Source organism: Pseudophryne corroboree, chromosome 1, assembly GCF_028390025.1.
Source record: "Pseudophryne corroboree isolate aPseCor3 chromosome 1, aPseCor3.hap2, whole genome shotgun sequence".
NCBI classification, from domain to species: Eukaryota; Metazoa; Chordata; class Amphibia; order Anura; family Myobatrachidae; genus Pseudophryne; species Pseudophryne corroboree.
In genome coordinates, this window is record NC_086444.1 from 963,762,109 (window position 1) to 963,834,197 (window position 72,089).

A 72,089-nucleotide genomic window follows, 5' to 3' on the forward strand; every position below is an offset into this window, starting at 1 on the left:
TTATACTGTTACATCTGGCAGATGTTGGGGTGTCTACTACACTGCAGCACAAACTGCTAGCTAGTTACGGTTGTGATTCAACAGTAAAAAGACAGTCAATAGGTTGACCCAAAATGGTCACAATGCAAAAGGTTGACAGGGTCAACATAGGTTGTTTTTTGGTCACTTTATAGGTTTCAGCATACTGTAGCTGTGCCAAATAAGTGGATATGTGTATGTTTGCTGTGCTTGGCACAGGTTACTATTCCCACTCATAGTCTCCATGGATGCTAATGGTGGGTACACACTTAAAGATATATCTGTAGATCAACTGGTCTACAGCTATATCTAAAGCCGGATTGGGCAGTGTGCTGTGCATACACACTGCCCAATATGTCGGGGACGGATGTCACAAACTGGGCGGGCATTTACACACACCCACCCAGTTCAGCTGTCAGTCACCGCCGGCTCCTGCAGCTTGTGTACGGGCGGTCGGCTGACCGCCCATACACACACACACACCGACATGCCAATATATCCAACGATATATTGGCCGTCGGCTGTGCAACAGGGCCGACGCAATAGATCTGTGAACGATGGAGTTCACAGACCTATCGCTTGTACACACTGGCCGACGGACCCGCAATATATCGGCTGTTCAATAGAATGGCCGATATATCGGCCAGTGTGTACCCAGCTTTAATGATGAAACAAAAAAACCTTGCATCAACCAATGTCATGTCGATGTTTTGAACCTGTCAACCTGAAGCACGGTCTACCTTTTATCTGTTGACCTATTGACTATCTTTTTACTGTAGATGTATTAACCGGAGAGCTAACACACTATCTACAGGTCAGGTGCCAAACATCAACACCAGACTAACCCTAACAACATTTTGGCTGCTGACCTCACAACCAGCACTGGTGTTATTTTGCAGATGCCATGGATCAGAATTGTTACACACTTCAGCTATCTGGGATTCTCTCAGGTATGTATTTACATAGCAGATATTTAAGACACTAAATTATTTATGCTTTTGTGATATCAAATTTCAGCGACCATTTGGCTGGTGCACATGTTCTTCCATTCTCTGCCCTGGCAATCATACTTCTTACCCTGCTCATTATCATCCATATCACAGGCCTGTCATGATTTCTATAACCACTCCCAATATTGTAGTTACAGCTGGGTACTAGTAGACTTCCCAAAATGAAGTGGTCATTAACATCTCACTGATCGCGGGAGCAGATGTTACCTGGGGAAAACATCCTGTTTTTAATGCCAATTCAGTCTTGCCCCAGAAACCAGCTGGAACAGCATTTGGAGAACCTCATAATAAATGAACGCAACTTCACAGCTCTCCTTATCAATCTTTGCAAACAATTCTATAGAAGGAGGCAAAAATAAAGATTATTTCAAGGACACATTACCAGATGGCTTACCACAAGCGCATGGCTGATGACATTAAGCTAATACTAGGGTAATGCAAAGTGACAGGGCAGCAGCACCACCAATGCTCTAAACAGATGCCATGATATACCCTTCTGCCACCACATATTGGTGGTATATACACCCATTACTGTATCACACATGACAACCACAGGAAAACTGCTGATATTTACTGTAATGAAATGTATATAGTGATACACACATGGCTGCCTGTTCCCCACAGTCTATTTGAATGAGGATTGTTCACTCTGGATGGGTTCACTCTCTCCTGTTGAATCAGCACTATATAGGACAGGTACTGTCTTGCCACCATTGAAGTGACACTATCTGCTCATTAACCTTTTGAGATTAGTCATATTTTATGGCTGGTTGCTCTTCAGGGCACTGCTATGGCTGCCCACTAGTCTCTGCCAGCATGATACAGTCCAGGAATAATTGGCAGTGTATGTCTCACCAGCTCACAGTAGGTAGAGTGGTCAATAGTAGCAGCAAGATGACGCATACAACAAGGACTGGGAAATGCATAGATAACAGTTCTAGATGACACATAGGTTAGCTGGTGCGATGGTTAATATGTTAAATAACCTAATAATTCAAGTTAGAAACTTGTCAAATTTAAGGTTACTCTGAAACCAAATGTATGGCTGTATTATTGGCTACCATGCAGTAGTATATCCTATAAATCATCACAATAAATGTAACCATTGGCGCAATATGTATACAGATTGACTTGCCCTTGGCCTCAGACCCATGTTCTTACAAGCCAACGTGGTGTTATTTTGAATGCACAGTGCACGTTTGAGACACTTGCCGCTTAGTAATATACTGAAGCCATCTACAGTATAAGTATGTGCATTTATACACACACCAATGTACAACTTGATTACTGTAAGGCTGGCAGCACAGTTTTGTAGACCTAAAACATAAGGAAGACATTAAAGAAACAAATTGTACAAAACAAATTTTTTTGTAAAAACTTTTGTTTTTCTTTTAAACACATAAAAATTGTAGAATTTATATAAAGCTCTTCTGTTTAGAATTCAGTGGTTCTCAACCTCAAGTACCCCCAACAGTTCATGTTTTCCAGGTCACCTAGCAGTTGAACAGGTGTATTCATTACTCACTGACACATTTTAAAAGACCCACAGGTGGAGAAAATTATTTCACTTTCAATCCCGTGAGGAGACCTGGAAAACATGAACTGTTGGGGGTACTTGAGAACCACTGGTTTAGATCACATCCATAAATAAGGCATTGTCCACAGTTGATATGTACCATGCCCCACAGTAGTCTCCAAGCTGACCAGTCAAAAACAAAAGTCATTCTATGGCATGAAACCATTCTCTGAAACAAAAAAATCAACTGCTCATTCTACATTAGTAGGTTAGTGCAAGCACATGAGCACGTAGTGGAGATCCTCAGCCCTCGCATATCACATTCAATAACAACTTCATCAGCAATTAATGGCTTTTCAGAAAAGCTCTGGTCTCTGATGGTGGAAGCATTTAGTCACCAGATAGGATAAAATACTGCAGTCCAGTGCGCTTTACATTCCATTGTAGGCAGGCCCGCCTCCTCCTTCCGGCACAACCCAGTTAATATTCTGACTTGGATCTTTAATGTCACATGTCTTGCAATGTACACAGTTCTGAGCATTGATTTGTAACCGTGATCCTTCACCCGATTCTAGAGGGACAAATTCATAAACACCTGGAAGAGGATTAGAGAAAGTTACTGTCTGCTGCGCAAGGGCATAGCTACCATAGGTGCGGGCAGTGCAGCTGCTTTGGGGCCCGGAGCTGAGAGGGGCCCACCTTCCCTGTCACTGTTACACGTGTCATATACATTTTCCACCAATGGAGGTACATAATGGCACTTACAAATGTTTGCCTTGAGGCCTACAAATATCTACTTGTGACCCCTGGACCTCTTTGTAATGTGGTTTAAAATAAACTGAAGGGCACTGTAATGTGGCATAATATAGGCTGACCATACTAGCCCTTTAAACTGGAACACTCATGAATTACACAAATTCTGTTGCTGATTAAAACCAGGTGACATGCAGGCTTGAAGTCAGCCAGCCACGGAACCTGTGTAATTCATGAGTGTCCCAGTTTAAAGGGCTAATATGGTCAGCCTACATAATATGAACTGGGGATACTGTATGTCATAATCTGAATTGTGGATACTGTGTGGCATAATGTGTACTGGCAGCACTACAATGTGACAATGTGAATCAGGGCACTACTATGGCTCATAAAATAAACTAGGACACTACTATGGGACATAACATTAACTAAGGCACTACTAATGGTTCAACATATGAACTAGGGCATAACTATGGGGCATATTCAATGTAATAATCTTCACTCATCGAGATGTGTTTTTTTTTTTTTTAGGATACACATTTCCCAAGTTGGGGCCTTGCGGGTACCTGAATCGGCCCAGTACAATGCTCATAATACATAGCCCTTACTTTGGCTCAACACATGAATAAAACAATTCTATAAACAAACACATTTCATACCACTGTAACCTGCTGCCATTGCAATTACAAATGCTGGGGGAAGGTAATCAAAGAAAAAATATTTTGGGATTTCTTTAGTGTTTTATTCCCTACTAGTTACCAGCCCATCAAAATGACGGAACAACATAACCGTAATGTCAGCACCGGCAGCTGTGCACGGCTGAACGGAGCAATACTTAGATTGCTCCGTCGGGCGCCATCTATTAGCCGCCGGCACGCAAAACACTTTAACCCCCCCCCCCCCCACAGAGGGGAGGAGCAGTGTTGTTACCTGAAGCATAATCCTATATAGTTAGAGGCTATGTGGGCACTCACCTGCTGGGCAGTACCTCTGCTCTGGGCCATCATATATAGCTAGATTCTTACTGACTGGTACACTGTCATCACGTAGTGTTAGGTGTACAGGCTGGTCATGTTCATGGTTAGTGCCACTTAGAGCCACCGATGAAAGCAGGTCAAAACTTATTTTGCCATCAGGTTTGGGGTACTCTATTGGTGTGCAGTCCTTGGCTGGCTTTAACTGAGCGCTGTCCAAACCTGGGGAAGAAATGAAAAAGTACAGCTACGTAAAAAGCTGCCTGCCACCCGATAAAGAAGTGCCATGAGCATATTATGAAGATATAAGCATAGAAGTACGAACTGTGGGTAACCTCTCTCTTGGCGTAACACTAGAAAAATGGCAATAGAAAAAATAAGATTATAATCCTACCGGTAAATCTTTTTCTCCTAGTCCGTAGAGGATGCTGGGGACTCCGTAAGGACCATGGGGTATAGACGGGCTCCGCAGGAGACATGGGCACTCTAAGACTTTAGATGGGTGTGAACTGGCTCCTCCCTCTATGCCCCTCCTCCTGACCTCAGTTATAGAACTGTGCCCAGAGGAGACGGACAGTACGAGGAAAGGATTTTTGTTAATCTTAGGGCGAGATACATACCAGCCCACACCATACACACCGTAGAACATGGTATATACTAAACCAGTTAACAGTATGAACAAAACAGCATCAGCCAGAGACTGATCTCAACTGTAACATAACCCTTATGTAAGCAACAACTATATACAAGCCTTGCAGAATTTGTCCGCACTGGGACGGGCGCCCAGCATCCTCTACGGACTAGGAGAAAAAGATTTACCGGTAGGTTTAAAATCTTATTTTCTCTTACGTCCTAGAGGATGCTGGGGACTCCGTAAGGACCATGGGGTTTATACCAAAGCTCCAGACCGGGCGGGAGAGTGCGGATGACTCTGCAGCACCGATTGAGCAAACATGAGGTCCTCCTCAGCCAGGGTATTAAACTTGTAGGATTTTGCAAAAGTGTTTGAACCCGACCAAGTAGCTTCTCGGCAAAGCTGTAATGCCGAGACATCTCAGGCAGCCGCCCAAGCAGAGCCCACCTTCCTAGTGGAATGGGCCTTTACCGAATTTGGTAACGGCAATCCAGCCGTAGAATGAGCCTGCTGAATCGTGTTACAGATCCAGGGAGCAATAGTCTGCTTGGAAGCAGGAGCGCCAACCTTGTTGGCTGCATACAGGACAAACAGTGCCTCTGTTTTCCTAACCCGAGCCGTCCTGGCTACATAAATTTTTAAGGCCCTGACTACATCAAGGGATTTGGAATCCTCAAAGTCCCCCGTAGCCACAAGCACCACAATAGGTTGGTACATATGAAACGACGAAACCACTTTAGGCAGAAATTGAGGACGAGTACTCAACTCTGCTCGATCCACATGGAAAATCAGATAGTGGCTCTTGTGAGACAAAGCTGCCAATTCGGACACCCGCCTCGCAGATGCCAGGGCCAACAACATGACCACCTTCCAAGTGAGAAATTTAAATTCAACTGTTTGAAGAGGTTCAAACCAGTGTGATTTAAGGAACCGTAACACCACGTTAAGGTCCCACGGTGCCACTGGGGGCACAAAAGGAGGTTGGATGTGCAGCACTCCCTTTACAAAAGTCTGGACTTCTGGGAGAGAAGCCAATTCCTTCTGAAAGAATATAGATAAGGCCGAAATCTGCACCTTAATGGAGCCTAACTTTAGGCCCATATCCACTCCTGTCTGTAGAAAATGGAGAAAACGACCCAGCTGAAAATCTTCCGTATGAGCATTCCTGGCTTCACACCAAGATACATATTTCCTCCAGATACGGTGATAGTGCTTCGCCGTTACCTCCTTCCTAGCTTTGAGTAGAGTAGGGATGACTTCCCCCGGAATACCTTTCCTAGCTAGGATTTGGTGTTCAACCACCATGCCGTCAAACGTAACCGCGGTAAGTCTTGGAACACACAGGGCCCCTGTTGCAACAGGTCCTCCCTGGGAGGAAGAGGCCACGGATCCTCTGTGATCATTTCCTGAAGATCTGAATACTAGGCCCTTCGAGGCCAATCTGGGACAATGAGTATTGTCTGCACTCTTGTTCGTCTTATTATTCTCAATATTTTTTAAATAAGTGGAAGCGGAGGGAACACATAGACCGACTGAAACACCCACAGTGTCACCAGGGCGTCCACCGCCACTGCCTGAGGGTCCCTCGACCTGGAACAATACGTCCGAAGCTTTCTGTTGAGGCGTGAAGCCATCATGTCTATTTGAGGAAGTCCCCAACGACTTGTTACCTCTGCAAAGACTTCTTGATGAAGTCCCCACTCTCCTGGATGGAGATCGTGCCTGCTGAGGAAGTCTGCCTCCCAGTTGTCTACTCCTGGAATGAAGACCGCTGACAGAGCGCTTACATGATTTTCCACCCAGCGAAGAATCCTGGTGGCTTCTGCCATTGCTGCTCTGCTCCTTGTTCCGCCCTGGCGGTTTACATGCGCCACGGCTGTGACGTTGTCTGACTGGATCAGAATGGGTAGGTTGCGAAGAAGGCCGTTGTATATGGCCCTTCATTCCAGTACATTGATGTGTAGACAAGCCTCCTGGCTTGACCATATTCCCTGAAATTTTTTTCCTTGTGTGACTGCTCCCCATCCTCGGAGGCTCGCGTCCGTGGTCACAAGAACCCAATCTTGAATGCCGAACCTGCGACCCTCTAGAAGGTGAGCACTCTGGAGCCACCACAGGAGAGAGACCCTGGCCCTGGGGGACAGGCTTATCCTCCGATGCATCTGTAGATGGGATCCTGACCACTTGTCCAGAAGGTCCCACTGAAAAGTTCTCGCATGGAACCTGCCGAACGGAATGGCCTCGTAGGCCGCCACCATCTTTCCCAATACTCGAGTGCATTGATGAACTGACACTCTTTTTGGTTTCAGCAGGTCCTTGACCATGTTCTGGAGTTCCTGGGCTTTTTCCATTGGGAGAAAAACCCTCTTATTACGTGTCCAGAATCATGCCCAAAAATGACAGCCGAGTTGTCGGAACCAACTGCGACTTTGGTAGATTGAGAATCCAGCCGTGTTGTTGTAGTACTCTCAGGGAGAGAGATATACGCTTTTTAGTAACTGATCTCTTTATCTTGCCTTTATCAGGAGATCGTCCAAGTATGGGATAATTGTGACCCCCTGCTTGCACAGGAGCACCATCATTTCCGCCATTACCTTGGTGAAAATTCTCGAGGCCGTGGAAAGCCCAAACGGCAACGTCTGAGACTGGTAATGACAATCCTGTACAGCGAATCTCAGGTACGCCTGATGAGGAGGATATATGGGGACATGAAGGTATGCATCCTTTATGTCTAGTGACACCATAAAATACCCCCCATCCAGGCTGGAGATCACTGCCCGGAGAGATTCCATCTTGAATTTGAACTTCTTCAAATATAGGTTTAGGGATTTTAGATTCAGAATTGGTCTGACCGAGCCATCCGGCTTCGGGACCACAAATAGGGTTGAATAAAACCCTTTCCCCTGTTGCACTAGGGGAACCCTGATAATCACTTGCTGTTGACACAGCTTTTGTATGGCAGCTGAAACTATTTCCCTCTCTGGGGGAGAAGCTGGCAAGGCCGATTTGAAAAATCGGTGTGGAGGCGCATCTTCGAACTCCAGCTTGTAGCCTTGGGATACAATTTCGACCACCCAAGGATCCAAATCCGACTGAACCCAGACCTGGCTGAAGAGTCGAAGACGTGCCCCCACCGGTGCGGACTCCCGCAGCGGAGCCCCTGCGTCATGCAGTGGATTTTGTAGAGGCCGGGGAGGATTTTTGTTCCTGGGAACTAGCCGTAGCTGCCGTTTTTTCCCCTCTACCTCTGGCGAGGAAGGAAGAGTCATGCCCCTTTCTGAACTTGTAAGACCGAAAGGACTGCATCTGGTATTGAGGTGTTTTCTTCTGCTGTGGGGGAACGCAAGGCAAAAAAGAAGACTTACCCGCGGTAGCTGTGGAAACCAGGTCCGCGAGGCCCTCCCCAAATAAAACTTCACCTTTGTAAGGTAAAGTCTCCATATGTCTCTTTGAGTCAGCATCACCTGTCCATTGACGGGTCCACAGGGACTTTCTAGCAGAAACTGCCATGGCATTTGCTCTTGAACCCAAAAGCCCAATATCTCTCGCAGCCTCTCTCATATATAACGCTGCGTCCTTGATGTGCCCTAAGGTCAACAAAATACTATCTTTATCTAGGGTGTCAATGTCAGATGACAAGTTATCTGCCCAAGCTGCAATTGCGCTACCCACCCATGCCGACGCTACTGCAGGTCTGAGCAGGGCTCCCGTAGTCGCATAAATTGATTTTAAGGTAATTTCATGCCTGCGATCCGCAGGATCCTTTAGGGCCGCCGTGTCTGGGGACGGTAGTGCCACCTTTTTGGACAAGCGCGTCAAGGCCTTGTCCACCGTGGGCGAGGATTCCCACCGTACCCTGTCCTTTGAGGGGAAGGGATACGCCATAATAATTCTCTTGGGAACCTGCAGTCTCTTGTCTGGAGTTTCCCAAGCCTTTTCAAATAAAGCGTTCAGCTCATGAGATGGGGGAAACGTTACCTCAGGTTTCTTTTCCTTAAACATGCAGACCCTCGTGTCAGGGACAGAAGGGTCCTCTGTGATATGCAAAACATCTTTTATTGCAATAATCATATATTGAATACTCTTGGGTGCAACCTTGCATCATCATAGTCGACACTGGAGTCGGAATCCGTGTCTGCTATCTGGTAAAAGGGACGTTTATGGGACCCTGAAGGGTCTTGTGACACAGTAACAGCCATGGATTGACTCCCTGCTTTTTCCTTGGACTCTGCTTTGTCCAATCTCTTAAGTAATAAAGCCACATTAGCATTTAAAACATTCCACATGTCCAACCAATCAGGTGTCGGCTGTGCCGACGAAGACACCACCACCATCTGCTCTGCTTCCTCCCTAGACGAGCCTTCCGCCTCAGACATGTCGACACACACGTACTGATACCCCCACACACACTGGGATATATGAATATGAAGACAGACCCACAATAAGGCCCTTTGGAGAGACAGAGAGAGAGAGAGAGTATGCCAGCACACACCCAGCGCCACTAGATACTGAAACAAAGTCTAGCACCAAATAAATGTGCCCCCCCCCCCCCCCTCGTTTTTGCCCCCTGTTACTTGTTCAGCAGGGGAGAGTCCATGAGCAGCTTCTCTGCAGCATGCTGTGGAGAAAATGGAGCTGGTTAGTGCTGGAAGATCAAGCTCCGCCCCCTCGATGGCGGGCTTCGGTCCCGCTATTTTTATTATACTGGCAGGGGATTTATTATATACTGCCTCCGCAGTATCTATATACGTGTGCCAGTCTTATGTGAGGTAAAAATTGCTGCCCAGGGCGCACCCCCTGCGCCCTGCACCCTTGCTGTGCCTGTGTGTGTTGTGGGAGCAATGGTGCGCAGCGCGGTACCTCATGAAGATCTGAAGTCTTCTGCCACCTTTGAAGTCTTCTTGCTTCCTATACTTACCCGGCTTCAATCTTCCGGCTCTGTGAGGAGGACGGCGGCGCGGCTCTGGGACGAACAGCAAGGACGACACCTGTGTTCCGACCCTCTGGAGCTAATGGTGTACAGCAGCCTAAGAAGCAGAGCCCATCAGTCCAGGAAAGTGGCTCTGCTTCTCTCCCCTCAGTCCCACGATGCAGGGAGCCTGTTGCCAACAGTGCTCCCTGAAAATAAAAAACCTAACAAAAGTCTTTTCAGAGAAACTCAGTAGAGCTTCCCTGTAGTGCATCCAGTCTCCTCTGGGCACAGGATATAACTGAGGTCTGGAGGAGGGGCATAGAGGGAGGAGCCAGTTCACACCCATCTAAAGTCTTAGAGTGCCCATGTCTCCTGCGGAGCCCGTCTATACCCCATGGTCCTTACGGAGTCCCCAGCATCCTCTAGGGCGTAAGAGAAATAAATGATAATAAAGTGATTAGCTATAAGAAGAAACCTTATATTTTCTTCAGGCGAGTGAAAACTGAACACTAAAGCATCAGGGAAGACTAGCAAAACTTATCCTGTCGCTTAGGGGCTGAGAGTGGGAAAGCCTTCAGTAGTGTGTATGTTACTCAGTATAGTGCTGCTGGTGTGAAGGGCACTTAAAATATGGGCAGGGAAAAACCTACAAAAGTTGACTGGTTTCCCCGGCCTGTGCAAGGGTGCAGTGTAGTTGTCTATTTTTTGATATGTAGATTTGTGTATGATAAGGTGTGTTTGGCTATGTAATAAACAGAAGGATAAATCTGTCCGATATAACTTTGTATAGCAATATTAGAGTAGAATAGGTTTCATTACTAGCTACAAGGCAGGTTTTAGTTTTGTGGTGGAAGTAATGCATAGTTAGTACTGCAGGGAAAGAGAGGAATGCAGCGCATCTATATTTTTCTTGGGGGACAAAAAAAAAAAAAAAAAAGTCACCACCTTGCCACGACTGTCAGTGTATATCTAGCACCTCTTTCTCCTTCATCCACCAGGGGAAACTGGAAGGTCATTACACAGTGGGGTATAGATGGTGGACAAGTGGAGCCGGCACTTTAAATTATTTGAACAGTGACTGGCTCCTCCCCTCTATGCCCCCCCTACCGACCAGTTTCAAAAATGTGCCCGAGGGAGCCGGTTCTCTCTCAGGGCTTCTCCAGAGATTTATCTATTTTCCAGCTGAGGACAGATAGGCAGCCTACTGCCCCTGTGTCTGCACCGTGGGAGCTGCCGGTGGGGCTTTGGCACAGTTTCTTTAAACTACAGCCACTGTCCCAGCATCCCAGCACCAGTAATTCCTACTATGATGAGTGCTAGAAAGGAGGTCACTTCTAGACACTATTACCGCATTTGGAGGTCATACATCTCATGGTGTGAACAGCGTCAATTCTCGCCTACTTCCTTTAGGTTGGCCAGACTTCTACTTTTCCTACAGGCTGGCTTCTCGGCGGGTTTGAGCCTAGGGTCACTAAAGGTTCACATTTCCGCCATGTCAATTTTTTTCCAAAGAAAATTGGCCTTACTGCCTGCGCTACAGACTTTTCTTAAGGGGTTATCCGCCTTAAGCCACCTTTTGTCCCTCCCACAGCTCACTGGGATCTGGATACAGTTCTTTCGTTTTTTCAATCATCCCTGTTTGAGCTTCTGAAAATCGGTGGAGCTCAATTCCTTACATGCAAGGTGGTGTTACTGTTGGCACTGGCCTCAGCTCGGAGGGTCTCCGAGTTGGGAGCTCTCTCGTGCCGTCCTCCGTATTTGATCTTCCATGAGGACAACGCAGAACTTCGCACACACAGTTCTTTTTTACATAAGGTTGTTTCAGCCTTTCATATTAATCAGCCTATTGTAGTTCCAGTACTCTCAAACGACTCCGCCTCTTCAAAACCCTGGACGTTGTTCGGGCTCTGAGGATTTATGTAGAGAGAACAGCTACGTTATGCAAGACGGATGCTCTTTTTGTGCTCTATGATGCCGCCAAGCCTGGTTGGCCGGCCTCAAAACAGACATTAGCATGTTGGATCAGATTTACTATTCGACAGGCGTATCTAGCAGCATCACTACCTCCGCCTACTTCAGTCTCCGCCCATTCCACTAGGTCAGTGGGTTCTTCCTGGGTGGTTGCTAGAGGAGTTTCCTTGACGCAGTTGTGTAGAGCGGCAACTTGGTTGGGGAAACATACGTTTATCAAGTTCTACAAGTTTGATACTTTCGCGGCTTCACCGGCTCAGTTTGGCTGAGCGGTATTACAGGACTCTCAGCGCTTTCCCGTCCGTAATGGGAGCTCTGGGACCATAATGACATTCCAGTGTCCCCTAGTGGGGATTTTGGTACTTACCGGTAAATCCATTTTTCTGATTCCACAGGGGACACTGAACGCCCTCCCAGTGATGGGTGTCTTTGGGTATAGTTTCTCCAGTGTGGGAGAATTTTCCTCAGAGTTATTTACATTAATGTTGACAGATGACAATGACAAGCGTTCTTGTATATACATATATATATATATACACACATATATATTATATATATATATATACATACATATATACACACACACACACACACACACAGTTCTCGTTCTTTCTCCTCCTCCTCTGTCGTGTTGTATCGAGTCGTCTCCCCTCAGGCTCAGTTTTCGAAACTGGTCTGTAGGGGGGGCATAGAGGGGAGGAGCCAGTCACTATTCAAAGAATTTTAAGTGCCAGCTCCACTTGTCCACCATCTATACCCCACCTTAATGACCTTCCAGTGTCCCCTGTGGAATCGGAAAAATGGATTTACTGGTAAAGTACCCGTTTTTTGAATTAAGTAATTTTTTTAATTAAGACTTTAAAAAGGCATAACGTACATACAGTACTATTAAACAGGAACAGAACTTTTTTTCTTTTCATAAAAGATAATACAGCAAGTGCAATTTTAAAGAAATGACACTAGAAGAAAAGCATAGTATTCATAACCACAGTACAGAAGAATAGCAAAAACAGAATGATCATACAGTTGCGTAGGAACAACAGTGTCGACAGTAGTTGTAGTAAAGACTAGAAATCTAATATTCCAAGAGCTGCTAAAGAACTGATTAGGGAATGGGGGCTGAGACAGAGTCAGCCTTGGGAGAAGGTTTGGAAAGCTCAGAGTCAAACCACGTCGCCCAGATGTTGTTAAAGGGCCATTATTATGGACCGGTGTCCATTATGTTCCCGAATCCGGGATTGGCCACCCTAGTACGAGCTATGCATACTTTAGCTAAACTGCAAAGATTTAGAAAATATTGACAGTAGGAGTAAATAACCCATGTGGCACACAGGTAGAGGACACCACCCCAAATACTCTGTTCCAAAAAGAAGAGACCAAAGGGCAGTCCCATAATAAGTGCCAGAATGTACCCCAGGCAGCTCCGCATTTAGGACATGGAGACGTTTCCCTACCAAGAAATCTACTCAGACGTACTGGGATAAGATATACCCTGTGCAAAAGAAACAATAGTATTTGTTGATATTGAATAGAGGAAGTGGAAACCAGGGGGCACTCCAGAGCCAATCGCCACTTATCCTCCCGTATAACTCCCAGATCAGCCTCCCATTTTATTCTAAGACTCTGTAGTGATGGGCTTGTAGGAAAAATTAATACAAATTGGACAACATCATACATTATTTAATGGGAGAGTACTCAATGATCAAGGAAGTGTGGGATATGGGGGGGGGGGGGGGTTGGGCATCAAGAAATTGAGTGGACAAGGCATGTCGGAGTTGCAGAAACCTGAAGAAGTGGACAGTAGGCAAACTAAGCTCCTGTTGTAGTTGACTAAATGAATTAAGAATCCCTGAGGTATGGAGTTGAACACTCCCACTACCCCAAACCTGTATAGTGGAGTGTTCAAACAAAGCTCTGGAATGTCATAATGGAGTATCTGGGTCGAGACCCTCCACCGCCAACAGTTTCAAGACATGCTCCCATACACCTGTTGCTTGGAAAACTAAAGGGATCCTAGATTTCTTACCACATAAAGTCTGTAAAGGGGTGAAAGATAGGCCCAGCTGCACAACTAGCTACGAGCTAAGTAGGACACATAATAATACAGTCTGAAGCGTGGGAGTGCAAGCCTCCAAGCACCCTCAATCTCGTTAGCACATTAAGTTGTATTCAGGCCTGATGATCCACCCATATCAGGGAAGAAATTAGACTATTTACCTGCTGAAAAATCCCAGAGAGAAGAACCATAGAATTATGGAAAATGTTTAAGAATTTAGGAAGCACCACCATCTTTATTAAATTAACACGACCCCACAATGAGGGAAAGTTTCACCAAACCCTAACCCAGGCCTTCAAGTACTCCAATTGCAGTGTGACATTAAGAGAAATAAATCCTGAGGTGTGTTTAAAATCCAAACATCCAAATATTTGAAATTGTCCACCCATTGGGAGATGGACTTGAGGAGAGATCGGGTGTGGGCCCCTAAGGGAAGAATGCATGAGTTATCCCAGTTTATGGGGGTGTGGTATGTTAGGTAGATTAGACTAAAGGCCCGTACACACTGGACGATATATCGGCCGTTCTCTTGATAGGGGGCAAAAAAAAAAAATCAATAACTTCTACCGCTTTCAAAAAGGTCAATGGAAGCTGAAATAATGGACAACTACCTCATGGAAGCCAGATACAGTATACCAAACAGTACTTAGCAGAGTTAGGAATGAGTGCTTATGAAATACAGTAACATTTTGTCATAACATTTCAGAAACTGCATGGCTGGTCTCTTGCACTCTTTTGCTCTAATACACCACCTGCTTTAGGATTTATATTCAAAAACATTATGTCTCCATAATCCCAAAAATGTCAGTCTTCTTGGAAAGTGGTTTGTTCCTTTGTAAGGTAAAACGTTCTCAAACAACGGTTTCTCAAATTTCTTTTTCCTCTGGGAAGGGATTGTGGATTCGCAGGAATATCTGAGCATTTCTGTAATCAGAAAGCAGCGACTTTCTACAAATGTTTATGAATAATTCCAGTGATTTTGTTATTTCCTTCCAGTGATTTGGACCAATAATACCATTGATTAGAACAAATAATTCCTGTGATATTGAGGTGTTTGTGTCGCTTAGCTTAGCCGTCCAGCGACCACAGTGCACCTTTTTTTCTCTTTTCTTTGCATCATGTGCTGTTTGGGGCTAATTTTTTTAAGTGCCATCCTGGAGAACTAGACAGCTGGGGACGTCCCAAAGATACTCCTATGGGCGGGAGTGCTGTCCGAAGTCTGAAGAACGAAACGTCCAAAATTTGCATCTCTAGATGCAAACGTATAAAACTTGTAGAAACGAGTGAACATGTGTGCTGACGACCACATTGCAGCTCTGCACAATTGGGTAGTGGAAGCTTCTCTAGCCGCAGCCAATGAAGCTCCTACTGATCTGGTGGTATGAGCACCTACCCGAAAAGGAACTCTTACCACAAGCAATATATGCCCGTTTGATGGTTAGTCGTATCCATCTGGTCAAGATTTGCTTTGAAGCCTGCCAACTCCTCCTGGGAGCATACAGTACCAACAAAGCATCTGACTTCCTAATAGAAACAGTAGCCTGAACGAATTTACCCCATTAAGGCTCTGACCACATCCAAGGACCTGTACCCCTCGGACAATCCTTGGAAAGAGGGAACCACAATCGGCTGGTTTATGTGGAAACCCGAAACCACCTTTGGTAAAAACTCAGCTTTTGGGGGTCATTCCGAGTTGATTGTAGCTGTGCTAAATTTAGCACAGCTACGATCATTCACACTGACATGCGGGGGGTCGTCCAGCACATGGCTAGTCCGCCCCGCATGTCAGTGCCGGATCCCCAGCAGAAGTGCAAAGGCATCGCACAGCGGCGATGCTTTTGCACTTCAAGGGTAGCTCCCGGCCAGCGCAGCTTTAGCGTGCTGGCCGGGAGCTACTTATCGCTCCCTGGCCCGCAGCGGCTGCGTGTGACGTCATGCAGCCACTGCGGCCCGTCCCCCGTTCGGTCTGGCCACGCCTGTGTTGGCTGGACCGCTTCCACGAAACGGTGGCCAAACGCCGCCGTTACGCCCCCCTCCCGCCCAGCGACCGCCTCTGCCTGTCAATCAGGCAGAGGCGATCGCAGCCCTGCTACGGCCTTCGCCGGCGCAGTAGAGACCCGTTTGCTCGGCTGCGACAAATAGCAGCGAGCGGGTCAGAATGACCTCCTTTGTACGGAGCTCCGCCTTCATGAAAAACGAAGAAAGGACTTTTACATGACAGGGCACCTAACTCTGAGACCCTTCTTGTGGACGCTAAAGCTAGGAGCAGGACTGCCTTCCAACTCATTTAAAATCCGCTCTTTCCAAAAGCTCGAAAACGGGCAATTAAAAAAATTCTAGCACCAAATTTAGATCCCATGGGGCCGTGGGCGGACGAAAAGGTGGTTGTATTCTCAACACACCCTGTAAAAATGTCTGGACTTCCTGCAAAGACGCCAGACGTTGCTGGAAAAGGATAGAGAGGGCTGAGACCTGTAACTTCAAGGATCCCAATCTCAAACCGCCATCCAAACCATTTTGTAGAAACCTCAACAGTCTAGCAAGGCAGAACTCTCTGGGGTTCCAACCCCTAGGCTGGCACCAGTCCATGTTCTTCTTCCAAATTCTGTAGCAATGTGCCGCTGTGACAGGCTTCCTTGCCGCTAACATAGTAGGAATAGCCGATTTCAGGATACCCCTGTCTCTTAGTATCCTGGTCTCAAGAACCACGCCGTCAAACACAGATGGATCAGATCTGGGTGACAACAGGTCCTTTCTCTGCAGCAGTTTCCAAGGATCTTCAGCCAGCAGTCCCCTCAGATCCGTGTACCAACTTCTGCGAGGCCAGTCTGGTGCTATTAAAATCACCCAAGCTCTTTCCAGTTTCACCTATTTCAACACTCTCGGTAACAGGGGAAACAGCGGGAAGATGTACACCAGATCGTATATCCAGGGAATCAGCAGCGCGTCCACTGCCTCTGCTGCTGGATCCCGCGTCCTGGCCACATAACTTGGCAGCTGATGGTTGCTCCGAGAGGCCATTAGGTCTATCTGTAGCAGACCCCACCTTCTTACCACTGCATCAAATACCTGTGGATGTAGACACCACTCTCCTGGATGTACATCTTGACGATTGAGGTAATGTGCTTCCCAATTGTCCACTCCTGGAATGAAGACTGCCAACAGGATTATGTTGCGCTTTTCTGTCCAAGACAGAATCTTTGTGGCAACTTTTAAAGCCATGCGGCTTCCTGTTCCTCCCCGACGGTTTATGTATGCCGTTGCCGTCACATTGTTCGACTGCACTTATGTGCTGAGCCCATACTAGGTCTTCCGCCATAAGAAGTGCATTGTAAATGGCTCTTAGCTCCAGAACATTTATTGGAAGACTGTTCTCTTGTGGTGACCATCTTCCATGAAACTGATTGTTGCCCAGTACTGCTCCCCATCTTCTGAGACTGTCATCTGTAGTCAAAATCTTCCAATCCCAGATTCAAAACCTCTATCCAGCCGCTAGGTTCTTGTGGATCAAGCACCAAATTAACAAGGTCCTGGCCTGGGACGACAAGCAAATCTTTCGGTGGAGAAGTAAATGCATGCCTGCCCCCTGAGCAATCAGAGTCAGCTGAAAAGGTCTGGAATGTATCCTGTCGTATTGGATCACTTCGAAGGAGGCTACCATCTTTCCTAGAAGCCGTACACAAAGATGCAGAGAAACCATCCTTGATGTCTCGAATCTTGAATTCTGGAAGAAACACCTTCAGATGTATCGTTAAAATGAGACCCAGGAATTGAATCCTCTGCGTTGGTTGCAGATTGGACTTTTTTGAAATTCACGATCCAGCCATGTTAAATCAGAAAATCAGAAAATGATGAGTGATCGGAGCGTCTCTGATTAACTGGTCCTGAGAGGGAGCCTTTATGAGAAGGTCATCCAGATACGGCATTATCGCTACCCCTATCTCAATTTCGCTACCATTACTACCATGATCTTCGTGAAGATTCTCATGGCTGATGATAGGCCGAACGGAAAGGCTCTGAATTGGTAATTAGACTTGCCCACTGTAAACCGTAAATAGGCTTGGTGTGGGGTCCAAATTGGGACACGCATCTTTTATGTCCATCGATACCATAAACTCCCTTTGCTCCAGTCCCACAATAACCGACTGTATTGATTCCATCTTGAATCTGTAAACAGGCAGGAATTGATTTAACACCTTTAAATTGAGGATTGGTCTGACGGACCCATCCGGTTTTGGCACTATAAAAAGATTTGAATAAAATCCCGTTCCTGTTTGAGAAGTTGGGACAGGCATAATTACTTCCACCTGAAGTAACTTTTGAATCGCTGTATCTAATGCCCTCGCTCTTTGAGGGCACAAAGGAAGGCCTGTTGTAAAGAACTGACTGTGAGGTTGGTTCAGAAAATCTATTTTGTATCCCTGGGAAATAATATTGTTGATCCAGACTTCCGGTGAGGTTATGGCCCAGGGGTCCTAAACCCTTTCCAATCGTGCCCCCACCTTTGGAGACCTAAGGGTGAGCTGGGAGACAGTCATGACACGGTCTTGTCGGCAGGTTTAGAGTCCTGTTTTCAGGCTGTGGACTGGGAATGGCCTCTGCCTCTGTTTCCACGAGCTTGACCGCCAAAACCTCTTCCTCTAGCACAAAAGGACTTAGACCTAAAAGAGTTGAACACTAGGCCAGAGTAATTTCTTCTGATCGGTGGCGTAGTTCTAGGATACGTGGTAAGCAGAAAAGTAGATTTTCCTGCTGTTGCTTGTGAAATATACTTGTCTAATTCCGGACCAAATAAAGCCTCCCCTACAGAGGGGACTGCCTCCACTGCCTTCTTGGAATCAGAATCCACTTGCCATTCTCTGAGCCACAGAATCCTTCTGGCCGCTATGGCCGAAGCAGAGATGCGTGATGCTATCCTGCTAGCATCCTTTGTAGCTTGGCAAATGTATGTAGCCGAATCACGGATATGCTCCGCTAGTCAAATTATTTCTTCCTGGTTGTTATCCTCCGCTACTGCCTGAACAATTTGACCAGCCCATGCTACAATAGCCTTGTTCACCCAAGCACTAATAATCGTAGGCCTTTGTGATGCTCCGGCAGTCACAAAGATAGATTTTAGTGCCATGTCCAACTTACAATCTGACACATCCTTTAGTGTTTGGTAACGGCAAGATTGTCTTCTTTGACAGTCTAGCTAGGGAAGTGTCCACAATCTGCGGAACCTCCCACTTAAACATGACACCCTTGGGTAGTGGGTAATTAGCCATGAACTTTTTGGGGATCTGGAAGAGTCTATCTGGCTGCTTCCAAGCCTCTCCCATCAGATACTGGGGAGTCTGAGGAATCGGAAAAACTGCTGTTTGCGGTTTCTGAGAGTCAAATAAATCAAAGACTTCAGGTTCCTTAACCTCCTCTTAAGTTCCTGTTTTACAGCTTCAATAAGGGATTCTAACCCCTTGACCTCCGCATCCTCCTCCTGAGGACCGATATCAAGTACCGCCTCTACTGACTTCCCCACCTCCTCTATGAGACCCTCTTCCTCCGACTCTTCCTGCAGAAGAGGGAGGGGTCTATTTACCGCTTTACACGCACTCTTTTCTACCTTTGCGGGGGGAGTAATTCTAATTAGGAATTCCTCCATAGTTTTGGAAAAACCCGCCGCCCATTCTAAATGTTGCTTGCGAGTTTTCGCCATTTCTTTAGAAATATCTGCCAGGGCATTTTCCCATGACCCTGATGGACCACTACTCCCAGGCTGAGCATCCATTCCCAAACATGTGTCGCACACCCCGCTGCTGCCAACGTTAGTGCTCTTTTTTTCCAAATTTTGAGCACACTTAAGTTTTTGTGGTCTTGGTTGGTGCTTTCGACATGATAAAACACCCACACACCAATCAGCAGTACTTTCACCCTATTAGACTAGGAGGAGAAAGACTGTAGTGATATAGGGAGCAATGAAAAAAAAAATCAGGAGTCACACAGCTGGAATTATATTAAAAAATAAGTAAATAAATAAAATATATATATATATTTTTTTTTTTAACCAGCCTGACGTTTACAACCCCCACACCACCAACTGTTGATACAGCTTGATTTGACAGAGTTGAAATATTCTGGTGCTCCTCCTCCGTAGGACCTGTCAGCAGTGTCCCTTGGAAGACAAAATATATAGCCTGTAATCCATAAATTTCAGAAAATCTCCGCAATAGAGCCTATACTAATCTCTTTTCTCTCAGCCAGCGCCAGTATGTATAACCTGTTATGTGACCGCAGTCCCTATGCACTGCACCTTAGTGAAATACTAACATGATATTGCGCTCTATCTGCGCGCCTGAGAGAAAAAAACAAAACTAAAATGTCCAAAACTGAATTTTTACATACACCTCACAGCCCCTGATGCATAACCTATCCGGCTGCTTTTGTGAAGGCTCTGCCTGCCCACTCTGTTAGCCCGTCCTGCACGCCCACAGGGAGCCATGTTACCTCAGAGTATTCCTGTAAAACTACCTGGCTGTCTTCTGCCGCCGTCTGCCTCTGACCCATGACTGTCGCTCAAATCCTCCATCCTGGATCCTTGCGCTGCACTGCCGCTGGGTCGCCGCTTCAGCATTGACCTCAGCGGCTGACTTCAGTAGCTGCGCGCCTGTAAAGCCTGACACTGTACCAGCACTACCACCTGAGGGGAGGGGGGCGGAAAGGAATTAGCCACCTTGCTGCGCGCAATGCTTCTGCTGAGTACTCACTGCTTGATGATCTGCTAAGTGAGATGCTGATCCCTTCCACTGGGATCTTTCTCATAGGCTGGATCGGCCCACTTGTAAAATTAAAGAGGAAAAAACCTTTCATGGAGCAAGAGCTCCTTTCCTGTGCTGCTACCTCCACCACAATTTTTCAAACTGGAGGGATTGGGGGGCGTGAAGGGGGAGGAGCCTGCTGTGCATATTTTTTTTTTTTATACTACATTGTGCTACCTCTGGTCTGCATCCTACACACCCCAGCTGTCTAGTTCTCCAGTGTCCCCTAATGGATGATAGAGAAACATAGCGCCCCCACGTGTCCGTTTGCAAAGACTTCAGACTGAAACAAGCCACCCTCTGAATTAAAACAAATACCCTGGACAAGGGAGCTTTTAATCTCATCAATAAACCCTCTAACATTCCAACTCAAAACCTTAATTTGGGATGTAGACGTTAGAAGCAAATATGCCTGAGGCAGGTGAAACAAAATCCCAGATGAATTGCGGCTCATGCCGGCTTATATGGGCTAATTGGATAGCCCCTGGGGATACAATTACCTGCAGTAAATTACTGAAGGAAATTGGATACCCCCCTTAGAGTGACACTACTTTCTTTCAACAATTGTACCTTTATGCTTTAGTGTCCAAGGCTCCTTTCCCCTTAGTATCCAGTAGAAAATACCAGTGTAGATCATACCACCATACAATCCCAGAGGACCATGGCAGGAAGGTCTAATGTTCCTCACTGAATATAGCTCCTTCCACACCCAAGATTTCTTTAAGTTCTCTTCATACTCTTCGACATTTAGTCCTAGATAATAATAGAAAACGGAATAAGACATATAAAATGTATACATACTAGTTTCTCTGCCCTTATGATATTACACAGATTTATTTTAAATAAGGAGATTTATGGTAAGACTTACCATTGTTAAATCTCTTTCTGCGAGGTACACTGGTTTCCACAGGGAATAACATCGGGGTGTAGAGTTGGATCTTGATCCGAGGCACCAACAGGCTAAAGCTTTGACTGTTCTCAGGATGCACTGCACCACCTCCAGGCACTGGAGCGGTTTTGTTAACCAGTCCAATGCAGTAGCAGGTAAGAGAGACGGTATAATGTTAGTTACATATACCCACATTCTCACGAGAGGAGAAGGGACTTGCGGCTAATGCCATACAAACCCCAAGAAGCTAAGTGCGTCAGGGTGGGCGCCCTGTGGAAACCAGTATACCTCACAGAAAGAGATTTAACAATGGTAAGTCTACCATAAATCTCCTTTTCTGCAGCAGGGTACACTGGTATTCCACAGGGAAAAACATCGGGGATGTCCTAAAGCAGTTCCTCATGGGAGGGGACGCACTGTAGCGGGCACAACAACCCGGCGTCCAAAGGAAGCATCCTGGGAGGCGGAAGTATCAAAGGCATAGAACCTGATGAACGTGTTCACTGAGGACCACGCAGCCACCTTGCACAAATTGTTCAGTGGACCCGCCACGACGAGCCACCCAAGAAGGTCCAACAGAACAAGTAGAATGGGCCTTGATAGCAGCAGGAGCTGGGAGTCCAGCCTACGCATAAGCTTGTGCAATCATTCTAATCCATCAGGCCAAGGTCTGCTTATTCGCAGGCCAGCCACGTCTATGAAAATCAAAAAGTACAAAAAAAAAATCTGATCTCCTGATAGAGGCAGTCCTTTCTACATATATATGGAAAGCCCGTACCACATCCAAAGACCGCTCCTTGGAGGGCAAACCAGGAGAGATAAAGGCCGTAACCACAATCTCTTGGTTAAGGTGGAAAGATGACACCACCTTAGGTAGATAACCAAGGCGAGTTGTAATAACTGCACGGGCACGGTGAAAAATCAGAAAGGGTGGACGACAGGACAAAGCGCCTAAGTCTGACACCCTCCTAGCAGAGGCAATAGCCAACAGAAAAATGATCTTAGACATTTAAGGTCCGCAGACTCAAGAGGTTCAAACAAACAGACTCTTGAAGGGCATTAAGAACAGACAGATCCCATGAAGCCACAGGAGGGACATAGGAAGGCTGAATCTGTAGTACGCCCTGAGTGAATGTATGAACGTCAGGAATAGATACAATTTTTCGCTGAAACCACACCGACAAGGCAGAAATGTGAACCTTGAGGGAGGCCAGGCGAAGTCCTAAATCCAGGCCTTGTTGCAAAAAAAGCCAGAAGTCTGGAAGTCCCAAACTTGTATGCATCATAAGCAGCACATAAGGTGAAGTAGGACTTCCAGACCCTGTAATAAATCCGTGCAGAAGCCGGTTTGCGGGCATTCAACATAGTTTGAATAACCGCCTCAGAAAATCCTTTGGCCCTCAGGAGTGAAGCTTCAAGAGCCACGCCGTCAAAGCCAGTCTTGCCAGGTCCTGGTAAACACAAGGGCCCTGAACGAGGAGGTCTGGGCGTTGAGGAAGTAGAAGAGGACGCTCGATCGAGAGACCCTGTACGTCTGAAAACCAATGCTATCTGGGCCAGGCTGGAGCGACTAGAAGCAATATTCCTCATTCTTGCTTGAACTTCCATAGTACCCTGGGCAGGAGTAACACTGGAGGGAACACGTATGGCAGCCAAAAGTTCCATGGAATTGCCAGTGCGTCCAGGAACGCTGCTTGAGGATCCCTGGTCCTTGCTCCGAAGACCGGAACCTTGTGATTATGTCGAGACGCCATCAGGTCTACATCTGGTAGACCCCACTTGTCCACAAGGAGTTGTAAGACCTCAGGATGAAGACTCCACTCCCCGGCGTGTACGTCCTGACGACTGAGGAAGTCTGCTTCCCAGTTGAGGACTCCCGGAATGAACACTGCCGATATTGCTGGCAGATGGCGTTCCGCCTATCGAAGAATTTTTGACACTTCCATCATTGTCATGCGGCTTCGAGTGCCGCCTTGGTGATTTATGTACGCCACCAAGGTGGCGTTGTCCGACTGTTCTTGAACAGGCCTGTTCTGTATGAAAGACAGGGCCAGTGTCAACACATTGAACACTGGCCGCAATTCCAGAATGTTTAACGGGAGGAGAGATTCCTCCCTGGTCCACCGACCCTGGAGAGATTGTTGCTCCAACACCGCACCACAACCCCGCAGACTGGCATCCGTCGTTAGGAGGACCCAGATGGAGATCCAGAAGGACGACCCCTGCTCAATTGTTGGTCCTGTAGCCACCAACTTAGTCACAGACAAACCTCTGGAGTCAAGGAGATCATTTGAGACCTGATCCGGTGTGGCCAGCAGTCCTACTTGGAAAGGATTAACCTCTGCAGAGGGCGGGAATGAAATTGAGCGTACTCTACCATGTCGAAGGCCGACACCATGAGGCCTAGTACTTGCATCGCAGTGTATAAACACTCTTTGGCGAGAGAGGAAGCATCTGATTCGGCCATGAAGTTTCAGGACCTTCTCTGGAGACGAGAACAAGTGAGTGAGAGAGTGAGTGAGTGAGTGTGTGTGTGTCCAGTAATGCTCTGAGCAGGGACCAGTGAGGATTTCTTCCAGTTGATGAGCCGCCCATGGGCTTGTAGAAATTGGACCGTCCGTTCCAGATGACGGAGGAGAACCTCTGGGGAGTTCACCAGGATCAACAAGTCGCCCAGATACGGCAGGATCCGGATACCCTGACAGCGGAGAAGGGCAGTCATGACCGCCATGACCTTGGTAAAGATCTGAGGAGCCGTGATCAGTCCGAAAGGAAAGGCTTGGAACTGATAATGAAGGTTGCCAATAGCAAACCGTAGATATTGCTGATGCAACATGGCAATAGGTATGTGTAGGTAAGCATCCTGTATGTCCAGGAATACCATATAGTCCTTGAGTTCCAAAGCCAGTACAATAGAGCGCAGTGTTTCTATACGGAATTTGGACACCCTCACAAATTTGTTCAAAGATTTGAGGTTGTGTATAGGCCGGGAGGATCCATTCGGCTTCGGAACTAGAAACAGTGTCGAATAGTATCCCTTGCCTCTCTGAGACAGAGGCACCAGCACTATCACTCCTGTCTCCAGGAGGAATTGGACAGCTAAATGTAGAGTTTGTGCTTTTAATGGATCCGAAGGGATAACAATTGAGCAAAACAGTCGAGGGGGACGTCTCTTGAAAGAGATTGCGTACCCGTGAGAGACCACTTCCTGCACCCAGGCGTCCGAAGTGGTCTTTAACCATACCTGGGTGAACTGCAGAAGTCGGCCTCCCACCCTGGGGTCCCCCAGGGGGAGGCCCGCCCCGTCATGCAGCAGGCTTGTCCGCTTTGGAAGTAGGCTGATGGACGGCCTAAGAACGTTTAGGTTTGGGCTTAGAGGATTTGGAAGTGCGAGCCTTTCTCGGGTACGCATGACCCTTTGCTTTACCTGGAGGTCGAAAGGAACGAAAAGTAGTACTCTTAGCCTTTGGAGCCGAAGGATTAGTACTTGGGAGAAACGCAGTCTTGGCCGACGCCAAGTCGGTCACAATCTTGTTCAGATCATCCCCAAATAGTATATCTCCCCTAAAAGGGAGCACCTTCAAGGTCTTCTTATAGTCCAGGTCCACCGTCCAGGACTGTAACCACAGAATCCGGCGAGCCAGGATAGAAGTAGTAGATGCCTTGGCCGCCATAATGCCTGCATCAGAGGCCGCCTCCTGAATATAGTTTGCCTGTGGTAATATATATTATCTGGCAGTGTCAGAAAAATTCAGAGGTAGCTTTTCCTCAATTGCTTGAACCCATGCTTCAATGCCTTTTGAAGCCCAAAAGACTGCCATAGTGGGTATATGTACAGCACCTGTAAGAGTGTAACTAGACTTCAAGCAACCCTCCACACGCTTAACCGTTGGTTCCTTCAAAGAGCCGACGGTGGTGACAGGCAGAGTAGATGACACCGCAAGACTGGCTACATGTGAGTCCACTGGTGGCAGGGTTTCCCACTTGTTACTCAACTCCGCAGAGATAGGATAACGGGCTAGCATCCTTTTAGACAGGGAAAATTTCTTTCCTGGAGAAGACCAGGATTCCTGACGTATGTCAATTAAATGGTCAGAATGTGGTAAGACTAATTTAGTAACCATCTGACGTTTGAACTTATCGGGTTTCTTACACATATCAGGAGGGTCAATCTCTTCATCAATCTGAAGAATCAGCTTGATAGCCTCCACTAGGTCAGGAACAACCTGTGTTGTAGAATCTTCATCAGAAGCAGCAGTATCAGCATCTGATGGATCAGTATATTCCCCATCAGAATCGGAAGAATCATCCGAAATATTAGTGGATTGTGAGGAAGAAATGACCCGCTTACATGACCCTTTGGTCCCAGTAGGGCGAGGGTTAGATTTTTGTTTAACCAAGGACTGATTTAATTGCTGTAACTGGGTTGACAGAGTATCCGCCCATGGTGCATTAACTACAGGGGCAATATGTGGCTGTAATGGCACAGGAGGTCCCACAGGGGGCGTAAGTCGTATTACAAGCGTAGTCAGCATATTTGAAAATGCAGCCCAAGGTGGATCCTGATTTGCCACAGGTGCTGCAGGCTGACTAGGGGGAGCAGAACACCGAGTTCCTGAACCCTCAGCAGAAATCTTTTCCTCAGGTAAATCCGTGGCGCCAGCACTGCATCAGCAGAAGTCTGCGGATTTCCTGCCATGCGTAGCAGACATTATTGGGAATGTAGCCTTAGGGCGTATCAGTACAATATAGCCAGACAAACACAATACCTTGCAAAAAAAACCTAAGCTATGTGACCACAATTGCAGAGCACAAACAGAGGATTTAAGTGGTAGGAAGTGACTGAAACACAGAGTGAAAAATACAAAACAGTATATCCTGTGGAACACTATATGGTATATGAGAACCTGACGCACTTAGACCCCCAGAGCACAGAATATAGTGATAGCAATAGGTATGATACACAGAATAGAAACCACACAGCAGCTATAGGCACACACAGTCACAGGTACAATGCAGAAATTATTACATATAACCAACTGCACTGGACTAGTAATACTACATATAGATATGTATGTATACAGATATAACAATGCACAGTAAACACTGGATGTATATCACAGCATACTTGTACTAACTATTCATATAGAGGTGCGCTTGTTCTTAACTAACGCTGTCTAAACAACATGTAGAATACTTAAGTGTCCTGTAAATGCACAGCGCTGATGAGGCAGGCGGTTTAACAAAGGAGACAGTGCCCAGCAGTCCCAGGATCAACGCAGCTATGTGAAATGGCGCCCAAACGCTGACAGGGAGTGAGGGAGAGAGAGAGCTGGGGGTGGGGCTACAGGTCAGTGCCTTATCCCCTCTTCTGGACTTCACCACCGGGTACTATGGAGCCTATAATAAACGGATTTTAGTAATCCGACCTGTGCTCCCTGCCCTGGTGGATATAATGGGGTCCCTGCACGGCCACAGTGTCTCCTGGGAGAGCGACCGGATCGCGATTTCGGCGGATCCCACCTGGGGGACCCTCTTACCTCCTCCCTGAAGTGCGGCCACGTGATCCAGAAGAGCAGCAGCAGTGATGTGTGCGTGATGACTGAAACGCCTCCGTTGCAAGTACCCGGCAACCAGGGCGCAGGAGTATGCAGCGCCGCTGGGGGAGTTGATGGAGCCGCAGCACAGAATGTCAGCATGACATACACAGCATCTAGTGCCTGTGCTGCAGCCCTTGAAGTCTTCTTTCTTCTTAAAAAGCTCTTATTAGGGCTGCCTAGCGCAGCGCCCCCTGTTGGTGACCTGCACTGCAGGCACCAACTTACAAACTGAGCTCCAGTGCCTGGAGGCGGGGCTATAGAGGAGGCGGTGCAGTGCATCCTGGGAACAGTCAAAGCTTTAGCCTGTTGGTGCCTTGGATCAAGATCCAACTCTACACCCCGATGTTATTCCCTGTGGAATACCAGTGTACCCCACTGCAGAAAAAAGGATTTTTAAATACCCCAAATGTACAGGTGGCTGTACGGCGTACCGGTAAGAAATTCCCAGCCGGGCCATGCACCATACCTGCATCCCGCTGGCTGCTGTGTGAGGGGAGGAGAGCGAAGCACAGAGCCTCTCCTGCTCCTCAATTCTCTGTGATATCCGGTCTCCGGCGGCGGGGTGAATATCAATAAGGCATCGGTTTCCTAGCCAATCAGAGCTCGCGGACCGGCAGCCACGGCTCCTGATTCGCTAATGAACCAGCGCCTCATTTGAGATACCCGCCGCCGGAGAGGAGCCCGGACTTCAGGAGCATTGAGGGACAGTAGAGGCGCTGCGCTCCCCTCCCCTCACATAGCAGCAACAGACTGAGGCAGTGGTTGGGGGGGGGGGGGGGGGCACTCTGGGGCAATGTATATCTGGCACTGTGGGGGGCATTTGTGTATCTGGCACTACTGGGGTCATATGTGTATCTGCCCCCCCCCATGTGTATCACACCCCCATTTTCATTGGCCACGCCCCATGTGGCATTTGGTCACACCCATTTTTTGGTGCACACAGTACCTATAAGACATTTTTTCTACTTGCACCACTGGGTGTAGTGTAATGGTTTCCAGTATTGTAGTGAAATTGTATTGCATGGTTCAGCCCAAGAAATGTGATCCAATTAGAAGGTGGAACAAATAACAGCACAAAAATTGAAGCTCATTTTACCATTCACTTCAAAAGGGGTTTCTCCCATTCTCTATGATGCACTGGTTTAGATCATTATAAAGGGATCTAGTGTACAGTAGCATTTGCAGGGAAAGACATGGATTGTATCAAGCTAGCACAGTATGTAAGATATACAGGACTGCGTCTCCTATGCATTAATATGGCCAGGGTCTAGGGTTCTGTTGTAGAAGCTTCCACTATAGTAACCACAACATACGTGATGAGCTTTGGGTGCTCAGGTACTGAGAACTATGGTACCACGCACAGCACTAGGGGGGTAATTCTGAGTTGATCGCAGCAGGAACTTTGTTAGCAGTTGGGCAAAACCATGTGCACTGCAGGGGGAACAGATATAATATGTGCAGAGAGAGATAGGTGCATGTTCACTCTACTCTACATAGATAAAATCCATCTCTTTTTAATACTATTTTAAAAGGCCAGATATTAATATGGAATCATTACAAGACACACAATAAAGTTAACATTAAGAAAAATAACATTGCAAATGGCAGCAGGAAATAACATTACAATTTATTGGACATCAGACTAAACAAACAAACATACACTAACTCTTTATACCTTTAGTATTTGACTGGAGGTTTTCATCTGTAAGCTGTTTAAAGATGGATTCTGCTGCCAGCATACCACTCTTCATTGCCGTGTGCGTCCCTTTTATTTTTGGTACATTCAAGAAGCCAGGGCTGCACCCAATCAAAAGGCCACCAGGGAATGCAAGCTTTGGCAAAGACTGGCGGGGGGAGAAAAATAGGATTTTAATACCTACCGGTAAATCCTTTTCTCGTAGTCCATAAGGGATATTGGGGACACATTAGTATGATGGGGTCCAAAGGAGCCAGCGCACTTTAAATTTCTTCCACTGGGTGTGCTGGCTCCTCCCCTCTATGCCCCCTCCCACAGGCAGTTATAGGTAAAACAGTGCCCGAAGGAGAAAGGACACTCGAGAGAAGGATCATTGGCAACAAAAACAATGGTGAGATTTGTACAATAGCACACCAACAACACAAACAAGACTAGCAACGGCTGGCAACAAAACAGCAACAGCTGAACAGGTAAGACCAGCAACAGCTGGCAACCAAACAGCAACAGGAACCAAGAGATAACCTGCAAAAAAGTCATCGCACTGAGGCTGGCGCCCAATATCCCTTATGGACTACAAGAAAAGGATTTACCTGTAGGTATTAAAATCCTATTTTTTCTAGCATCCATAAGTGATATTGGGGACACATTAGTACGATGGGGATGTCCCAAAGCTTCCAGAACGTGTGGAGACACCTGCAGCAGCGCCTGCCCAAACTGGGTATCCTCTTTGGCCAGGGTATCAAAACCGTAGAATTTCACAAAAGTGTTCTTCCCCGACCAGGTAGCAGCTCGGCACAGTTGCAGGGCCGGGACTCCATGAGCAGCCGCCCAGGAAGACCCCACTGATCTTGTAGAGTGGGCCTTCAGAGATTGTGGAACAGGCAAGGCTGCCGACAAATAGGATTGTTGGATAGTGAGCCGAAGCCAACGAGCAATGGACTGCTTGGAAGCAGGACAACCTTTTTTCTGCGCATCATAGAGCACGAACAAGGAATCTGTCTTTCTGATCCGAGCCGTTCTCTTGACATAGATCTTTAAGGCTCTCACCGCATCCAATGCTTCCGAAGGAGCAGAAGCGCCAGAACTGGACAGAATTACAATAAGTTGATTCAAATGGAATGCGGAGACGACTTTCGGCAGGAACTGCTGCCTAGTCCTGAGCTCCGCTCTGTCGTCGTAAAAGACCAAATACGGACTTTTACATGATAAGGCACCTAATTCTGAGACACGTCTAGCAGAGGCCAGGGCCAGTAACATCACCATCTTCCATGTGAGGTACTTGTCTTCTACCGTCATCAGGAGGTTCAAACCAGGAGGACTGGAGAAAATTCAACACACATTCAAATCCCAAGGTGCCGTGGGCGGCACAAACGGAGGTTGTATGTGAAGCACCCCTTGCAAGAAGGTCTGAACTTCTGGCAACACTGCCAATTTCTTCTGGAAGAAAATCGAGAGGGCTGAAATCTGAACCTTATTGGAACCCAGGCTTAATCCCTTATCCACCGAAGCTTGCAGAAAACGTCCCAAGTGGAACTCCACAGGCGGATACGAGCATTCCTCGCATCAAGAGACAGATCTTCTCCAGATATGATGATAGTGTTTTGACGTCACAGGTTTCCTGGCTTGAACCATGGTAGCAATGACCTTCTTGGAAAGGCCCTTGTGAGCTAGGCTGTTCCGCTCAATCTCCATGCCGTCAAAAACGAAGTCACCGTAAGTCTGGGTAGACTAATGGTCCCTGCTGAAGAAGATCCCTTCTTAGTGACAGTGGCCAAGGTTCTTCTACGGACATGCCCAGAAGATCCGTGTACCAAGTTCGCCGGGGCCAATCAGGATTTCCTGAACCTCTTGGTGTCTGATCCTCTTTAGTACACGTGGGATCAACGGAATTAGATGAAATAGGTAGACCAGCCGATACGGCTAAGGCGACGTCAGTGCATCCACTGCGCTCGCCTGAGGGTTGCTGGTTCGCGAGCAATAGTAGCAAAGCTTCTTGTTGAAGCGAGACGCCATAATGTTGATTTGTGGGCAACCCCACCGGTCGTTGAGTTGTTCGAACACCTGAAGGTGTAGTCCCCACTCCCCTGGGTGGAGATCATGACGACTCAGGAAGTCCGCTTCCCAGTTGTCCACTCCTGGAATGAAGATTGCGGACAGTGCTCTTGCATTTCTTTCTGCCCAGAGGAGTATTTTTGACACCTCTCGCATGCAGGCCCTGCTTTTTATCCCTCCTTGTCGATTGATGTACGCCACTGCCGTGGTCTGAACCTGGATCGCATGATCCCTGAGTAGAGGAGAAGCCTGAATCAGAGCACTGTAGATTGCCCAAAGTTCCAGAATGTTGATCGGAAGTAGGGCTTCTTGGGCAGACCACCTGCCCTGGAACTGAGCCCTTTGGGTGACAGCACCCCATCTTCTCAGACTCGCATCCGTTGTGAGGAGAATCCAATCCTGAATCCCGAAACTTCGACCTTCCAGCAAGTTTGAGGACTGCAGCCACCACAGGAGGGAAATCCTGGCCTGAGGCGAGAGACGTATAATCCGATGCATCTGAAGATGTGATCCGGACCACTTGCTCAGGAGTTCCAATTGAAATGTTCTGGCATGGAACCTTCCGTACTGGATCGCCTCATATGAGGCTACCATCTTTCCTAACAGTCGTATACAAAGATGGATGGAGATCTGATTCGGCCTTAGAACCGCTCAGATCATCTCCTGAAGCGTCCTTGCCTTGTCCTCTGGAAGGAATACCTTCTGAGCCACCGTATCCAAAAACATTCCCGCTGAGTTGGCTCCAAGTGAGACTTCTGCAAATTTAGAATCCACCCATGATATGACAGAAGTTGAATAGTGTGGTTGATAATGAGCAATATATGCTCCCTGGATCTCGCCTTTATCAAGAGATTCTCTAGGTAAGGGACGATATTGACCCCCTGGACTCGGAGCTGAAATATCATTTCCGCCATCACCTTCGTGAAGACCCTCGAAGCCATGGACAGGCCGAAGGGCAGAGCCTGGAACCGGTAGTGGTCGTTCAACAGGGCAAACTGCAGGTAAGCCTGGTGAGATGGCCAAATCGGGATATGGAGATAAGCATCCTTTATATCCAGCGAAACCATGAACTCCTGTTCTTCCAGACCTGAAATCACTGCTAGCAAGGATTCCATCTTGAACTTGAAGACCTTTAGGTAAGGGTTCAAGGATTTGAGATTCAAAATGGGTCTTACCGAACCGTCCGGCTTTGGTACCACAAACAGGTTGGAGTAGTAAACCGCTCCCTGTTGTTGAAGTGGCACTGGAACAATGACATGGGACTGGACCAACTTCAGGATGGCCTGTTGCAGCGTAACTCGCGTATCCTCCAAAACTGGTAAGCTTGATTCGAAAAAAATCGGTGGGGAGGAGCACTGTCGAACTCCAGCTTGTAGCCCTGAGAAATTAGCTCTTTTACCCAGGCATCCTGGCAGGAGCTTTCCCAGATGCGGTTGAAGTGACACAACCGAGCTCCCACCTTGAGATTCCCTCAGGGTGGGTGGGGGGGGGGCACACCATCATGCCGAGGCCTCGGTGGAAGCAGAGCTGGTGCTTTGTTCCTGAGAACCTGCAGTGGCTGGTTTTCTTGTCTTGCCTCTGGTGCCTCTTGCAAAATTTGAGGCGCCTCTGGTTCTTGACCAAAACCTAGCGTTCCGAAAGGACTGTAAAGACGGCCCGGGTAGGAGCACATGGCCGGTGGGGCCCCAGAAGGGAGAAACCTGGATTTCCCCGCAGTAGCTTTCGAAATCCACATATCCAACTCGCCCCCGAATAGCCACTCTCCTGAAATAAAAAGAAACTCTAAACTGCGCTTAGAATCCGCGTCCGCTACCCACTGACGCAGCCACAAAGCTCTGCGCGCAGACAATGCCATGGCAGTAGTCCTTGCATTAATAACACTTGTCTCCTTGATAGATTCACACAGGACGCATGCAGTATCCTGAATGTGTTTTATCAGCGTAATCATATTCATTAGAGACATATCCCCTGCAAGGCCCCCTTGAATCTGACCCGCCCATGTGTGAATGGCATTTGTCATCCAGCAACCCGCTATTACAGGTCTTTGTGATACAACAGCTGCTGCGTAAATAGATTTTAATGCAGTCTCTATTTTCCTATCCCCAGGATCCTTTAAGGCAGAGGTGCCAGGGACTGGTAATACCACCTTTATAGACAGGCGTGAGACCGATGCGTCCACAGCGGGAGGGTTTTCCCATATCTTCCCGCCTTCTGGGGTAAATGGGAAAGTGTTTAGAAAGCGTCTTGTCACCTGGAACTTTTTATCAGGGTTTTGCCAGGCAATCTTAAACATGTTATCTAGTTCCTTTGAATCAGGAAAGGTGACACTAACCCGTTTCTGTGAGGAGAAGAAGAACGACTGCTGTACTGCAGAGTCTTCCGGTGGGTTTTAACACATCCCTAATATCAAGTATGAGGGGTTCAATCCCCTGTGCCGGAGATGGATCCTCTGTAATAGGTTCCAGCTCCCTCCCCTGCTCCTGTCCTTCTTCATCAGATTCCGAGAGTAAGTCAGGCAACCCACGCTTATGTGGCCCTGAGCTAGGGAGAGGGGTCTGTTTGTCATCTGTTTTTTCAGCCAGGTCTGCTACAGCTGGTGTCTTTTGACTATTTGCAGACAGCTGAGAGGACATGTCCACCATCATGGATTTTATCGAAACTAACCAGGATGGCTCCTGAACCTCCTACCCCCCCAGACTCCCCACTACGTTGAGAGGACTGGCTACATTGATTACATGTGGTTTGTAAATCAGCCACGGAGCAGGAGAATTTGGTCTGACACACCGTGCATAATGTTTTTTTTTACCATGGTTATATGAGACAACGTTTCACACACACAAAGTCAAGTATATTGCAAGCCTGCCCAGACTGGTATGTGTACAGGAGACCCAGAGAGTGAGGACCAGCACACCAAGCCTAGCAGACTCCGTAAGACTGCAGGCTGTATAAATACACTGAAGCTCTGTGTAAATACCGGAGCTTACTGCTGTCATTAGACAGCAATTTTAATATAATCTAGCAGCTCTCCCCCTTTCTAACAGCCCTGTACTGGATTCCCAGTGAAATAGTGTCCCTGGAGGAGCTCTGTGACTTACTGATGCTGCTGGAAGCAGAGGAAGGCGCCAGTAAGCAGCTGTTCCCGATCTGTGTTAGCTCCACCTCCTTATGGCGCCGGAGCTATGTTTATTTATACTGGCTAAAGTCTCCTTATGGTGCCAAACGTAGTACGAGTACCTGTTTCCACCAAAACAAATGCCAGTGTACACAGGGGGGCTATGGGATCCCTCCATGGAGAGTCCGTATGCCCCCCTGCGATCGCGCCGCACCCTGGAACCAGCGGATACCCCTTGTGGGGTCCCCGGCTTCTGTTAGGTGTGTGCGGCGTACTGCTGTTGTGAGCGCTAAGGCACAGTGCCCGCGGTACATCAACCTCTCAGGCCGGTGGTCCTGCAGCGGAGAAGCTGCTCTGACACCTTACAGAGGCCGGTGACCGCCTCCCCCAAATCCCTCGGTGCAGGTGTACTGTTGCCCAAACAGCATACCGAAAAAAACTAAAGTTTAAAATTAACTGAAGAAAAATGCTTTAGAGCTCCAGAGTGTGCATCCTCTCCTGAGGGCACATTTTTCTAAACTGTCTGGTGGGAGCGGGCATAGAGGGGAGGAGACAGCACACCAATTTGAAGAAATTTAAAGTGCACCAGCTCTTCTGGACCCCATCTATACCGCATCGTACTCAGTGACCCCAGTATCCCTTATGAATGCTAGAGAATCTTGTTTCTTCCGCTATGTCAACATCGTCTTTGATTAGGACGCCCAACTTGCCTTTTAAGGGGCCTATATTCTCTTTCTTTAATCTTTTGCTGTTGACGCATTTAAAAAACTTTTTGGGGTTTGATTTACTTTCCTTTGCTATTAGCTTTTCAGTTTCTATTTTAGACGCTCCGATTTCTTTTTTTGCATATTTTGTTACAAGCCTTATAGTACTGGAATAACTCTGCCTTCCCGACTGATTTATACTTTTTGAATGCTCGCCTCTTTTTGGCCATTAGTTTCTTAATCTTTTTGTTAAGCCACATTGGTTTGGAATTATTACTCCTTCGTTTGCTGCCCATGGGAATGAATTTACGAGTATAACTAGTGAGCAACGTTTTTAATACATCCCATTTCTCTGTGGCAGTCTTGCCTTGAAACAAAATATCCCAGTCAATGTCCCTTAAAGCTTCCCTAATCATGGCAAAGTTGGCTTTGTTGAACCTATAATAGGGCTGTTTGTAAAAACTGATATTGAATGTGATCATATTGTGGTCGCTGTTTCCCATGGGTTCCCCTACTGTAATATTCTATATCAATTCCCCATTGTTTGTTAGTACCAGGTTTAAGATTGCATCATACATAGTAGGTTCCTCGATTAATTGAAGTAGTGATCATTTAGTGTGTTTAAGAACCTATTAACCCTAGCAGTATCACATGAATCGTTTGTCCAATTAAGCTCTGGATAGTTATAATCACCCAACACTATTAGGTCTCCTAATCCGGACGCTTTTTTTTATTTATTTTTATTTGCTTTAGTAACAATTCCTCATTAGACACATTATCAGGCGGCTTGTAGTATATCCCTTAGTAGCTTTTTAGTTCTCTTACCCACCGCATGCAATTTCTACCCATTAAAACTCCACAGTATTAACAGTCCCATCGTGAATGTCATCCTTTATATCAGGTTTTAGAAAAGGATTTACATAAAGACATACCCCTCCACCCCATTTGTTTATTCTGTCTATCCTGAACAGTGCATAACCCTCCAGATTAGCTGTCCAATCACGAGTTTCGTCCCACCAAGTTTGAGTAATACCTATAATATCATACTGTTTGTTTGCTGCAAGGACTTCTAGTTTACCCCTTTTCCCTGTAAGGTTTCTAGCGTTTACATCCGTACAATTAAGATAAGTATTCCCTCTTGTGCTAGGAATATTTTCTTTATGCGTTATTGGTAATCTGTAATCATAGTTAATTCGTGTTTTGGTAATACCCTTTCTGGCTGCTCTTTCCCTCCCCCCTTATCCACCCCCATTCAGCTCACTACTTCCCACCTTATTATTCTCATTGCTTGACCCGTAGTTTCTAGCTAAACCTTCCACCCAGGCACAAAGTTTAAAATCTCCTCCAACCTTTTAACCCTCCTTTCCCCCAGCACTGCTGCCCCCTCCTCATTCAGGTGCAATCCATCGCGACAAAAAAGATGGCGCCTGACTGAGAAGTCCGCCCAGTGTTCCAGGAACGCAAACTCCTCTTTCCTACACCAGTCTGTTAATGGTTGAATAAACTATGCCTTTATGACTTAGAAATTAGCAAGAAGAAAAGGATGTGCAAATTGGTGCTATGCTAAAAAGGTAGATGTTTGTTTTCATCTTCTAAATATAAAAATTATAGCTAGAGCCTGACTGTTTTATAAAGGCCACTGTGCTGAGTGTTCAGGTATAAAGGGGTTCTCCACTTTTAGCAAATTCTACTGTATTCAGGCAGATATTTGCTGTACACAGCTGTATCCACACAACAGGTCTGGGACAACAGAAACAGACAAATCTGCTGGGGCAATGGAAGGCCAGTCTCTATAAAGTATTTGCTTACCATCATAGAATGCTCTTTTCAACAGTCAGTGATGGAAGACAGAGCAGACTAAGGGCCTGATGCACCGATTGACACAACTGCAATTCCACCGGGATTTGTACAGAGATGCCCACTGGTGACGTGTCAGATCCACTGCTTGTGTATGAAGATGAAACCATCGTATGTACAATGGTCGATAATCGACCTCTTGATCATCCCTTTGGTCGCAAAACATGGGCGTCAGAAAATAAGACACCATATCCATTTTAATGGCTTACAGGATCACAGTCAAACTGTGACACACCGCCAAAATGGTCACGAAACGCGTCTGTTTCAGTGACCTCCCACCCCCCGTTATAGTCTGCAAATGCCGACTGTCAATCACTTTGCAAATAAAGCCACGCTGCACCACCATTACAAGAACATTATGGCACAAACAAAAAAAAGTGACTTAAGTGGCCCCACAACACCACTTAAGTCACATAGTAAAAATCTGCCCGTAAAAATAATTTTAGTGTGGTTGCCCATATAGCACGTGACATGGAGAAGGAGAGACGTGATAGCATTACATACAGCATCTCTCAGAGCTCAGGAAAGAACCAGAGAGGATACCTTTGCTGCATTACACGCTATTACAGATAAACTACTTTAACCAGCAAATGCCTGCTACCTGCTGAAGTCAAAACACCCATATTTCTTGTGGTTAAGTGTGAGGGGTATGCTAACACACAATCTTCAGGATCAGAGTTTACAGGCTAAGGAAATGCACTGATATATCATATCCATGTAGGTCACATGTGATAGCAAATTAGGGAAGAACTGCAGTTACCTGGAAACCACCTTCATTAAGAGCACGCGCTCCATAAGCAATTCGTGTCCCACCTTCCAAGGTAGGGATCACTGAGGGATGATGTTTCCACCTCTGAAATTCTCTGAAAGGGTTTATGTATGGGTTCTGGTAATCCAACCCAACCTGCAACAAAACCAGATTATAATGTGGTTACTACGGGAGGCTGGCATTTGTGAGAAGTCTTATGTATACAACTATCAAAGAAGCTATGATATAGGCAAAGTAAATGGATAAATATGCAGATATGGATATTCTATAGAATAAACAATATTCCTATACACATTATTATTTTATAAGGAACTGATAATACAGGACTAATGGGCCCTACACACTGGGCGATAATACTGAAAGATATGAACGAGATACTGTTCATATCTTTTAGTGTGGAGGCACCAGCGATGAACGATGCGCGGCCCCACACTCGTTGCTGGTGCCCCGTCGCTTGTGCATGCAGGCCAATATGGACAATCTCGTCCATTATTTGCCTGCACTGCTATGGAGCCGGGTGACGGGGGGAGTAAAGAAACTTCACTCCCCGGGCGCCGAGTCGCACGTCAGCCGTATCCGCCGTCTGGCAGCTCAGCGGCAGATCTGCCAGTGTGTAGGGCCCATAAGACTAAACTGTACTTTTTTTTCTAATAAACCTTTAATATATTTTTTCATAAATGCAAATTAGCATTAGACTTTACGTACAGACATCTCTCACAATTTGCATTTTTTTCTATGTCAAATCCATTGAAAGACTATTGTAAAGTATTAAGCAAGATAAAAATGCTTACCACAAAACCAAGTGCTACAAGTGGTTCGCCCTCGTTAAGGTGATAAAGGAATGACCCACCATACGTGTGTCTGTCCAATGGCCAGCCCACTGTATGTTCAACAAGACCTGGAACCCATTTCTTCTCATCAACAAGCCACAGCTAAAAGACAAATGTTAAAAGGAAGGTCAACCTTCATCCAGACCAGGTCACTCTATTACATACACCTTTGTATTACTGCCCCCAGAGCAACCAGACTTCTTGTGGCATGGATTCAAAGTGCTGGAGAAATTCTTTTTAGTCCCAAACTGGCTCACTTTCGTACACTTATTGTAACCGATCATTAACCTATTTATTGACTTAATGAGTCCTACACAATAGTACAGTAAGGAGTATTGCTGTGCACGTCCAGCACAGGACTGACATTTTATACTTCTGCAAAAAGCAAGAAGGGACGATGGTCTGATCCGGAACACCTGAAAGCCTCTCTTTGTCCGTCCGGCAAGCAGAGATGGGGACGGGCCATGATGCCAGGAGCCCGTAAGACATGACATGTCATGCACAGACTGGAATGCCATGGCCGTTTTACAGCCTCAGTCCATCCCTGTACACAGCGATTACCTCTTTTAGCCCGATAGCATAAGTCTGGGGTTCACAGTTCTCTCTGAGATTTAACGTCTTGTACAACTGTTTTGCAAGATGCCCATGGCAGCCCTCTCCAAAAATGGTCACTTTGGCATGCAGCTCCAGACCTCGTTCAAATGTTGGCTATAGGAATGAGACAAAGATGGCAGGTAAGGTCTCCGATTTGTCATGTAGCAAAAGAAGGGCCAATAATCACAGTTACCAACAGAAATTTTAACCTATATAGTATTATCCATTAAGTTTTCCTGTTATAAAAATAAATAAATTATATATATATATATATATATATATATATATATATATATATATATATATATATATATATATATATATATATATATATATATATATATATATTTTTTCATTATTTTCTGTTACTAGCATTGTACTGCTCTTTCGTGGTATCCGGACTCCAGGTCGACAGCACAAAGGTCGACACACCTTAGGTCGACATGGACAAAAAGGTCGACATGGACAAGGTCGACATGGACAAAAGGTCGACATGAGTTTTTCACGATTTTTCTCTTTTTTTGAACCTTTTCATACTTAACGATCCACGTGGACTACGATTGGAACGGTAAAGTGTGCCGAGCGAAGGCACCATGCCCGAAGCATGGCGAGCGAAGCGAGCCATGCGAGGGGACGCGGTGCACTAATTGGGGTTCCCGGTCACTCTACGAAGAAAACGACACACAAAAAAAAACCCATAAAAAAAAAACTCATGTCGACCTTGTTCCTGTCGACCTTGTGTCCATGTCGACCTTGTGTCCATGTCAACCTTGTGTCCATGTCGACCTAAGGTGTGTCGACCAATTGGCGTCGACCTAAGGCGTGTCGACCTTTGTGCTGTCGACCCTCAGTCCCAGACCCCTCTTTCGTGTATAGCACTTCTTGTGTATTAATAGATACTCCATTATTTTTGTGCACTTTATTGAAAAAGCAATAAAAACAGATAAATTAAATTAAAAAAAAATGATACATTTATGTAATTTCTACCACAATGGAAGGAATGCAACAGGATCTTTACTCATGTGTAAAAGTAATTTATCTTACCTTGGGTGAGCCATCTTTGTGAATTCCAACATCATTTGTTGCTATGCCTTTAACACTGCCATCTTCATGGAAAAGTACCTGAAAATATTGAAAGTAGACACTTTTGGATTAATACTTGAATCACAGGGGATCCAACTACCCACGATAGTGCCACGACCACAAAAAAAGGGAGGCGGTGGGGATTTTGGAAGGGTTTGGGTTTCACATTTTTAATCACCCCTATCCAATTAGCTCACTCGAAAAAAAAAAAAAATTCGGTTGAAAATACATAGGTCCTGTGAAAAGCCGTGGACCTATGTATTTTCGTGGCACTTATCGCAGATAAAACGGGCACTTATTGTGGATTATGCTTTGCAAAGGGGATAAGCGTCGGCTAATTGGATAGCCCCCAGCAAATCCATTATCCACAGTGTAGGATAATTGGGTACACCCCATAACTGGTAGCAACTGGATACCCCCCCATAACTGGAAGTATCCAGATTCAAAATTGCATCAAAAACACTATAGGCATAGAAGAAAAGAAAGAAGACACTAGCCTCCGCTGCTGCATAGCCAGGGTATATTTCAACACCAAGAGCCTCCGCCTGTTCGCCGAGCCAGCTGACAAAGTGTCCAAGTCTTACAATGTAATTGCCATGATTATTCATTGGAAGTCCTGAACGTACAGAAAAGAGGGTTAGTGTCTATGTACAGGGGCACTTCCTATACTCAAACAGGTTTGTTTTCTGTGGAGTGCAGAAAAAATGAAGATGATGCTCCTTCTCGGGGACACGCTTATGAAAAGTTACTTTAATAGAATTTTACTTGTATTCTTTCATAATTATACAATAAGCTAGGAGCAGCATATGACAATATTTTAACTTGAACATATATTGTTCATTAAAATTTGCAGTAGGATCTATTGTGCGGAAATGTAAGATTCTTGAAATATCAATATCATTTAAGAGAGTATCATAGTATGACTGTATTTCAGGAGGTCAATATTAAAAAATGATTTGTTGTTGGGTGAAGCTATCAGAGGCACATGAATGGTATAAATACCTTTTTCTGAAATGCCAGAATATCTCTCAGAATTATTTGAACTGAACATTTTTATATACTGCTAAACAGGTATTCGTAGCAATAAATTCTGATGGACAGGATAACAATCAAAACCACCCGAAGACATCTTTTCATAGGAAAGTGCCAAGTAACATCAGAAATACAATTGCAGTTTAGTAAGAAAATAGATATATTCATTCAGACAAACAGTAACAGACACATTTTGATTTTTTATCTTGTAGATATAATAAAAGAGTGATGCACTAATACCAGATATACACAGTCTAATAGACATAGAGAAGTATTTACGAAGACTTGCAGTAGCAAACATAACTCAGTGTAAACTGCCCACGGATATAATGACTGCACAGTGATAAGGGTAGTGGGGTGATGTCTACTTTCAGGGTTTCTGCCACTATGCGAGGGACAAATACTTGTAAAGTTCAGTTCAGAGTCCCTTTCAGAACGGCAGTCCTGTCTGCACAGACCGGGTGCCGCTCAAAGACGCATGTCTCGCCCACTCTGGGCTAATTCACAATGTAACCCGTTTGATTTCCCACTGATTACTTCAATAACTCTTGTGTGGGAGCCAATAATAGATAAAGAAATAGACTGACTAGTCAGTCGGCCATACCCATGGCTGGGTGATGTCCCCAGGGTGTGCGGTCCAATTATAGTGTCAGATAACATCAAACACGGCAGAAAGCCTTTCATAATAAGATACCTGTGAAAAATGAGGGGGGTAGGACGTGTAATACTCCTATGGGTGGAGTTACAATTACAGACAAATGATGTTCACAAAGAGGGGAGCCCGGTGGGAAAGTACCACTATTAGAAATGTAACAGGTATTGTAAGAGAAACATAGATAGGAGCCAGGCTCTGTTATTCAATATTAACCCCTGCAAATTAAAGTATAGAGGTGGCTAGATGAATACATAATATGATCTATATATATTTATTATTGTGGATATATAAACAAGCTAGGTATCACTAATATATATATTTATTAGTGTATATATCCAGTCATCCAGATCCCATTCTAAAGATGAATAGAAAGTACAGAGATCAGATATACAGTACACAATGTTGCATTGGAGCATTTACCAAATCGGCGATACAGACTGGGTAGTGTATACCTAGCCTTACAGCATGGGTTATAGGACTCAGCCAGATATGAGGTGCAGCAGAAAAATAATTTGTCCATAGCTTAGCAGAAACCAGTTCGTATGGAGGGTCTTCCATCCTACAGAGAACATATGCGACTTCCACTTTAGGAGTACAATGTTGTGTTGATAAGGTGCTTTTTAGGAGCCTTACCCGGGAGAATAGGCACTGGTATTCTGTGTTTTTCTGTCAGTATTCCAAACTTATCCCCAGTCACTTTGGTGTGCAGCGGTGCCTAGAAGAGTAGAATGGTGTCACTTGTAGTTTGTGCTCAGTCCCTTAAGAGTGCACGCCCTACACACATACACCCAAATCTGAATCTCTGTGCACATGCTACACCTGCCCCACCTGCAGTGCAACATGGTTTTGACCTGCCCCACCTGCAGTGCAACATGGTTTTGACCATTAGTGTGCTTTTTTAGTTTGCTAACAAATCTGAATAAGGCCCTCAATATTTAAATATAACATAATGGGAAGAACAAATGTGTAACATAACAGTACCATCTTAATGAAAGATAACTCCCCTAATTATTACCATCAGATATAATATTTCCTGTAATCCAGTCTACAGATTTCAGGTCGCAATCTGAATGTATATTAAAGTACATACCCCTCGCTCCTTCCAGTCAGGAAAAAGTTCATCCAGGGCTCGAGTCTCCACACAGGCTCCCGAAAGTGTGTGAGAACCAATCTGGGCTGCCTTTTCCACCAAACATACACGCAGTTCCTTATTACTCTCAGCCGCAAGCTGCTTCAACCGGATCGCTGCGGAGAGTCCTGCTGGACCTCCACCAACTACCACAACATCAGCTTCCTCTGCAAACCGTTCCATGCTCACCTCTAACACAGGAAAGCAGTGTATTAGTTACTAAAATGATCTTTAAAATAGGATTTTAGTACCTACCGGTAAATCCTTTTCTCCTAGTCCGTAGAGGATGCTGGGGACTCCAAAAAGGACCATGGGGTATAGACGGATCCGCAGGAGCTTGGGCACACTATAAAGACTTAAACTGGGTGTGAACTGGCTCCTCCCTCTATGCCCCTCCCTCAGACCTCAGTTAGAAAACTGTGCCCAGGAGAGACAGACATTTCGAGGAAAGAATTTATAAGTTAAACACAGTGAGTGTTATACCAGCTCACACCACGAACATACCGCAAGACACGGCCTTCAACAGAATACCAGCCCACGGTATGAAAAACATACAGCCATATGCTGAGCGAATATGTAACACAACCTGTGTGTCAACCCAACCACTAATAAGAAACCACATGCCAAGGCATGAACAACGTCAGCAATAGCCTGACATAGAAAAATCACCACAAAGCGCAACCAAAATCAATAACTGCAGACACAGTACGCACTGGGACGGGCGCCCAGCATCCTCTACGGACTAGGAGAAAAGGATTTACCGGTAGGTACTAAAATACTATTTTCTCTTACGTACTAGAGGATGCTGGGGGACTCCAAAAGGACCATGGGGTCTATACCAAAGCTCCAAAACGGGCGGGAGACTACGGACGACTCTGCAGCACCGAATGAGCAAACATGAGGTCCCCATCAACCAGGGTATCAAACCGGTAGAGCTTAGCAAAGGTGTTTGAAACCCGACAGAGTATCCGCTCGGCAAAGTTAACCCGCCGAGTCACCTCGGGCATCCGCCCAAGAAGAGCCCATCTTCTTAGTAGAATGGGTCTCTACCAACTTCGGTAACGGCAAACCAGCCGTAGAACTAACACGCCGAAACGTATCATAAATCCAACGTGTAACAGACTGCAGAGACGCAGGCGCCCCAAGCACGCTGGGAGCATACTGACAACAGAGCCTCCGTTACCACAAATTGAGCCCAATTTTCGACATAAACCTTCAAAGCCCTGAATACATCTAGAGACTTTGAATCAGCCCATGCTGAGGTCACCACAGGCATCAAAATAGGCAGACTTTTGATAAACCCCGAAACCTTTTCAGCAGAACTACTATCCGAGTTCTCAAATCTTTCCACTTGGAAGATCAAACAGGGACTGTTGTGAGACAAAGCCGCTACTTCCGACAACCGCCTCGCAGTTTCCCAAAGAGCAAACGCATGCCCACTCTCCAAGAGAGAAAATTTAACACAACCTGTAATAAAGGTTCCAGTCAGTGAGACACCAGAAACGCAACACCACGGCAAGATCCCACTGTGCCAATAGGGGCACAAATGGAGGTGGGGCGTTTTTTTTTTTTTTTTTAAACTAAGGCCAAACTGCCCTGAAACCCAAATACGGTAGTAAGGCTTTGCCGTTACTTCTTTCTAGCCTGAAAAAAATGTGGAAATGACCTCACTGGGAATACCCATTCGGACTAGGATATGGCGTTCAACCGCCACGCCGTCAAACACAGCCGCGGTAACTCCTGATACACGCCCGGAGCTTGTTGTAACAGTACCCCCGTAGAGGAAAATGCCAGTGATCTTATATGAACAAATCTTGAAGAACTGTATACCCAGCTCTCCCTGGCTAGACCGGAACAATAAGGAACGCCGGAACCTCCATTCTCCTTACGTTTATCACCTTCAGCAGAGTGAAAGCGGAGGAAACACATATACCGACTGAAAACACCCAAGGTGTCACAAGGTCGTCCCCCGCTATAGCTTGAGTGATCCTTGACCTGGAATCCTATTCCTGAGGTCTCTCGTTGAGGCGAGACGGCAACATGCCCAATTGAGACACTCCTCAAAGACTTGTAACTTCTGTGAAACTTCTCAATGACGACCGTTTTTCCCCCCGAATAAGGAGCGCATCTGTAGAGGAAATCTATTACTCCTTCGTTTACGTCCAGAACAAAGACTGCTAATATAACGTTTACCAGAATTTCCACTCGGTGGCTAACAATTTCAGCTTCTGCCATTGCCGCTTTCTTCCTTGTTCCGCCCTAGCGACTTACTTACTCCGCTGCTGTCAAGTCGTTCGACAGAATTAACACGGGCAGATCGTGAAGAATATGTTCGTTGAAAAACCGCTCTTAATTCAAGAAAGCTTAATGTAGACAAGCCTCGCAGCTTGACCTTTTTTCTCTGTAAATACTACCCATGTAAGGACTGCCCACCAGCCTCGGAGATCTGCACACATGGACACCAGGATCTAAACCTGGATCCCGAACCTTCGTCCCTCTAGGAGACGAGAACTGAGCAGACACCACAGGAGTGATATCCTGGCCATTAGAACAATATTCCGGTGTCTGCGCCGGTGAGACCCAGACCACATTCCCAACAGGTCCCATGAAAACCACACTAGCATTCAACCTGCTCACCGAAAAAAAGGCGTCTGAGGCCGCACCCAACTTCTTTATCAACGTAACATATTGATGAAGTGGCACTACAAATCTGATTCGACTCAGGATCCTCAGACCTCTTTTCCACAGGAAAACACAGAACTTCAACCGTTCAGTATCTACCCTGATACTATCTCCGACATCTGCGCCGTTGGGAACAACAGCCCATCCCTGTGTTGAAAACAGGCAGAGAGAAACAATGTATTGCACTACTTGTTTCTTGACCTCGCCCCACTCAGGCGAACATCTCCATATAGAATAACAATGGCTCCTACTATCGGAAGAAAACCATCATACTACCGTCACTCCCGTGAAATGGCCAAGACAATCCTGGAAAGCTGAATGCGTAGAACGACGCATGTAAAACCTTTTTTTTTTTTTTTTTTTTTTATATAACCGGGACAGGAGTACAAGGCCCTGAACCTGACGCACCCCTGGTATGGCGTTGTGTACTACCTCCCCTTCCAGAGGGGAGACGGCCAAATCCCTTAGAAAACCAGTGAGGGGAAACATCTGTACTCCAGAATGTCCCCCTGTGGATTCTATAAGTAATTCACCAGTCCTAGGGTATTCCTGGACTAACTGAAAGTAGTAACCGAGTCCTCACGGGAGCAGGGTCCCTCCACATAGACTCTGCGACCTGTGGTGTATGTGGTAGAAATAGAAATGACATCCACAAACCTAACCAGGCTGCAGAACTCTTACCTTTTTCACCTTTCACAGGATGTACAGAAAGGGAAAAAACAAAAAACTGTATTTAACCGATTAAAATGACTGCATCCCTCAAAGGAATGCGTCACTAACTGTTGCCAGGGAATCTAACTCCCGAAGTTAGACTTACCAGGAATATCCACCGAGATTGGCTGAACGGAGGTATCCCCCCAATCAGCGGTACACCATCCCAGAGAAAAACTCCAGTAACACACGGAGTCAGCCTCAGCAATCCCCCGGCCACACTACCTGTATACATACGACAGCCTGCCGCAAAATTATAGAGAGGATCCAACATAAGGAACCACCCTTCTCTCTTTAGGGTAAATCTATTTAATGACCTACCAAACACAAACACTCCCTCATGTGTCTGCAATACAAAAAGCCCACAGCATATAAAAATAATCATATCACTTAGCTTTCCTGTATACGATCCATTGAGACAGGGCCCCGTGTCGACCAGTCGTTGACTTTCACCATATTCCATCCGTGGCGGAAAGAGAATAACCCTTCGGACTTCCGGAGAGGGTGTGAGTCACAGCCGACCTAGAGCTTTATCAACAGAGCGATCAGCACATGAGAAGGAATACTATTACACCAGTATTCATCAGAAACATCATATGAATTATGAATCATATGAATATTGCAATACACATATAGCCACATATCCTAAATATATATAAAAGATATATATATATATATATATATATATATATATATAGATATATATATATATAATAAGAATTTACTTACCGATAATTCTATTTCTCATAGTCCGTAGTGGATGCTGGGACTCCGTCAGGACCATGGGGAATAGCGGGCTCCGCAGGAGACAGGGCACATCTAAAAAAGCTTTTAGGTCACATGGTGCGTACTGGCTCCTCCCCCTATGACCCTCCTCCAAGCCTCAGTTAGGTACTGTGCCCGGACGAGCGTACACAATAAGGAAGGATCTTGAATCCCGGGTAAGACTCATACCAGCCACACCAATCACACCGTACAACTTGTGATCTGAACCCAGTTAACAGTATGATAACACAAACGAAGTAGCCTCTGAACAGATGGCTCACAACAACAGTAATAACCCGATTTTTGTAACAATAACTATGTACAAGCATTGCAGACAATCCGCACTTGGGATGGGCGCCCAGCATCCACTACGGACTATGAGAAATAGAATTATCGGTAAGTAAATTCTTATTTTCTCTAACGTCCTAGTGGATGCTGGGACTCCGTCAGGACCATGGGGATTATACCAAAGCTCCCAAACGGGCGGGAGAGTGCGGATGACTCTGCAGCACCGAATGAGAGAACTCCAGGTCCTCTTTAGCCAGAGTATCAAATTTGTAAAATTTTACAAACGTGTTCTCCCCTGACCACGTAGCTGCTCGGCAAAGTTGTAATGCCGAGACTCCTCGGGCAGCCGCCCAGGATGAGCCCACTTTCCTTGTGGAATGGGCCTTTACAGATTTAGGCTGTGGCAGGCCTGCCACAGAATGTGCAAGTTGGATTGTACTACATATCCAACGTGCAATCGTCTGTTTAGACGCAGGAGCACCCAACTTGTTGGGTGCATACAATGTAAACAACGAGTCAGATTTTCTGACTCCAGCTGTCCTTGAAATATATATTTTTAATGCTCTGACAACGTCCAGTAACTTGGAGTCCTCCAAGTCGCTAGTAGCCGCAGGCACCACAATCGGCTGGTTCAAGTGAAATGCCGAAACCACCTTAGGGAGAAATTGAGGACGTGTCCTCAATTCTGCCCTGTCCGAATGGAATATCAGATATGGGCTTTTGTATGACAAAGCTGCCAACTCCGAAACTCTCCTGGCTGAAGCCAGGGCCAACAGCATGGTTACCTTCCATGTAAGGTATTTTAAATCTACCGATTTTAAAGGCTCAAACCAATGAGATTTGAGAAAATTTAGAACCACGTTCAAATCCCACGGTGCCACTGGAGGCACTATTGGGGGTTGTATATGTAGTACACCTTTGACAAAAGTTTGTACTTCAGGCACTGACGCCAATTCCTTCTGGAAGAAAATTGATAAGGCCGAAATTTGAACTTTAATGGACCCCAATTTGAGGCCCATAGACAATCCTGCTTGCAGGAAATGTAAGAATCGACCCAATTGAAATTCTTCCGTTGGAGCCTTCTTGGCCTCACACCACGCAACATATTTTCTCCAAATGCGGTGATAATGTTGTGCGGTCACTTCTTTCCTGGCTTTAATTAAAGTAGGAATAACTTCCTCAGGAATGCCCTTCTCTTTTAGAATCCGGCGTTCAACCGCCATGCCGTCAAACGCAGCCGCGGTAAGTCTTGGAACATACAAGGTCCCTGCTGAAGCAGATCCCTTCTTAGAGGTAGAGGCCACGGATCCTCCGTGAGCATCTCTTGAAGTTCCGGATACCAAGTTCTTCTTGGCCAGTCCGGAGCTACCAGTATTGTTCTTACTCCTCTTTTCCGTATAATTCTCAGTACCTTTGGTATGAGAGGCAGAGGAGGGAACACATACACTGACTGGTACACCCACGGTGTTACCAGAGCGTCCACAGCTATTGCCTGAGGGTCTCTTGACCTGGCGCAATACCTGTCCAATTTTTTGTTGAGGCGAGACGCCATCATGTCCACCTTTGGTTTTTCCCAACGGTTCACAATCATGTGGAAAACTTCTGGATGAAGTCCCCACTCTCCCGGGTGAAGGTCGTGTCTGCTGAGGAAATCTGCTTCCCAGTTGTCCACTCCCGGGATGAACACTGCTGACAGTGCTACGACATGATTCTCCGCCCAGCGCAGAATCCTTGCAGCTTCTGCCATTGCACTCCTGCTTCTCGTGCCGCCTTGTCGGTTTACGTGGGCGACTGCCGTGATGTTGTCGGACTGGATCAACACCGGCTGACCCTGAAGCAGCGATTTTGCCAGGCTTAGAGCATTGTAGATCGCTCTTAGCTCCAGTATATTTATGTGAAGAGACGTCTCCAGGTTTGACCACACGCCCTGGAAGTTTCTTCCCTTTGTGATTGCTCCCCAACCTCGTAGGCTGGCATCCGTAGTCACCAGGACCCAGTCCTGTATGCCGAATCTGCGGCCCACTAACAGATGGGCAGTCTGCAACCACCACAGGAGAGACAACCTTGTTCTCGGTGACAGTGTTATCCGCTGATGCATGTGCAGATGCGATCCGGACCATTTGTCCAGCAGATCCCACTGAAATGTTCGTGCATGGAATCTGCCGAATGGAATCGCTTCGTACGAAGCCACCATCTTTCCCAGGACTCTTGTGCATTGATGTACTGACACAGTTCCTGGTTTTAGGAGGTTCTTGACAAGTTCGGATAACTCCCTTGCTTTCTCTTCCGGGAGAAATACCTTTTTCTGAACCGTGTCCAGAATCATGCCCAGGAACAGCAGATGTGTTGTCGGGGTCAATTGAGATTTTGGAAGATTTAGAATCCACCCGTGTTGCTGAAGCACTACTTGTGTTAGCGCTACACCGACTTCCAGCTGTTCTCTGGACTTTGCCCTTATCAGGAGATCGTCCAAGTAAGGGATAATTAATACGCCTTTTCTTCGTAGAAGAACCATCATTTCGGTCATTACCTTGGTAAAGACCTGAGGGGCCGTGGACAACCCAAACGGCAGCGTTTGAAACGGATAATGACAGTCTTGTATCACGAACCTGAGATACCCTTGGTGTGAGGGGTAAATCGGGACATGTAGATAAGCATCTTTTATGTCCAAGGACACCATGAAGTCTCCTTCTTCCAGATTCGCTATCACTGCTCTGAGTGACTCCATCTTGAACTTGAATTTCTTTATGTACAGGTTCAAGGATTTCAGATTTAGAATAGGCCTTACCGAACCGTCCGGTTTCGGTACCACAAATAGTGTGGAATAATACCCCTTTCCCTGTTGTAGGAGGGGTACCTTGACTATCACCTGCTGAGAATACAGCTTGTGAATGGCTTCCAAAACCGACGTCCTTTCTGAGGGAGACGTTGGTAAAGCAGACTTTAGGAACCGGCGAGGGGGAGACCTTTCGAACTCCAGCATGTAACCCTGAGATACTATCTGCAGGACCCACGGGTCCACTTGTGAGTGAACCCATTGATTGCTGAAAATCTTGAGTCGACCCCCCACCGTTCCTGAGTCCGCTTGTAAAGCCCCAGCGTCATGCTGATGGCTTTGTAGAAGCCGGGGCGGGCTTCTGTTCCTGGGCAGGGGCTGCTTGCTGCCCTTTCTTACCCTTTCCTCTGCCTCGCGGCAGATAAGACTGTCCTATTGGTCGCTTTTTATAGGAGCGAAAGGACTGCGGCTGAAAAGACGGTGTCTTTTTCTGTTGGGAGGGGGTCTGAGGTAAAAAAGTGGATTTGCCGGCAGTTGCCGTGGCCACCAGGTCCGAAAGACCGACCCCAAACAATTCCTCTCCTTTATATGGCAATACTTCCATATGCCTCTTGGAATCCGCATCACCTGACCACTGTCGCGTCCATAAACTTCTTCTGGCAGATATGGACATCGCGCTTACTCTTGATGCTAGAGTACAAACATCCCTCTGAGCATCTCGCATATAAAGGAAAGCATCCTTTAATTGCTCTAGAGTCAATAAAATACTGTCCCTATCCAGGGTCTCAATATTTTCAGTCAGAGAATCCAACCACACTACCCCAGCACTGCACATCCAGGCTGAGGCTATTGCCGGTCGCAGTATAACACCAGTATGTGTGTATATACTCTTCAGTGTAGTTTCCAGCCTCCTATCTGCTGGATCCTTGAGGGCGGCCGTATCAGGAGACGGCAACGCCACTTGCTTTGATAAACGTGTGAGCGCCTTATCCACCCTAGGGGGTGTTTCCCAGCGCGCCCTAACCTCTGGTGGGAAAGGGTATAATGCCAATAACTTCTTGGAAATTAGCAGTTTTCTATCGGGGTTAACCCACGCTTCATCACACACGTCATTCAATTCCTCTGATTCTGGAAAAAATACAGGTAGTTTTTTCACCCCCCACATAATACCCCTTTTTGAGGTACCAGCAGTATCAGAGATCTGCAAAGCCTCCTTCATTGCCGTGATCATATAACGTGTGGCCCTATTGGAAAATACGTTTGTTTCTTCACCGTCGACACTAGATTCATCTGTGTCGGTACCCGTGTCGACTGACTGAGGTAAAGGACGTTTTACAGCCCCTGACGGTGTCTGAGACGCCTGAACCGGTACTAACTGGTTTGCCGGGCGTCTTATTTCGTCAACTGACTTTTGTAATGTGCTGACATTATCACGTAATTCCATAACTAAAGCCATCCATTCCGGTGTCGACTCCCTAGGGGGTGACATTACCATCATCGGCAATTGCTCTGCCTCCACACCAACATCGTCCTCATACATGTCGACACACACGTACCGACACACAGCAGCCACACAGGGAATGCTCTAATCGAAGACAGGACCCCCTAGCCCTTTGGGGAGACAGAGGGAGAGTTTGCCAGCACACACCAAAAGCGCTATAAATGTATATAAACAACCCTAGAAGGTGTTGTTTACTATATATGCGCTCTTAATATATAAATATCGCCAATTTATGCCCCCCTTCTCTTTGTTACCCTGTTTCTGTAGTGCAGTGCAGGGGAGAGACCTGGGAGCCTTCCTCACCAGCGGAGCTGAGCAGGAAAATGGCGCTGAGTGCTGAGGAGAATAAGCTCCGCCCCTTTTTCGGCGGGCTTTTCCCCGGTTTTTAAGAAACTGGCCTGGGTTAAAATACATACATATAGCCTTAATGGCTATATGTGATGTATTTATTTTGCCACTAAAGGTAATTATATTGCTGCCCAGGGCGCCCCCAGCAGCGCCCTGCACCCTCCGTGACTGAGTCAGTGAGCCGTGTGACAACAATGGCGCACAGCTGCCGTGCGCTACCTTCAAGAAGACTGAGGAGTCTTCTGCCGCCTGCTTTCCGGACCTCCGTTCTGCCGTCTCTTCAGCGTCTGTAAGGGGGATCGGCGGCGCGGCTCCGGGACGAACCCCAGGCTGACCTGTGTTCCGACTCCCTCTGGAGCTAAGTGTCCAGTAGCCTAAGACTCCAATCCATCCTGCACGCAGGTGAGTTGGAAATCTCTCCCCTAAGTCCCTCGATGCAGTGATCCTGTTGCCAGCAGGAATCACTGAGATTGAAACCTAAAAAAAAACTTTTCTAAACAGCTCTTTAGGAGAGCCACCTAGATTGCACCCTCTCGGACGGGCACAAAAACCTAACTGAGGCTTGGAGGAGGGTCATAGGGGGAGGAGCCAGTACGCACCATGTGACCTAAAAGCTTTTTTAGATGTGCCCTGTCTCCTGCGGAGCCCGCTATTCCCCATGGTCCTGACGGAGTCCCAGCATCCACTAGGACGTTAGAGAAATATATATATATATATATATATATATATATATATATATATATATATATATATATATATATATATATAATCAGATTGTCCCGAGCCTTCTGGCCCCCAGTGACATTAATGTGGTCCGAACGTGTATGACCATGTACTGAAAAGCCCCAGTTGTGGATCTACCAGGAAACATTATAGTCGACAGAAAACCCCAGTATTCGTCGACAGCAGGGATTAGTAACCAGGGAAAATTACCGTCTTGCGACCCCAAGGGGTCCGAGGGAAGTAACGTTCAACTTTATATACACAGGTATAAGTCATATACAGCATGTCCAGTTACCCCCGGTGACAACAGTTGGTGCCGACAGGGTCACCCACATACCATTGTGTCCCCCATAAACATATACTTCTTATCTGTAGCAAGTACCCACGTGCGTCGGCGATGCCGACAGTAAACCCATATGTGTTTATAACCGAACACTCACGCCTGTCGACACAAGTGTACTAAACTGGGTATTTTTGACAGGGAGCACACAAAAACTACACACAAGAATGATTGCATGCCCAATCCTAAGTCAACTAGTGTTATATATGAGTATACACCACTAAAACACAGTGCCCCCCCCTTGTTTGTGCAATACATACATCTTGGCGGGGAAAGGGGAAAAAAATGGCGCTGACCCTGTTTGTGTGAGAGCTAAGCCCCGCCCCCCTCTGCGCGCTATAGCTCCTTATATCCCAGATATACAGGTCTGGCCCATATATAGTGTAAACACACTATATCATATGAAACTAATGCTGCTCAGGGCGCCCCGTACCCAAGCAAGCCCTTCAGCATGTGGGCGCACCGGCGTGCAGTGCGCCCGCAGGCTGTAAATGGCGGGGGTAACGGCCGCGGCGTCCGGGGAACGTTTGCCCCTCTTCTCCCCACTCAGTAACTGCTGCTCAGGGCGCTCCCCCCCCCAGCGCCCTGCACCCATGGAAGCCGGCGGCGCTGGAGGAAGTGGCGCGTAGTGCGCTATAAGCCGCCGGCGGGGTCCGGGACACGGAGCCCCAGCCCCTCACTACCATACAGCGCTAGTAGAAATAAAACCTGTACCTTGCTGCCCAGGGCGCTCCCCTCCCCCCGGCGCCCTGCACCCGTGGAAGCCGGCGGCGGGAGATCAAAGGCGCGTAGCGCGCTGTTGCTGGCGGGAGTATGAGACACGGTGCCAAGGCACCGAAAAAAAAAAACTTTCACTGCCAGCCCTTTCCAGAAAACAGTAATTTGCTGCCCAGGGCGCTCCCCCCCCCCCCATCCCAGCGCCCTGCACCCCGAGAGTGCTGTTGGTGTGTGGGAGCATGGAGCGCAGCGCGACCGCTGTACCTCCGTTACTGAAGTCTTCTGCTGTCTGAAGTCTTCTGTTCACATACTCACCCGGCTTCTTTCTTCTGGCTTCTGTGAGGGGGGTGACGGCGTGGCTCCGGGAACAAGCAGCTAGGCGCACCAAGTGATCGAACCCTCTGGAGCTAATGGTGTCCAGTAGCCGAGAAGCAGAGCCTTTGAACTAAGAAGAAGTAGGTCCTGCTTCTCTCCCCTCAGTCAGACGCTGCAGGAAGCCTGTAGCCAGCAGGTCTACCTGAAAATAAAAAACCTAACAAAGTCTTTCAGAGAAACTCAGGAGAGCTCCCCTAGTGTGTGTCCCATCACTCCTGGGCACAAAGTCTAACTGAGGTCTGGGGGAGGGGCATAGAGGGAGGAGCCAGTTCACGTCTTTATAGTGTGCCCAAGCTCCTGCGGATCAGTCTATACCCCATGGTCCTTTTGGAGTCCCCAGCATCCTCTAGGACGTAAGAGAAAATATTATTTTAATTGTAACTCAAACTTACATACATGATAAAACAATAACAAGAACATGCTATTTTTACTTTGTTCGAACTGTAATTATTTACCACTAAGGTGCATGAGCATCAAGGCTAAAGCCCATGATAAATGGTGAGAAATCAGAAATGATAGTGTGATAATCATTTTATTATGATATATGGTTGATGCATAACACGATCTTCAGAGGTGCCGACATAGCCCCAGGATTGAGCATACTAACCAAAATGACACCATAATTACATCATGGAAAATGGTGCAATTAAGAAGCATATTCAACTCACAGACAGACAATGTACTTGATCTGAACTGTTCACCAAAAACAAATATGGTATCTATAAATCAAATGACCGTAGTTGTTGCATTGTTAAGCACTATAGGCAGGATCTAATAGCATCGAAGTTTGCCGGAGGTGCGGTCCGAACATGGACCTTTTTTTAAAGGGGCAGTCATTTACAAAGCATGGTTTTGCCTTGTAAATGACTGCTACTTTAAAAAAAAAAAAAAAACATCCGAGTTTGTCCGGCATCCCGCACCTCCGGCAAACTCGGACACTATCACGTCGTGCCTGTTAAGTGAAAGAAGAAAATACCTTCCCATCTCTTGTCCTGCTCGCGGGAGCAGATGGTATAATGTGTGGTAATTTTTGGCACGGAGGATGAAGAACATCTCCTGACGCAGAACGTGGGCAGAAACGTCTTCAGAGGCTTTAAGTAATGTAAGCAGTGATGTGCTGTATGGAGAAAGTCATACAACAATATAACATCATTACATTTTCATTATAATAACTTAACAATATGAACAAAATAGAGGTTTTGTATCATAATCCCACTATACCTCCACTTAGCAGAAAGATGAGGAGTGGTGACCAGGACAGCTTCTGTTTACTGTCACTGAACCTGGTAGGATCAATTCAAAACTAAGGGATACATTTTCCATGAGGCAGTTTTCAACGCCACCGCGTCTTCGCTTTTCACAACACTGGATTTAAAGGGTGTAATATTATTAAGTACAAAACACACCTGGTTTGTATTTAATCATTTTACTGCCCAATTAAATGCTGCGGCTTTGAAAACCACTGTATAGTAAATTTACCAGCAAGTGACAAGAAGTTGGCTGCCAGGGTTGAGGTCGAGAATCACTGTTCTACTGGATCAACTAGATTGTTTTTTTCTGCAGTAAGCAGTTTTTGTTCCCAGTAAAGAAGAAAATATTTTGCGAGAACAGAGGTGGATAGGGATGTACTAAAAGGATGATCACAGAAAGGGATGATCGGGATGATTGCCTGTAGTTCCTATTCACACCTCTAGATGTCACTATACTCATCCCACGTAAATAAAAAAAAGATATAGCCATTATCCCACTGGAAACGCATAGAAAACAGTCCCAGGTATGTATATCTGCGCTAAAAACATGATCATCCCACATAAATAAAAAAAGATATAGCCATCATCCCACTGGAAACGCATAGAAAACAGTCCCAGGTATGTATATCTGCGCTAAAAACGTGATCATCCCACATAAATAAAAAAGATATAGCCATCATCCCACTGGAAACGCATAGAAAACAGTCCCAGGTATGTATATCTGCGCTAAAAACGTGATCATCCCACGTAAATAAAAAAGATATAGCCATCATCCCACTGGAAACGCATAGAAAACAGTCCCAGGTATACGGAAATGTGATTATAACGCGGTCATCCAATGTAAATTTTAATCAATTTTTATACAGTTTATAAAACAGAAATTAGGTGTACTTTAACACCTTATGCAATGGTATGTGTATGTGTACATATATTATACTATATAATAAATGTGGGATAATGTACTTTTTACTGCAAATTATAAAGATATTATAAGTCACTTTTCGGGCCTGACTTACATAAAATTTGATGTTATATGATGTTTTTTTTTTTTGTTAATCTTTAAATTAAGTAAAAAATTCTGACATCTAGTGTCTTGGAGGTGAACTGCATGTAATCATCCCGATCATCCCTTTCTGTGATCATCCTTTTAGTACATCCCGGTGGATATATATGCTATTGCACTAGAAGGCACCATTGTTTCTTTGATTATATATTTATTATATTATATAAAGCAGTTTTCAGCAGAGGACATACAGTCCTGTTTAGCACACCACAAACGTGTGCGATATTGCCAACGTACTTTTATTTAATTAGCAACCATATCATTAGACTGATAACTTAATTACAATGACAACCAAATGTTCAGAGTTGAAAAAGAGATGTATGCCAGAAGTCTTTTAACTGATGCTAATGAAGGGACACTGACAAAAAAAACCCACCTCACTGGACATGTTATATTTCTATTACAGAACAAAAGCCCTTGATGGGTCAGCTGTGCAGTAGGCAGACGCAGTGCCCTCTACCCTGGCCTGATACGCTCAGGTAATAGTCACTCCCCTGACAGGAGTAGTGGGCAATACTAGTCTTATCAGCAAGATCTATAGTAAGGAGTCACCTGTATGAGGGGATAGCCTACCACACACAGGGACCTCATACTGTACGTCTCCATAGCTTACACTAGAAATCAGTTACACAATGAAGAGTATGGAGTGAATTATTCCCCATGCAGCTGCTTCCAGCACAGGCGTCAGGCTGTGCTCTGCAGCACTCTGTACACAGACACACATGCATGCTTATATGAGTGACCTTTACCCTAGTTTAGGATACGTGCTCAGTAGGGGGGAGTAGCAGAGGTGCTACAGCTAATACATATGTATGCCAGGCAGGGACACATCCCCAACCCCCTCTCCCGCATTATAGCAATACATGGCACACGCAGCCTAGCATCTGATTACCCGTCTGTACCCAGAGCATACATGAGGGGAACAGACACATACAAACACGCATGCATACGTGGGCGTGCCACACAAGGACAAGGTGCGCAAGCGTATGCTCTCCAGCTGCTGTGGCATTACAAACGCAGGGAAGGAATGCTGGGACTTGCAGTGCCACGGCTGCAAAAGTAAATCACCTTAGCTGGGCGGGTGACAGCAGCCCTCCGGCGAACAGATCATTAGCTACACTGTATACTTACAGAGAGGCAGCATGATGAGGGCAGATTACGGGGTCACACACTACCAGCTGGGTACAGCGGGTGCCTGGTTACCTCTCCCTGATCTAGGGAACTGCTGCGTACTACTGTCACAGTGCCACCCAAGTTCAGGCAGCCTCTCATCGCGCATGAGCGAATGCAGCGCACAGGCCGCCGGGAAACATAGTCCTGTAGGTGATCCGAGGTAAAGAAACAGAACTAACAACCATAGAGAGGAGCGTGACGGCCGGAGAGTCTACAGCCTGTCGTGTAATGCAACAACGCCACCTCTCGGTACAGGAAAGGGGCTCCGTGATTGTCAGTATTTCGGCCTTTTTGATTGGCTATACTGCAGGTTCAGTGATTGGCTGTACTGCGTGATTGGTTGTGGTGTACGGTGAGCTCTGTGATTGGCTGTGGCCGTTTCCAGTCCGCGCTTCTGTTGTTTGTTTTGACCCTGGTCCCGGGAATATTACTTATCATTGCTGCCGCTACTGCGCGCGCTCTGTGCTATGGCCGGAGTGGGGATACGTGGAGAACAGGGGGACCCTCAGGAGATGCTGGAGGAGGTGGAACTGCAGATTGATGATGTGAGTGTGAGCGGGGTCTGGTGGGCACATAGCGGCAAATGCATACCTCCCAACATGACACTCTCCAGGAGGGACACAGTGCTCTGCTTCTGGACTTTTCTCTTTGTATGATTGCCAGCACCTATTTTGAACAGGTTAATGGATAAGAAAGGTGTTTCACTACAGGTGCCGGCAATCATACAGTAAGAGGGAAGTCCAGGAGCAGAGCATTCTGCCCCTCCTGGAGAGGGTCATGTTGGGAGGTATGGCAAATGTAAATGTGTCCCGGGTAGGCGGAAGAGGTGGTTGTACGTGTGCAGCACTATTTGCCTATTTAGCTTGCTGGAGGGTAGATGTACAGTATGAAGTAGTAAAAAGAGTGGAGAAGTGAGTCAGTAAAGAAGTTGCCCTTGGCTATACTTGCCTACCTGACCCTCTCCATGAGGGAGAAAATGCTCTGTTCCTGGACTTTCCTGGTAATGTATGATTGCCATCACCTGTGGTGAAACACAGCATTTTCTCCCTCATAAAGAGGGTCAGGTAGGCAAGTATGCGGCATTGGCATCCAATCTTCTGCTGCCAATAAGTTTATAGAATGCACTTGATAAATGTTGCTGCAAAGCTGATTGGTTGCTATGGCTAACTTCTGCACTGGCTAACTTCCCCACACTTTTCACTGCTTCATACATCTCTCCCTATGGCTCTCCAGCAAGTGTGTGGTACTACAAGTCGCAGCATTACTTTAGGTCCACAAGAGCTGGTAGGTTGTCATAGGCTAACAGCTGTGTTCCGCACCCTGTCTGTCCTGTAGCACGTCACCCAGCTTTTTGCATACTCATCAAGTTAACTAGTGCCACAAATACATTTGCACACATACTCCTCTTGGAATTCTTTGCACAGGGTGACTGGTGTAATTGTTCCTAGAGAAATCTTACTATCCCTATGGGCATACCGAGGATGTATTTGATTTTGCAGTGCTCCCAGCAGGATGCCTTAAATCCTCATGCAAGGGTAAGTGGAAATACGCATTGATTACCGGCGGATGGGATCCCAGCTGTCATGATCCCGGCAGCGGGGTGAGAGCTAGAAAGCCTCTTGCGGGCACGGTGGCTCGTCATGGACATCCACAGAGGGAGAATAGCCTGTGTCGCCTATATTTTGACAGCAGTATTTCACCCCCTGTTGGTATTCCGTCATCGGCTTTGTAACCGCCGGGATCCCGACTATCGAACTTGAAGGAGTCCACTAGCGATACCACATTGTAGGCAGTCGTTAGTGGAGGTGCACTAGCTGACTTCTTCCTGAAGTCCCTATCATCTCGACAGTTTTGAGGGGGCTGAACTCAAGGTTATTGTGGCTGCACGACTGGGCCAACCGGTCTACTTCCTGTCTATAGGCCGATTCGTCCCCGTCCTTGATGAGGCTGATGACTGTGGTGTGGTTGGCGAATTTGATGACCTTTACTGATTGCGCCTCTGAGGTGCAGTCATTTGTGTACAGGGAGAAGAGCAGGGGTGAGAGGACACAGCCCTGAGGGGCCCCTTTACTAATGGACCGTGCTTGAAAGGTGAATTCCCCCACTTTCACCACCTGTGTCCTATCTGTCAGGAAGTCTACTATCCAGGAACAGGTAGCTTCTGGGACCCCTAGGCAAAGTAATTTGGGGTGGAGGATGCTGGGGACGAGTGTATTGAAGGCCAAGCTAAAATCGACAAACGGGACCCTCGCGTAGGTAACGGGAATGCCCTGAATGTAGTGCAGGCCCAGGTTGACTGCAACCTTGACACAGCGATTCGATCAAAAAAGGGGGGCCAGTCACAGTTTTCAGGTGATTCAAAACCAGACACTCGAACGTTTTCATGACCACAGACGTCAGTGCTATCGGTCAGTAGTCATTCGGGTTTGTGATAGTGGACCTTTTGAGGCAGGAATGGACTTTCTGTAGCTCCAGCGATTTGTTGAAGATCTTGGTGAATATGAGGGCGAGCTGACCCGCACATGCTCTCAGGGCAGATGGTGACATTCCGTCAGGACCTGGAGCTTTCCTGGGTTTCGCCCTTTTGAACAGTGCCTCCACCTCTTCTTGGGCGACTTGCAGTGCCTGGAGTTGGCCGTCGGCGTTCGGGGCATCGTAGAGGTGATTGCTTGGGTCGCAGGGGGACTTCTTTTGTGAACCTGCAATAAAAGTGGTTCAGCTAGTCTGCTAGGTCTTGGTGCATGGTGGTGAACTTCAATGTTTTCTTGTACTTGGTTATGGAGTGCATTCCTTTCCATACAGATACGGGGTCATTGGTGGAGAGATTGTTTGTCAGCTTGTCAGAGAACCGCTTTTTTGCTAGCCTGATTTCTTTAGTCAGAGTTCCTAGTTCGGTTGCATAGTGTTCTGTCACCGCTGCTATAGGCCTCCTCTTTGGCCCAACGAAGTTGCTTGAGCTGGGCGTTGAACCAGGGCTTGTTGTTGTAAATGCGTTAAGTCTTGGTAGGTACACACATGTCCTCACAGTAGCTGATGTAGGATGTGACAGTGTCTGTCAGGTCGGTTGCCAAGGCTTCGAAGACCCCCCATTAGGTGCAGTCGAAGCAGGCCTGGAGCTTCATCTTGGCCTCGGTCCATTTCCTAACAGTCTTGATGACAGGCTTAACCGCTCTCGGCTTCTGTGTATAGGTAGGGAGTAGGCGGACGAGGCAGTGGTCAGATAGGCAGAGTGCAGCACGTAGAGGGAGTAGCAGAGGTGCTACAGCTAATGCTTGAGGATAGTGTAGCAGTGGTCAAGGGTGCGCCCTTCCCTAGTGGGACACGTGACTTGTTTGTACTTGGGTAGCTCCTGTTGAAGTCGCCCACTATAAGCAGAGAGTCTGGGTGTTTTTGTTCTATGTCTGATATGCATACGGTCAAGTGGTGTAGGGCTTCGTTCACGCAGGCGAGGGGGAAGATGTACACTCCTACAAGGACAATTGAGGCAAATTCCTGGGGGGAATAGAAGGGGTTGCAGTTGATACTTAGCATCTCCAGGTGAGGGCTACATGATTTGCCTAGGATTGTGACATTGGTGCACCATCTGTCGTTGATGTAGAAGCAGATGCCACCACCCTTGGAGCAATCGGCCCTGAAGAGACTGAAGCCCGGCAGAGACATCGGGTTGTCCGTAATATGGTCATCCAGCCAAGTCTCCGTAAAGCAGAGGACGGACGACCCTGTAATGCCTGACCCTGTGCTGCCCAGAAGGAGAATAGTTTGTCGAACTTGTTTGCCAGTGAGCGCATGTTCGAGAGCAGGATCGCGGAAGTGCAGACCGGTGCCCTTGCCGCCGCCACCTCACTAGGGCGCCTGCGCCACAGCCTCTCCTCTGAGCCCAGGTCCTTCTACTAGGGCCAACATGAGGGCCTCCGTCATCTTCTTTCCGGGGCCGCCGATCCACCTGCCAGTCGCTGCACAGTCTGCGGGGGGCCGCGGCCGCTCTGTCATCCACTTCGACGTCTGCATCCCTCGGGCAGCGAGGGCTGCAAGGGCCGCTGATCTGCCCGCCGACGGGCCTGAACGCCGGGGTAAGCGCCGCGGGAGCGCTATGGGCTTCCCTGCTATATTTGGTCACCGGTAAGGTAGACAAGGGCAGGGGAAAACAAGGGCAAACAGATATTTTTTGGCTGAGCTGCATAGCTCCGAGGCAGCCATCCGTGGCGCCACCTTGGATTGTAATCACTATAATTGTTATTGCTATAACCTATTGCTGCCCTTTAATCCAATGGATATAAAGTATTTGAAACAAGTGCTAAATAAAATGTTTGCTTTTTCTGTTGCTGATTTAGTCAATTATTCCAGGACAAAGCAGGTTTGTGGAAAGGTGTTAGAATCCAATTCCTATTGTGTAGGTGTGAAAAATCTCTGTGAGAGGCCTTTGAAGTAGATTTCTTGTGGGGGGTAGTGATAACTTGTGTCCTGGGGAATGGCTCCTGCATTTTGAAATGAACAGTGAGCCTTCAACAATTCAGAGCCTGAATATACTGTATATTAGTTGGCTACCTGAGAAGGATCTGAAGAGCCTTCTCTGCAAAAATAATTGTGAATTGAAGCCCACAGGCCAATATGGCTAACGCCATCTTAAGACAGTATTAGTTATCCATGGATGTAGCATGGTGGGACTGGTAGCACTTTAGTGAAAAATGTACCTTGTCTGAAGTTCCCCTTTGAGACCAGTGACCTGTCCTGCAAACCATATTCTTTAATTAGGTGTTGGACTTCAACATGTGGAGAGTTTTGACTTCAACTGGTACAATGTTTGTTATATTGCAGATCAGCATTTCTTTAACCAAGCTTCTGGAAACAACCAGTGCGGTGTCGTCCCAGGTGGAAGAGCTTGCTGTCAAGTGTAAAACCAATGCCCGGTTTCTGAAGGCGTGGAGAGACCTTTTGAAGGAGGGATATCAATCTTTACAACCCATGACGTGATTTAGTGACACGGATGAATCTCCAGTTTGTCATTTATAGAAGCCTAAGATAACTCCTATGTTACCCAAGTGCTGCATTTGTTATTTTCAAGTCTGTTTCATAAACCTTATTCAATGCAGTCCTTTTGTAAAGAAGCATCCTTTTAGTCTCTCCTTAGTTGCTCAGAAGTTGGCAGTGCAGTCTAGATAATAGAAAGACAAATGCAATTGCTGTTTGAACAATTATTTGTGTTCTGTGACTGTAATAAAAGGAAAATTACCACAAATAATGGAATCAGAGTTTAGGGGCCTAATCAGACCTAGACGCAGCCGTGTGTTCGCATGCAGCGGCCACTTCCAGGGGGTCTGCGCACGCGCAGTGGCCATATTGCGTGTGTGCGACCCTTCACCAAGGTGATTGACAGCGGTGGCCGTTGGGGGGGGGGGGGGTCATTGCGTTATTCGCAGCAACATAACGTCACAATCAGCCGCACCGGTACGGATGGTGTAATGGTTAGCATTACTGTTTCACAGCACTGAGGTCATGGGTTCGATTCCCACCCTGGCCCAAACTGTGTGGAGTTTGTATATTCTCCCTGTACTTGCGTGGGTTTCCTCTGGGTACTCTGGTTTCCTCCCACAATCCAAAAATATACTGGTAGGTTAATTGGCTCCCAACAATATTAACCCTAGCGTGAATGTGTGTGCGTGTGTACCTGTGGTAGGGAACATAGATTGTAAGCTGCATAGGGGCAGGGACTGATGTGAATGGGCAAATATTTTCTGTAAAGCGCCGCGGAATATGTATGCGCAATGTAAATAACTGGTAATAATAATGACACCAGGAACAAAATGGTGCCAGACCACCTGCCAGAGCAGCCAGTGGTCAACCTATAATCGATGCAGTCGCAATTAAATTTTAAACGCATCGCAGGGTGGAGCCACACACATGCTGGGCGGCCTTGCCTGAGCTGGGCAACCCCTAGTATGTGAGTAGATGGACGCAGGTCTTGCTGCGGGAAGCAAGGTCTATGTCCATTTCTGAATAACCCCAATAGTTTGTTCACCCATCATAGCTTGCAGACTTTCATTGAACATAACTGAAACAGGTTCTAAATTGATGTTATGTTTCAGGAGCTAATACACACATTTACGAACATTTAAACATATCAAGAATTGTCATTACTTATCATCACTGGGATCTTTTACTTAAAACTAATTTGGATGCAGAGGAGCCAGCTCTGGGTGCTTATCTGTGTCTATACAAAGAGGGGTTAGAAGCAGCACTAACCACAGCACCTCACAATTATTTTAAAAAAGTTGGTACCTCAGCGATGGTGTGTGTCCTGCCGAGTGTCCATGTGGGTTACCTTCCAAGGTGTTAAAGTATACAGGGAAGCTTAGCCTCTAAGTAAATTGGTCCTAGTGTTAGTGTGCCTATGGGAGAGTCTGCTGGGGCACGCTATGGTAATTGTTTGTACAGCGCTGTGTCATTACGAAAATAAAGTAGGAATGCCTAAAGGGAAATTGACTTAAATGTCCAGACAAAGCTGAGCCCCTATTACTGTGAGGTAACCCAGCATGGCTTGCCCTGCACAACAGAGAGACTGGTGGCTAATTTTTATTTATGTTCCTAAAAGGTGTCAAATTATACAGACACGGACAAACTTACTGGTACTCTTCCATGAAAAAGGAAGAACCCATGTTTCTCTTGCGTCCTAGAGGACCACATTAGTACCATGGGGACCACATTAGTACCATGGGGGTATAGACGGGTCCACCAGGAGCCATTGGCACTTTAAGAGTGTGTGTGTGTGTGTGTGTGGGCTGGCTCCTCCCTCTATGCTCCTCCTACCATACTCGGTTTAGAAAATGTGCCCGGAGGAGCCGATCACAGCTAGGGGAGCTCTCCTGAGTTTTCCTGGAAAAAAAGTTTTTTTTAGAGTTTATTATTTTACAGGGAGGCCGCTGGCAACAACCTCCCTGCAGCAAGGGACTGAAGGGGGGAGCAGTGTCCGCCCTGCGGGGTCTGAGCCACTGTCTCCGCTGATTGGACACTGAGCTCCAGAGGGGTCTGATCGTTCTCCGCCACAGGGGACTGCTCACCCCAGCAGCATGCTGCCACCCCCTTGCAGAGCTGAAGAATCTGTGGCGAGTGAGACACCGACCCCCCTAGCAAGCAGGGGGTTGGTGTGAGGATGGCGGCATCAGGGTAGGAGCGCAGTATTAACTGCGCTCCGGGGATGGCTCAGTGGTACATGGTGCGGTGTTATGAGGGGCGTCCTGAACCAGCACGACACCCTACACTGGTCCAGAAGCCTGTCTGGGTCCCCGGATCTCAGCCAGCACTAAATTCTCAGGCCAGTATAATCTGATGAAGAGCGGGAAGACCGCACCAAAAAGGGGCGGAGCTTCTCAGAGCGGACCCAGCAGCGTTCAGCGCCATTTTCCTGCCTGCACAGCGCTAACAAGGATAATCGGGTCCCTCCACAGCAACTACAGCTATCTACAAACGGTACCAAGGGGTTGTAGAAGGGGGGGAGGCTGCAATACGACTATGTATCCTTTTAACGTATTCAGTCAGCACTGAAAAGGGTTCTCCCTTTGGTATAAAAGTGCTGTGTGTGGGTTGGCTCCAATTTCTGTGACTCTCTTGCCATTCTTGGGGGGGGAACTCTGCCTGCTATCCCCTGTGTGTGTGTGGAGTGTTTAGTGGTCTTTAGCTATGTCCAGTGGCACTGTGTCATATGCTGCAGAGGATTTATCCTCCCAGGATGATCCCATTCCATGTAATCAGGATAGCACTGGTTTAGCACAGATACCAGCAAGGGAGCCTGAGTGGTTTTCTCTATCAAATTTTGGATTTCTCAGATTACTGACAGGGTTGCCAGGTATTACAGAACTCTATGGCAGTATGGCACGTTTCTGGTACCTCGTAACACTCCGCTATATACTCCCACAAACGTGCGCTTGTGCATGTCATATAGGATGACACGGATACCGATTCTGACACCACAGACAGTGATGGAGATGTGATGCGGGGGTCTGCATCTCTTGCAAATGGGGTGCAGTTGATGATAGAGGCTATCAGGGATGTGTTACATTTTAATGATACCACACCTGAGAAGGTTGAGGCGGCTTTTTTCACTGAAAATAAAAAAGCCTCGCTAACCTTCCCTGCGTCAAAGGAATTGAATGCTATATTTGAGAAAGCATGGGAAAACCCTGATAAAAAATTCCAGATCCCTAAACGGGTACAGGTGGCATTTCCTTTCCCTGAGGAGGGTAGAAAAAAATGGGAAAACCCGCCGATTGTTGACGCATCTGTGTCCAGACTCTCTAAGAAGGTGGTTTTACCTGTTCCAGGATCTACCGCCTTAAAGGAGCCGGCTGATCGAAAAATTGATAACACACTTAAATCAATGTACACTGCTTCAGGGGCCATATTACATCCCACTATTGCTAGTGCATGGATTGCAAAGGCTATAGTAGAGCGGTCGGCTACCTTACTAGAGTATTTGGATACGATGGATAAGGGTGATGTTGTATTATATTTACGCAACATTCATGATTCAGCAGGTTTTATGGTAGAATCCTGGGTTCCATGGCTGCAGGAATCTCTTCCATGTCTGTTTCAGCTCGTCGGGGACTATGGCTGTGCCAGTGGTTGGCCGACGCGGAATCCAGAAAGAGTGTGGAGTCCCTACCCTATACAGGTCAGGCTCTCTTTGGGGAAGCTTTAGACGCGTGGATATCCACAGCTACAGCGGGTAAGTCTCCGTTTCTTCCCTCAACTGCACCTGCTCCGATGAAATCCTTCTCTTCTTCAGCAACACAGTCCTTTCGGCCTAACAAGCCTAGAAAAGCCAGACCGTCCAATACCTTCTTTAGGGGAGGTCGAGTGAAGTTCAAGAAACCTGCCGCTGCAGGTTCCCAGGAACAAAAGCCTATTTCAGCACTGTCCTACAAGAAGCTGTCCAAAAGTTGGTGGAGGCACAGGTCATTGTGCCAGTTCCTCCTCATTCGCAAACCACAGGTTACTATTCGAACCTTTTCGTGGTAACGAAACCGGATGGTTCGGTCAGGCCCATTCTGAACCTAAAATCATTGAACCCCTTTCTAAAGGAGTTCAAGTTCAAGATGGAGTCTCTCAGGGCGGTGATATCAGGTCTGGAGGAAGGGGAATTCCTGGTATCACTGGATATCAAGGATGCGTACCTCCACATTCCGATCTGGCTGCCGCATCAGGCTTATCTCCGCTTCGCATTGCTGGACTGTCATTTCCAGTTCCAGGCCCTGCCATTCGGCCTCTCCATGGCACCAAGGGTGTTTACCAAGGTGATGGCGGAAATGCTGATTCTCCTCCGCAAGCAAGGTGTGAACATCATTCCATATCTGGACGATCTGCTGATAAAGGCATCGTCCAAAGAGAGGCTGCTGCAGTCCATTGTTCTCACAACGCGACTGCTCCATATTCACGGTTGGATTCTGAACCTTCCAAAGTCACATTTGGAACCAACCCAGAGGTTGTCATTTCTGGGAATGATCCTTGATACGGAAGTGCAGAGGGTGTTTCTTCTGCAGGCAAAGGCATTGGTGATACAAGCTATGGTCTGGGATGTCCTGAAGCCACCTCGGGTGTCTGTTCATCAATGCATTCGCCTATTGGGAAAGATGGTGGCCTCTTACGAGGCTCTCCAATACGGGAGGTTCCACGATCAGACCTTCCAACTGGATTTCCTGGACAAGTGGTTGGGATCTCACCTCCACATGCACCAGAGAATTTGTCTGTCGCCAAAGGCCAGGATTTCACTCCTCTGGTGGCTCCATTTGCCTCACCTTCTAGAGGGACGCAGGTTCGGGATTCAGGACTGGGTCCTTCTAACCACGGATGCGAGCCTTCGGGGCTGGGGAGCAGTCACTCAAGGAGTAACCTTCCAAGGACGGTGGTCAAGCCTGGAAGCCAGCCTGTCCATCACCATCCTGGAACTAAGAGCCGTCTACAACGGTTTTCTTCAGGCGGCCCCCTTTTCTGAGAAATCGAGCCATTCAAGTGCAGTCGGACAACGTAATAACAGTGGCTTACATAAACCGACAAGGTGGAACGAAGAGCAGAGCGGCAATGTCAGAGGTGACAAGAATACTCCTCTGGACAGAAAAGCACGCGTTAGCGCTGTCAGCCATCTTCATTCCAGGAGTAAACAACTGGGAAGCAGACTTCTTCAGCAGACACGATCTCCATCCAGGAGAGTGGGGCCTCCATCCGGAGGTGTTCAAGGAAATAACAGATCTTTGGGGTTTACCCCAAATAGGCATGATGGCCTCTCGTCTCAACAAGAAGCTTCGGCGTTATTGTTCCAGGTCGAGGGACCCACAGGCAGTGGCAGTGGATGCCCTGGTGTCTCCATGGGTGTTCCAGTCAGTGTACGTGTTTCCACCACTCCCACTCATCCCAAGAATCCTAAAGCTCATAAGGAGAACAAGGGTTCAAGCGATCCTCATTGCCCCAGACTGGCCAAGAAGGGCTTGGTACACGGACCTTCTGGATCTACTGCAAGAAGAGCCAAGGCCTCTTCCTCTTCAGGAGGACCTGCTGCAGCAGGGGCCGTTCGCCTATCAAGACTTACCGCGGCTACGTTTGACGGCATGGGAGTTGAGCGCCTGATTCTTGCTCGGAAGGGCATTCCGAAGAAGGTTATTCCTACCCTCATACAGGCTAGGAAAGGGGTAACGTCTAAACATTACCATCGTATTTGGAAGAAATATGTCTCTTGGTGTGAGTCCAGGAAGTTTCCTACGGTGGAGTTTCAACTTTGACGTTTCCTCCTCTTCCTGCAAGCGGGAGTGGATATGGGCCTGAGGTTAGGATCTGTGAAGGGCCTAATTTCGGCCCTATCCATTTTCATTCAGAAACAATTGGCTGCCCTCCCTGAGGTTCAGACCTTTTTGAAGGGAGTTCTGCATATCCAACCTCCCTTTGTACTGCTTACGGCGCCTTGGGATCTTAACGTGGTGTTGCAGTTCCTCCAGTCGGATTGGTTTGAACCTCTACAGGAGGTAGAGGTCAAATTTCTTACATGGAAGGCAGTCACTTTGTTGGCCAAAGCCTCTGCTAGACATGTCTCTGAGCTGGGGTCTTTATCCTGTAAAAGCCCTTACTTGATCTTCCATGAAGATAGAGCTGAGCTCCGGACATGTCAGCAGTTTCTCCCAAAGGTTGTGTCGGCATTACATATCAACCAACCTATTGTGGTGCCAGTGGCTACTGACTCCTCTATTACATCAAAGTCCATGGATGTTGTAAGGGCTCTAAAGATAAATGTGAAGAGAACTTCTCGTCACAGAAAGTCGGACTCTCTGTTTGTCCTATATGATCCCAAGAAGATTGGTGTCCTGCTTCTAAGCAGACGATCTCTCGCTGGATCAGGTTCACTATCCAGCATGCTTATTCTACGGCAAGACTGCCTTGTCCAAAATCTGTTAAGGCCCACTCTACTCGTAAGGTGGGGTCTTCCTGGGCGGCTGCCCGGGGTGTCTCGGCAATGCAACTTTGCCGAGCTGCAACTTGGTCTGTGTCGAACACGTTTGAAAAGTTTTACAAGTTCGATACTTTGGCCTTTGATGATCTGAAGTTCAGTCAATCAGTTCTGCAGGAGCCTCCGCGCTCTCCCTCCCATTCTGGGAGCTTTGGTACATCCCCATGGTACTAATGTGGACCCCAGCATCCTCTAGGACGTAATAGAAAGTAGGATTTTGGTACCTACTGGTAAATCCTTTTCTCGTAGTCCGTAGAAGATGCTGGGCGCCCGCCCAGCGCTTCGTTTTCCTGCAAATATTATTTGGTTCAGTACAACTTCATTTTAGTTGAGTACTGCATCGTTACTTGGTAAGTAATGTTTCAGCTGTTGCCGAATAGTTCAAGCTAGTTGGTTTGATGTGCCTTGTATGTGTGAGCTGGTATGAATCTCACCACTATCTGGGTATGATCCTTCTCTCGAAGTATGTCGTCTCATCGGGCACAGTTTCTAGACTGTCTAGTAGGAGGTGCATAGAGGGAGAAGCCAGCCCACACTCTCAAACTCTTAAAGTGCCAATGGCTCCTGGTGGACCCGTCTATACCCCATGGTACTAAGGTGGACCCCAGCATCCTCTACGGACTACGAGAAAAGGATTTACCGGTAGGTACCAAAATCCTATTATTTCTTTTAGTCCTTGCTATAAATCCCTGGTCTATGTCTGTCATTTGATATAGGATTTATGAGAAGGCTATTTATGATATATGTATAGTATGCATCCTCAAACTCTGTGTCAGACATTACAATTAACATTAGTGATTTTAAATTGTTCCAAAATATAGTCCGTGATTTACTGTGTATAATGATTATTGTCGTGGTGCTGCACGCGATGAGTCAACGTCAGTATGCCGGGCGTGATGACATCATCTGTTCTCGCCACCCACTGGTCGAGTGTGCAGTCCTGCCCTGCAGAGCGACATGCAGTCACTGGGTCATATGTCGTTTGAAAGGTAAGCGTGTCTTATGCTGCATTTATGTCCTGATGAAAATGCTACTAAATTGGCAGTGAAACGGTAACCACTATAACTGGCTCTACAGTGTGACTCTTATCTATCTATCTATCTATCTATCTATCTATCTATCTATCTATCTATCTATCTATCTATCTATCTATCTATCTATCTATCTATCTATCTATCTATCTATCTATCTATCTATCTATCTATCTATCTATCTATCTATCTATCTATCTATCTATCTATCTATCTATCTATCTATCCATACATACATACATACATACATACATACATACAGTGTGTGTGTATATATGTGTATATGTGTGTGTGTGTGTGTATATATATATATATATATATATATATATATATATATATATATATATATATATATATATATATATATACACACATGTTGAGTATCCCATATCCAAATATTCCGAAATACGGAATATTCCGAAATACGGACTTTTTTGAGTGAGATAGTGAATCCTTTGTTTTTTGATGGCTCAATGTACACAAACTTTGTTTAATACACAAAGTTATTAAAATATTGTATTAAATGACCTTCAGGCTGTGTGTATAAGGTGTATATGAAACATAAATGAATAGTGTAAATGTAGACACACTTTGTTTAATGCACAAAGTTATAAAAAATATTGTCTAAAATTACCTTCAGGCTGTGTGTATAAGGTGTATATGTAACATAAATGCATTCTGTGCTTAGATTTAGGTCCCATCCCCATGATATCTCATTATGTTATGCAATTATTCCAAAATACGGAAAAATCCCATATCCAAAATACCTCTGGTCCCAAGCATTTTGGATAAGGGAGACTCAACCTGTATACTGTGTGTGTGTGTGTGTGTATATGTGTGTATGTGTATATATATGTATGTATGTGTGTGTGTGTATATATGTATGTATGTATATATATATATATATATATATATATATATATATATATATCAACCAGTCAGGTGGCACTCCATGAATCTCCAAACTATTTCATAGTCCCTGGAGTTTTGTCTTGTGTTATCGGCCGTGAGTGCCGCCTGTATAGACGTGATAGATAGATATATATATATATATATATATATATATATATATATATATATATATATATATATACACTGTATGTGTATGTGTATGTGTATATATATATATATATATATATAATTTCTCTGACGTCCTAGTGGATGCTGTGGACTCCGTAAGGACCATGGGGAATAGACGGGCTCCGCAGGAGACTGGGCACACTAAAAGAAAGATTTGGTACTACCTGGTGTGCACTGGCTCCTCCCTCTATGCCCCTCCTCCAGACCTCAGTTAGATTTCTGTGCCCGGCCGAGCTGGATGCACGCTAGGGGCTCTCCTGAGCTCCTAGAAAGAAAGTATATATTAGGTTTTTTATTTTACAGTGAGACCTGCTGGCAACAGGCTCACTGCAACGAGGGACTAAGGGGAGAAGAAGCGAACCTACCTGCTTGCAGCTAGCTTGGGCTTCTTAGGCTACTGGACACCATTAGCTCCAGAGGGATCGACCGCAGGACCCGTCCTTGGTGTTCGTTCCCGGCACCGCGCCACCGTCCCCCTTACAGAGCCAGAAGCATGAAGATGGTCCGGAAAATCGGCGGCAGAAGACTTCAGTCTTCACCAAGGTAGCGCACAGCACTGCAGCTGTGCGCCATTGCTCCTCATTACACACTTCACACTCCGGTCACTGAGGGTACAGGGCGCTGGGGGGGGGGGGGGGCGCCCTGAGCAGCAATAATATCACCTTGGCTGGCAAAATAACCACAATATATAGCCCCAGAGGCTATATATGTGGTAATTACCCCTGCCAGAATACAGAAAAAAGCGGGAGAAAAGTCAGCCGAAAAAGGGGCGGAGCCATCACCCTCAGCACACTGGCGCCATTTCTCCCTCACAGTTCCGCTGGAAGGAAGCTCCCTGACTCTCCCCTGCAGTCTACACTACAGCAAAGGGTAAAAAAGAGAGGGGGGGCACAGATTTGAGGCGCAGTAAATATTATAGCAGCTATAGGGGACATAACTCAGTTAGTCCCTGCATTATATAGCGCTCTGGTGTGTGCTGGCATACTCTCTCTCTGTCTCCCCAAAGGGCTTTTGTGGGGTCCTGTCTCCTTTAAGAGCATTCCCTGTGTGTGTGTGTGCGCGGTGTGTCGGTACGGCTGTGTCGACATGTTTGATGAGGAGACTTATGTGGAGGCGGAGCAGATGCCTATAAATGTGATGT

General features: G+C 46.6%; 1 protein-coding gene across 1 annotated transcript; it reads right to left on the minus strand.

Moving 5' to 3' along the window:
- Positions 1 to 1,584: 1,584 nt before the first annotated feature.
- On the minus strand, positions 1,585 to 57,597 carry ETFDH (electron transfer flavoprotein dehydrogenase). Its single transcript, XM_063920472.1, has 13 exons — positions 57,311 to 57,597; positions 54,843 to 54,983; positions 42,602 to 42,831; positions 42,145 to 42,226; positions 40,322 to 40,440; positions 39,786 to 39,863; positions 38,709 to 38,855; positions 38,109 to 38,249; positions 37,309 to 37,452; positions 28,803 to 28,971; positions 21,209 to 21,391; positions 4,272 to 4,493; positions 1,585 to 3,139 (listed from the first exon to the last, which is right to left on the minus strand). Exons 1-13 carry the CDS (start codon positions 57,321 to 57,323, stop codon positions 2,976 to 2,978), a joined length of 1,833 nt encoding a protein of 610 aa, XP_063776542.1. The 5' UTR covers positions 57,324 to 57,597; the 3' UTR covers positions 1,585 to 2,975.
- Positions 57,598 to 72,089: the final 14,492 nt, after the last annotated feature.

Coding starts and splice junctions, on each gene's coding strand:
- ETFDH (XM_063920472.1), bottom strand. Junction 42,832..54,842: donor GCAGGACAAGAGATGGGAAG/GTATTTTCTTCT, acceptor TTCCTGTGTTAG/AGGTGAGCATGGAACGGTTT. Junction 37,453..38,108: donor TTGTAGCACTTGGTTTTGTG/GTAAGCATTTTT, acceptor GTTTTGTTGCAG/GTTGGGTTGGATTACCAGAA.